Here is a 72,089-nt window from a genome sequence, read left to right as displayed (position 1 = left end):
TTCTGAGCCCTTTTCCCTGCCCCCACAAAATGTAAGCCAGCATCAAGAGAAACCCTGCCCCTCTGAGTGAAGAGCTGAGCGCAGACATGCTGGGAGAATACACCAAGAACACCCCCCTGACACTGGGTGGGAGGAGCTGAGAATGGGCATGCTTGATGCCTATCACAGACTCTCAAGCCTGTCAGTGGAGAGGCAGGAAGAGAACACCCACTGAGATGAATGGAAGAGTTCACATGTCTCAGAGCTATTGCTTCAGGCTGTAGTCACCTCCTGGGGTGTTCTCATCCACTTGAAAACATCACCTTGAGACGAATGAGATGCATCACACCTCAGAGCCGCCTGTGCTGCAGATGGGCGTGTAGAGCCTTTTCTGAGTCACTTCATGGCTCTATCCCTAGTGTCTGTATTTGTATAACAGGGATAAGGATGTTTCCATCCTTGGTAAAGTGCTTTGAGATTTGATGAAAAGCTCCATGTAAGAGCTACCCAGTATTATCATTATCTGGCCACAGCAGCATCTCGACTGCAAACCTACACAGTAACTACAACTGCCCAAATGGCCACTAACTCCCTCCAGAATTTCTTTCTCTTTGAAAAAAGCAGGATGTTTACTGACCCAAAGCTTCTTTAACACGGAGTCAGCATCCCTGGTGTGGTATCTCCTGCCCTTTCTTCAGCAAAACTCAAACTTCTGAAGACCAAGAAATACAGAGGGAAGGCAGACGCCCATGCAGCCCTAGCTCTGCCCTCTTTGACCGATGCCCCTTACGCCCATACCATGCTAGACAGACTGTGCCTTTGCACTATACTGAACAGGACTGCCTACATCTGCCGTGCACTCAAACACTTAGGCCAGGTCTATACTAGGAAATCAGGTCACTGTAACTACATCACGCAAGGGTGTGAAAAACCCACACCTCCTGAGGGACGCAGTTAAACCAACCTAACCCTCAGTGTAGACAGCACTATGTCTCCCATTGACAAAGCTACCACCTCTCAGGGAAATGGATTAACTTGAATCTATAAAACAAATAACTCGCTTCCTTTTCTCCTCAGTTACCACCAGGAAAGCATTAAGACAAGATCCTTGCAAACTGAGTCCCAAGGTGAGAGAGGGCCCCAATATAGCAGTGAGCCAGGGAGTAGAAGGCAGCATGTCAGAGCACAGGGTCAGCTGCTATTGGCACAGGACACTCAGAGAAGATGGATTGTGGGTCAGATTGTGTCATGATATACCTGGAAGAAAAGCAAAGAAGAAAATGGCTGTGACTTCTACTTGACTGGCATGTCCAGCACTCCAGACGATGGTCAATATTTTCAGATGAAGGTTTTTATGGGTATAGGATGAGGATAAACCCATCCTCATCATCGTATTCACTCATTATATTCCACCCCCGAACATAGTCATTACATGAACTTCATACCCTCATATCTCAATGTCTGTACTTTGACCCGTCAACCTTTTACCCTCAATCAGGGATATTGCAGATTATGTATTCCTTACACCATCCGATCCAAAACCGAACTTCACACCCCTCGATAATCTGTACATTATTCTCTTATAACCAGAAACTTCTACACTTAAACTCTGTACCATTAACCTTTTTTTTAAAATGTAATCTTATTAAAAAATTTTAATCTTATTCCACTCTAGTATAAACTTAATCCACTCCTGCTCTTACCATGGTATAAAAGGTCTGCGTTCACTTGAAAGAATTCCCACCTGCGAATGTGTTCAATTTATCTGGGTGAATAAAGCCTCTGATCATCAATGGACTGTAACAATTCCATAACACAGTTATAACATGGTTTAGTCCCATTTATATAAGCAAGATCAAACTGGACACTATTGCATTATAACATGATTCTCCCTTACAGGAGATAAGGGGGAAAGACAGCTACAATGGTTCTCCTTGGGGTGGCTAGAGCTTTAAATGATATGGAGAAGTTTCAGATTTATATTCCTTCAGTGTTTTACATTTCAAATGCAAATGCATTCACATTAAAAATCAAAACAACATCCATCCACTTCCCGGCACTGCAGGCTCAACCAAATATCTCAAAATCCAGATATGGATTTACTGTGCATGTTATCATTATAACCACAGTATTTAGCAAACCCCTCATAAAGTGTTGACACACAATCTTATTAAGCATTAACAGAGATAATACTAATCTGTGGGGAACTCTGGCAAAATCCAGAGGGGTTTTCCCTACATATGCAAGTTTTCTACAGAAAAGATAATGGGTGTTTTCATTGTCTACATTAATTGTACCATCAGTTCTCATATTATGAATGATAATTGCACTATGAATTTTTATAGTTTTTTTTTTTGCCAAAGTGCACTTATAAATGAGGAAACTGAAGCACAGAGCAATTAACTAACATGACCAATGTCAAAAAGTATGTGGCAGAGGGAGAGAACCTAGCTCTCCTTATTTGCAGATCTGTACCCTAACCTTTGGACCATACTTATTTATTTTGTTACCTCTTATGGTACCTATAACAAACGTGTTTAAATGAATAAAGCTCATGGTTCACAAATAGACTACCTTCCGTAAAGCATCCCTGACCTAAAACATTTAAGAAAACCAACAATAAAGTTACAGACAAAACAATGTTCAGTCTGGACACTGGATAAAGAGCCATGGTGTTTTATCTGGAGCTTCCTAAACTTAGGCTTGATCGACACTTAAACATTTAAGTTGACATAGCTACATTGCACCAGGGTGTGAAAAATCCACACACCTGAGTGACATCAATGTGCCAGTCTAATCCTTGGTGTGGACACAGCTAGGTGGACAGAAGAATGCTTCCATCGACCTAGCCACTGTTGTTTGGAGAGGTGGTGTTCCTATGGCAATAGAAAAATTCCGTCCATCTCTGCAGGCAGCTTCTACACTGTGGAATTATGCCAGCATAACTATGGTTCTGTAGTTATGCCAGTATAGTCTCCGGAGTGCAGACATGGCCTTAAGTTCTAATAGATGGTCAGGAGATGTAAGTTCCAAAGTGGGAGTCATTTGACCTCCTGTTGGCCTCTGAAAGCCAAGTTCAAGGGAAAAATGGGTTAAAAATGAATTAGATATTCACAGAGGATAGGTCCTTCAATGGCTATTAGCCAAAATGGTCAGGAATGCAACCCTATGCCCTGGTTGTCCCTAAACCGCCAACTGCCAGAAGCTAGGGCAGGGAATGGATCACTTGGATAATTGCCCTGTTCTGTTCATTCCCTCTGAAGCACCTGGCACTAGCCACTGCCAGGAGACAGGATACTGGGTTAGATTGGTTGTAGTATGGCTGTTCTTATGTTCTTAATGGTTGAGAATCCCTCAGTGGACTTTAAATACCACAAGATGATATAGTCTTTTAAATAACTAGGCCCCAGGTCATGGAGGGCTTTAAAGTGTGGCACAAAGCTATAACATGGCCAAAATGACTCATTTACAAAGCACTAGGAAATGGTAATGGGCCTGGGAGGACATCTTGGATCACTGTTCTGGCTTGGGCTTCCTGCACCTCCATAGTCAAATTACACAAGCTGACCACTGTCCTATACAATCAATATATTCTGCCCTATTCCCACTAGCGCAGCTCAATACACGTTTGCTTGCTGGTAGGTGCTGCATCTTTCCTTGGATTATGGTTCTGGAAAAGCATTTTTGTTTAAATAGGAAAATAAATAGAGCAAGAGATTCCCCAGTTCCTCACAGAGGAATAGTCTATCACCTGTTACAGACAGGGAATTTTTGTGGAACCCTTTGTTCAAATATCACTAGTGCAGCATTGTGCTGAATGGTATATTCACCTGGACAAATCATCCTGTGCAACACAAAGAGTCATCCCAATATGTCAATAAGATTATTAAAGTGAAAGCCCTGTTGAAAGGCTAGATATAGAAAAAAAAATCATGAAACGAGCATGACTAGACCCCAATATTCTGTAGCTGACACTTTAAAAAAATCTATCAAAACAGTAGGAAGCATCTACAATATTTTAATAATCAAAGTATAACCTTTTAAATCAAATGACTATCTGATACAATAACTAGAACATTTAACAATCTCCATATTCACAGTAGGGAGCCTTGGCCTCTGCAGTGTCCTTAAATGAATAGAATATGAGGCAAGGACAGTGGTTTTCAAACTTTTTAGGCTGCTCACTCCTTTCCAAATAATGTAGTCTGCCGCCTACCCCCATCTGAGATAGGGTCATGATATACCCATGATTAGCTTGCCAAGTCTTACTAAATAAAATGCACTGTCTGCCATTACAGGATCTTTCTCATGTACCCCCTGATGAGAGTTTGAAAATCACTGGGCTAGGACAAACTCATCCAGCCACATTGGGAAAGGAACTGATCCAATCCCCATTGAAGCCAGTGGGGAAAACCCTTAAATGTTTTATCTTACTATTCCCAGATATGATTGTGACATGAAGTGAAATGATTACACATATCAGCCTTCAGACTGCAATGGAGATAGCGGAGCTTCATGTCTGACAGGTCTTACAGATGAATTGGGGGAAGTTCTCACTTCTCTTTGTTGCATTGTTTCCAAATCTTTGTCTACGCTGAGGATATCAGCCATCAGTGGTCAGCCAAGGGTAAAGTTCCACCAGGCCAAACCCTTGGGGTTTCTTTACAGGCAGGAAAATCAAGACAACTTAACTAAAAGTGTGAAGTTAATGTGCATAAATTAAAGCTCATTAAAGTTCTGTTTGGACCCCCTCTCATTGAGAAGTAAAGCAGCCATTTAGTTTAGCTTAACTTCTTTCACACATTTACTAATTTGTCTTAGTTCCCTGTGTAGACAAGCCTGAAGGTAGATGAGCAAAACCACTACAGATTTCAGTAAGCACCAACCACCAGTGCAGTTTAGCTCAGCTGGAAACCAGGTAAGGTGCATATTATCTGATTGTTTATTGTTTATTGTCTGTATAAATCTGTTTCATACTGAGACCCCACAGTTCAGACTAGGGGTGTGTGAATAGCAGTACACACCAAAGTTCTGTGCTGTAATTCCCCCAGGTGTATGTCATTGGCACAAACTAAAAAGTTCCTACTTTATGTATATTAGTGCCCACGGCATCCGCATGGAGGAGTCAGAGCTCAGCAATTTGGTGGGCACTGCCATTCGCATGCCCGTAGTCTCAATTGCAGGGTAGTGTAGACATCCACTTAGATTGTAAAAAGGCTCTTAGCGCACGGAGAATCTTGTTGTTCTGTGTTTGTACAGCACCTGACAAATGGGGTCATGGTCTGTGACTAGAGACCCCTAGCCTGCAAGCTGAATCAATGCAAATTGTGGTCTCTAACAGCTTTGCCTGTCTACATTAGTCCACTTTTGTTTTGCTCTGCACTCAGGGCAAATCCTCATGGTAAGCAAGGCCTCAGTCCGGCTAGAATGTGTCTGAAGTCCATTTTCATGAGCAGAATGGCAAGAACATTTTTTCTAAAGAAAAGACTAGACTGAGGGGTGTGGGAGTGAAACCCTGAGGATCTGTGGACGATCCTTCCCCATGAATTTGTTGTCCCTGGCCTGTACATTTAACTATGTTTGCAAAGTGTCTCTTAACAAAACTGTGCAAGCCACTTTCCCAATCAAATGCTGACAATATGAAAATCTTCTGGACTTCCTCTGGAAGGGGCCTTCTTATTTGTGTGAATGCTGGGGGAGGGGGGGATTAAGTTACATTATAAATAATCATTAATAACCGTGACAATTTCTTATTTATAAAGCAGTGCCTATTCTGTTCGCATCTGTGTGCTGCACACATCACAGTAGGACGGGGGCTCTCATAACATTTTACATGTAATACATAAAAACAGATGATAATTGTTAGCAAAATAGTGACCAAAAAGGCCAGACAATTCAACCCACATAACACAATACAACCAGCTCCGCTACCTACTAATTCAGCCACCTACCCTGCCCAGAACCCAGCCACTCAACCCTCCTCAGGTGGTTGCAGTATGCCCTAAAGGACAAAAGATATAAGCTAGGCCAGGCCAGTGAATTAATACCAGTTGAAAGCGCTTCACCGATCACAGTATTGTCCAGGAAGAGGGGCAGCCGCTCAGGTATGTTCTGTGTACATTGTGGTCTGGAATACATTGTATAGTGGGGTCCACAGCACACCTCTCCAGCTAGCCAGTGAAATAAGAATTAGGTTTCCTCCACGTTCTGAAGAATCTTTAGGGGCAAGCATACAACTGCTTAACTCGATGTGAGTGGGATTGGAGGAGCCATTTGCTATACCATGCTTCATTCTGTGTCCCATGGCTTCTGTCATAGGCAAAAGGTCGGTTGCTAAAATGCATACATTCTGCTGTAAACAGTAGCCTCTGTGGCCATCAGTTGGCAGCTATATTTGGATGTTTCCATGTAAGGTAGATCCTATCCCACTGTATTTGCCTCTATTGCAAGAGTTACTAGACAGCTGAGCTAGTCATAATGGAGCAGGGTGGTTAATCTGATGATATTTGTCTTTCCAGTACCATCCTACATGGAGAATGTTGTCAAGGAACTTTGGTGCCATGTCACCATTTGTAATTATTTCTGTATCCCTTCTACCAGCCTAATTAGCAGTATGAAGGGCCAGACTCAGTTTATGTATATATTATGTTCAAAGTATACACATGCAGAGAAGTCAGATAAAAACATAAATACTCCCGTTGGAAGGTTGCAGCATAACAGAATTCAGAGTGATAACATACAAGAACCCCAAACAGAGGGAGAGAAAACAGGCTGCTCCATAAGGCAGCGAGGTACAACTCACCTCACCTTGTTTTAAACTGGCTGTTACCAGACTAACTCTGAATCTGATTGCATACTTCACTGCAGAGCCCCATAGCTTACAAGCTGGACCAGGAAACCAAGTGGGTGGAAGGCGGGGTCAGTCTTAAAGTTATAGCTTGCAATTCCAACTCAGTCATCAATACACCACAGTCTTGGGCTCTGTTTTAAATAACTAAAGGATTGGCTTAAGCCCCCACCTAAAACTTTGCCCAGTCCTTGGTGTAGGAGCTTACAATTTTAACTGCCTGGCTATATTCACTGGGTCTCTTCTCTTCCCAACTTGCAAGCATTCAGAAGCCTTTGAAAATGAAACCTCAAATGCTTTTTATCGTGGAAAAAGAGATAAACCATCTCTTTACATAATAAAATGAAATTAGCAAGACCCAAAGAGTACAGAAGGGGCATGACCAAGCCCACAGACCCAGCTATTAGTTGCATGGCTTGTTGGGGCCCAAAGTGCTATTCACAAAACAGTTCCCCACCCACCTAAATCTTACTCACAAATCCAAATAGACTCAGGGGTGGTCAAGTAGATGCCTTGGGATGGCTTTTTCCCAGACTGCCTGCTCCTCTTGTCCAGTAAAAACCACACCACCATGCCCTGTCATGTTTGGTTTCACAAAGGCAGGACCACAACTCCTGCTAGGTCTAATTCTACAAAATCAGCTCCACATGAGATCCAAAATCTCTAGGTAGAAAACCCAGAGCAGATCAAGAACACTAAAAATAGACTCTGCTCCCAGGCAGAATTCCCTCCTCCCCCATTTAATTTGGGCTCGTGATTTCTTCCGCCTTTCATCTCTTTATACTTGCATGCACCATTGAAAGTCATTGCCAAAAACAGGACACAAAGCAATCCCAAACAACACAACAGCAAAACACTGCCAAACTGCACAGAGGCAAAATGGCAATTGATATGAATTAAACTTGCTTGCCCTCTTTTTCCTTTAGGAGGAGCAGAAAGTTTCTTTTCCCCTTTAAGCCTTCTAGGCTCAGGGCTTGCATTTACATTAACAATCTCACACATAAAATTGAAACATAGTATTTGACTCCACCTCACTGCTGTCAGGATCTTTCTTGGCCACTGCTGCAGTGCATGGTGTGACCGCAGACACTGGTCTGTAACAAGCCTGTGCTGCTGCCTGGAGAAGAATTGAGTTCAGAGCAGAACCAAAGGCCTGTTAAATTGTTCCCAGCCTCAGAGGAAGTGTGGTCTAGCAGTTAGCCCCCCCACTCCCACTTAGCCCAGCCTTAAGGGGCCACACAAGTACTCAAGAGAGATAGTGCCAACAGGGTTGCTGCAGTGTCCTCCCGGTGTGGTGCCTGTTAGCTAGCTCAGTGCCTGTGAGCAGTTTTTAATGTCTATATTACCGATTACTTTGAACTTCTGACAGGCCGAATATGGAGCGTAAAGCCCTGCCTACTTCATCCTTCTCTCCAGCACCATTCGGATAAAGCTCCTTATTATTAACATGAGCTCCCCATCCTCTGAGCAGCTCCTAGGATTCCTCCACAGCACGTCAAGGTTACCCTCCATGTCCCCTGGTATCCTGGGCTGTATCCCTTCAGGACTGGTCAACCCCATCACATGCAAAACCCTCTTCCCCCTGCAGGACTCACGATATGACAGTGAGTTTTTTCAGACAGTGCACAGCTTCTGGGTGATAGCAAATAACCTTGTTTTCATTTTGTACTGACGGTTATTATTACTACCTGGAAGAACCAAGAGTACCAAGGTTAGATTCTTAAATGCATGGGACCAAGACTTCAGTCCACACAGCGTGGAATTATTTTATTTGCAAAAGAAGGGGGAAATCACCATTTATGAAATAAAGCCATTGTAAATTAGGCTACGGCTACCCTCCAACTGGGTTTTATGCTGATAACACAGGCAGTGCCAGCCAAGGGATTTGGGTATAGTCACGTCCATAAATTGTTGGAAAGTTTAAACTTTTCAAGAGTGGTTTAGTTTTAAAGATAGGTGGTTTTCTGCAAATCCTATAAAGCTCCTTCAATAAATCAATGGACATTTAAATGTCCGGAGCACTGGTAACCTCTCGACTGACTCTGTATACAATGAAAACCATCTCAGAAGATTGAAATGTCTTGGCTCAATCCTTTGTTCATTGTGAACCCCAAACTCACAGGGATGTTTACCCTAAAATCTGTATATGGATTTCCAGTTGTTAAAAATCATAACTCTGAGGCGTGATTCACCTATCATTTGCACCTCCTTTATTTTCTGTAACTCTGCTGTTTTCAGTGGAGTATGCGACACCCCACAATATATGCAGACATTCCTGTGATGTCAGTAAAATTATTCATAGATTTTAAGGCCAGGAGGGACTATTAGATATTCTAAATGAACCTCCTGTATAATTTGATAGAATAGGCCACAGAATTTGCATCTAGTTAACCCCTGTTGTGAGCCCAAAGCATTATATTTAACTAAAGCATATCTCCAGAAAGGCCCTCAATCTTGAACTGAAAACTTGAGAGAAATGGAGAACCCACTATTTCTATTGGTAGTTTACTCTAATGGTTAATCATGCTCACTGCTAAAAATGTGTATCTTATTCTGAGTGTGAATTTGTCTGATTTTAAGCTGCAGACACTGGTTTTTGTTATGTCTTTCTCTGAACATTAAGGAGCCTTTTAGTGCCTGGTGTTTACTCCCTGTGAAAGTACTTTTGTAACATAATCAAGTCACCGCTCAAACTTCTTTTGGATAAGTTAACAGATAGAGCTCTTTAAGTCTCTAACTGTAAGGCATTTTTTCCAGCCCTCAAATCATTTTTGTGTCTCTTCTCTGAACCGTCTCCAAATTTTCAACATTCTTTTAAAAATGTGGACACCAGAACAGAACACAGTATTCGAGTATTGGCCTCACAGTGCTGTATACAGAGGAAAAATAATCTCCCTACTCCTTGTTACCACTCTCCTGTTCATACATCCCAGGGGCACATTCACTCCTTTTGCCACAGCATCACACTGGGAGCTCATGTTCAGTTGTCTGTCTATTAAATTCTTTTCACAGTCACTGCTTGGCAGTATACAGTCCCCCTTTCTCTAGGTACGGCCTGCATTCTTTGTTCCTAGATGTATGGCCTTACATTTGGGTATACTAAAATATAATTTGTTGGAATTGGCCCAGCTTAATCAAGTGATCCATATCACTCAGTACGTATGCCCTACTCTCAGCATTATTCACCACTCTGCCAAATTTTGTGTCATCCACAAATTTTATCAGCAGTGATTTTATATTTTGCTGCCTGATCATTGATAAAAATATTGACTAGCATCCAACCTAGAACCAATCCTTATGGAAGCCTTCTAGAGACACCCCTATTTGCTGATGATTCTCCATTGACAACTACTTTTGGAGATCTATCAGTTAGCCAGTTTTTAACGCATTTAACATGTGCTTTATTGATATTGTGGTGCTAATTTTTTAATCAGAATGTCATTCAGCCAAGCCTTACAAAAAGTCTAAGACTCACATCCTCAAGGGCATTTAGATACCCAACTTCCACTGAAATAAAGGGTATTGAACCTACACAGTTACATTATCAGACAAACTCATTATCTCATCAACAAATGAAAACAGGCTGTGTTGATTGGCATTCATTATATTCCCATCCTTTAATTCTCTCGTAAATGAATCCCCTATTAGTTCTTCCATTATTTTGCCTGGCACAACATTAGCACTGGCTGACAACAGAGTAAATGAGAGAAGAATCAGGCCCAACTACAAAGCTTCAGTTTATTTTAAGAACTGCTTATTATTGCTGGTAATGTACACGGGACACAAGGATTTTTGCATGATTGGGCCACCTCTCTTGATGTTATAGTACGTTTAGGATGCACAGAGAATACAGGCCTGGGCCCAATATTTAGTTTAGAATTACTTATACTAATGGAGAATGTACATGTAATGCTTGCAAATGCATTAGAAGGAATTCAGTCGAGAAACATTTGCCCACAAATGGTCAAAAATAGATTTCAACTATTTAAAATTTGAACATAGAGAAATAGTTTGATAGAGGACATGTGGTAATGAAAAAAATATCACTCTCAAAACAGTTAAGAATGTTACATTGTGTCTTTAAAGTCATCTGCACAGGACATGCTGGGCTCAGGCAAAGGAAGGTGAAGCAAACTAGCAGTTTTTCCTCAAAGGCTATCTCAAGGCTGCAAATGCAGGCATATTCAAACATAACTGTGGCCAAGCAGTGTTATAACCTGGTCCCTTAAAGCCACTATACAGAGAAAAGCTGATGTTAGAAAATCATACTTTGGATTTACTTGCACTGATTCATGGGACTTGGTTACAACACAACTAACATTTCTAGTTTTGCCAGAACCCAACTGAGCATCCGTAGCCTGTCCACACTATCAGCAGGGCTGGCCTTACCATGAGGCGAACTGAGGTCCCAGGAGCCTGGATTGACTAACACCAGCTTCTCAGGGAGCTTCCTGTTTCCGGCTGCTTCCCTGAACCCACTGGAGGAGAACAGGCAGTCAACTGAAGTAGTAGGAGCAGTTAGCCCTTAAGATGCTGATATCTTCCCTCACTCAGGCCCTGCTACCAGCTAGCTTATTTGTCCCCTTTAACTGAGAGTTGAGAGCCACTATAGCTGGCACAGAACAGCAGTCATGAGTGAAAGAAGAAAATGTCCCTCTGGAGCAGCATTCAGAAAAAGAAAGAAAGCAAAGGAAGCTTTTCTATCTAAGCAGGAAGGAGCTCTCCTGAGATACATAGACACAAATGTTGCCTGACCTTCGAGTGAGTCAGAGTGCAGGGTGACCTGGCAGCTACAACAGCAATCCATATCTACATCTCAAATGAATTGTAACCATGCACATTCCTGAAGAAAGTGTAGATCAGAGAAGAGTGTGGGGAGGACCCCAGAAACAGCTGCTGCTGTGTTTAATTCCTTAAGTTAAGATGATCAGGACTGTGGACCACTTGAGCAGTAGCCTGGGGGACTTCCTTGTACTGCATGGGCCACAGCAGTGAAAAACTTCACGTTCCCCAAAGACAATGAAAATAGAATTTCATCCAGACATTACTGGTTTGAAATCCCCAATGGTGACAAAGTGGAGAGGCCATGGCTTATGTACTCAAAAACCCAGAATGCTGCATACTGTTTTTGTTGCAAACTCTTCCAGTCTATGTTCCAGCCAATTGGTTCTACAGGAACAAAGGACTGGAAAAATCTGGCTAGAAATCTGGCAGACACTGAGAAAGCAGCAAATCACCAAGACAGCATTCCATGGGTGGAAAGGGCTTGAGATGAGACTAAGGTTAAAGGCCACCAGAGATGATCAGCATCAAAGAAGAAGATGCATCAAGAGTCTCTTTACTGCAAAAATGTTCTGAAAAGGCTCATTGCTGTGTTGTGAGAATGCTTGCTACCCAAAACCTAGCACTGTGAGGCACTTCAGAATCAGCTGTATGTTGCCAAACAATGGAAACTTCCTTAAAATTGTGGAGCTGATGGCTGAGTTTTGATGCTGTACTCCAGGAGCATCTAGAAGAGTCACCATCCAAGAATGTACACAACCAATCCTTGGAAAAACAATTCAAAATGAGATCATACAGTTACTGGCAACAAAAGTCAAACAGAAGATTGTGGCAGATCTGAAGTCAGCAAGATATTACTCTGTTATTCTGGACTGCCACCTGACATCACCATATGGAACAAATGACTTTAATGGGTCATTTTGTAACAAAAACAAAACCTAGTGAAAACGTCTATGCAATGGTGACTGTTAGAGAGCATCTCTAGATTTGTTGACATGGATGAACACAGGAGCTGGCATGACAAATGTGCTTCTTAAAAAGCTGGAAGATATGGGAATTGCGATAGCTGACATGAGAGGTCAGGGCTACGATAATGGTGCCAACATGAGAGGAAAGAACAGAGTGCAGACACGGATCCAAGAATTAAACCCTCGAGTTTTTTCTGTCCCATGCGGTTCTCATTCATTGAACTTGATGGCCAGTGATGCAGCATCAGCTTCTAGCGAGGCTGCTGAATTTTTTAATGTAATTCAGACCATTTATGTATTTTTCTCTGCATCAACTCATTGATGGCAAATTTTGAAGCAACATCTGGGACCATCCTCTCTGACACTGAAACCATGGAGTGCCACACGTGGGAAAGTTTTGTGGAGGCGATAAAGCCTATCAAACACCAAATTGGGAAGATAGATGATGCCATACTTGCCATTATGGACTGAAACTGTTCATGGGAGAATAGTGGCAGAAGGAAATGGAATCTCCAGAAACATACATAACTTCAAATTTCTGTGTGGCTTAGTGTTGTGGCATGACATACTGTTTGAAATAAATGTTGTAAGTAAGAGATTCCAAGGGGTTGACCTTGATATATCTGGAGCAATGGAACAACTGGACAAAGCAAACTCATACCTACAGTCTTACTGCTCAGATGAGGGATTTCAAAATGTTCTGAAGAGTGCACAGAAGTTGGCAGAGGAACTTCACACTGAAGCTCTTTTCCCATCCATTCAAGAATACAAGAGTCATCGAAGAAGAAGACATTTTGATTATGAAGCACAGGATAAACCCACAAGAGACCGCAAACAACATATCAAAGTTGAATTATTTAACTGGGTGCTAGATTGTGCAATACTGTCAGTTGAAGAACATTTCATGCAGCTCAAGGAACACAGCAGTATATTTGGGATGTTGAATGATATTCCAAAATTCCTCACTATACCTGAAGAAGACCTACATCAGCAATGCAGGGCACTAGAGACAGTGTTAACACATGACGACATGTGTGACATTGATGCGAGTGACTTAGGTGATAAACAGAAAGCCCTTTCAAGATATATTTCAGCAGGGTCAACTCCAAAGGCTGTTCTGCAATATATGTGCACAAATAAGATGACCACCCTCTTTCCAAATGCTTTTGTTGCTCTGCGCATACTTCTAACAATTCCTGTAACAGTTGCCAGTGGAGAACGCAGCTTCTAAAAGCTGAAGTTAATAAAAACACATCTACGCTCCACAATGACAGGAGAGGCTGATCAGCCTTGCAACCATCTCAGTAGAGCATGAGCTGTCCCAGATTGTGGACCTTCAGGAAGCAGTTCAAATCTTTGCAACCAAGAAGGCACAGAAAGCACCACTTTGATTATTCAAGTTTCAGAGTGGTAGCCGTGTTAGTCTGTATCAGCAAAAAGAACGAGGAGTACTTGTGGCAACTAAGAGACTAACAAATTTATTTGAGGGTTTTAGCCCACGAAAGCTTAAGCTCAAATAAATTTGTTAGTCTCTATGGTGCCACAAGTACTCCTCGTTCTTTTTGATTATTCAAACAGATAAAAATGCCAGCGTTTACTATGCAGACAAGAAAAGTTACATTTGCTGTTCGGAGGTTTGAAAGCTAAGTGTTTCTTTACATTTTTGAACAAGGCATTTTAAGTTGTTAGTTCTCCTTTACTGGAATAGGTAGCAGAGCAGTACCATGAGAGGAGTAGAACAAGAAGAAGGCAGAATTGAGACCTTTCAAAGTTTTGTCCCAAGTGAGGGGGCATGGGGACATTTGAGCTTCCCGCTTCAGGTGCCAAACTGTGAGCCAGCCCTGACAACTAGTGTTAACTATGTTATAACCAGCTCTTCTGACTCATTCTTCTACACTAAAGTTTTGTGGGACTTAGCAACAATGGGAGTGATAGGCCTGGTCTACCCGGTTATGGCAATACAAGGCAACCAACCACTAACATAAGCACCTCTCTACGCTCATTGAATAACACCACCTCTGCGAGTGGTTTAGAGTCACGGTTGATGTAATTAGGTTGCCACTCTGTCAGTGTAGACACTGTGTTACTTACATCCAGTGCTGCAGGCCTCCAGGAGCTGTCCCACAATGTCCCACCCTGACCTCTCTGATCACCATTGTGAACTCTGCTGCCCAGGGCTCTGGCAGACAGGAAGCCACCCACGCCCTTTTAAAGCCCCACACATTTTTTAAATTCCTTTTCCTGGTTGCCCAGCTTGGTGAGCAGATCTAGCAGTTCTCCATTGTTGACTTTATCTGCCCAGCTGGCTACATGCTGCAAATGCATTCCTGTCTGGAGTAGACAAGAGGGTTTGGATCTCCTGGATCTATGGGGAGAAGAGATTCAGCTCCACTCCAGCTATAGAAATGTTGACGTCTACAAGCAGATTGCTCAGGGCATGGGAGAGAAGGGCTATAACAGGGACCAGCAACAATGCCTCATGAAAACCAAGGAGATCAGACAGAACCCATAACAACATTCACAAACAATATTCATAGGTTAATTGACAATGTTTTAGTCCTATATTCCTACACACACAGCAATCACTACAAGATTCATTCTGGGCCGTAAAAGAGAAAGGTCAGGTAAAGAACACTACAGCAACACACACTACTCCGGCTCACTATTAAAATGATCTTTCAAAGCCTCCCTGAAGCCAGATGGCTCTGTGTTGAGCTTTTCTTACAGCTCTGGTATCTGGCTGTTCAAATTCAGCAGACAGCTGCGCCACCTCTGTCCTCCAGCCTGGGGGAAACTTTTCCACCTTGGCTTCACAGATATTATGCAGGACAGAGCAGGCAGCTATAACCACTGGGGTATTTTTGTCATTGAGATCCAATCTTGTAAGTAAACAACACCAGCAACCCTTCAAACGGCCAAGGGCGCGTTCAGCTGTCATTCTGCACCTGTTGAGCCTGTAGTTGAAATGCTCCTTGGTGCTGCTGAGGTGGCCGGTATATGGCTTCATGAGCTGTGGGAGCAAAGGGTAAACTGGGTAGCCCAGGATTACTCTTGGCATTTCAACATTCCCACCAGACTTAAAACAGTGTCCTAGCATGATTAGAGAATGCTTTGTTGTTTCTCCCCCATACTAGCAAATATGAACTGTGTGATAATAACTCAGTGAAGAGTCACAATCATGTTTCACAACTGTGATCAAACATGACCAGGTCTGCAGACTTAAAAAAATGTCTAGCACAGTAACTACCTTATTAAGACTAAAGAAAACAGCATGGCAGAAGATAAAAATTAAAATGATCCCTGCCGTCAAAAGATAGTTGTTAAATGTACACCGGTATCTGTTAGACTGTGTGTATATACGGGTTCACCCACGTTTACCATGTCTATTTTAACAAACTAGTTAGGGCTGGCTGCTGTGGTTCTCCACTCAGCATGTGTAGCTCACCTCTTATTATTTCCTAAACAGTGCCACCTAGTGGTCCTTTTTAATAACTTCCAGGCTTCCCCACGAAAAAATGCTCTCCGAATCTGAGAAAATTTACAATGAAGTAGCAAAGGGACATAAAGATAACGATCTCCTATACCAGAGCTAATAATATTTACAGGGCACTGTGACTCTGGAAGCTGATGGAAGGGTTGCAGTTAACTATAATAATCTATTCATGTGGTTAACTGCAAGCTTACAATACATGCATAGACGGAGATCAGTATAAAAGTTTTTTGGGCAAAACTCGTACGAGAATTTGAGACAATACGGTTTATTTCCGAGTTTCTGGAAGCTACATCTGCAGAAGTCAGTCAGGCTAGTGGGGAGGTTCAGTGTTATTTCTTAGTGCAAGTAGTTGGAGAGAAAGTGAGTGTGTGAGGAAATCCTGGGAGCTAGGATAGACCAAGAAACTGAAGTTAATTCATATCAAGGAAAGAACACTAATTCATAATTCCATAGGCGCAATTCACTTATAAGAAATGTACTGTGTGAAGTACGTTCGCAGGAGAAACTTCTGCACCCCAAGCACACAAATACAGCTCAAGGGATTTTAAAAGCGAGGCTCTGCTTTCCGAACTGCTGTACATGAAGAGGAAATCAGGTGGTGACAACATATGTGTATTGCATTTTTCCGCAAATGTTTGCAATTAGGCTAATTGAATTCAACTCAGTTGAACTGGTTCTAGACCCAACTTAGTCTGACTGGGCAGTTCTTCCTCCCTCCCCCCCCACCACAGGACCTCCCTTCCTCCTCCCTGTCCCCATCCTCCGCCCTATTAAAACAACCTCCAAGTCTCACTTGTTAGAAGACCCCATAACGTGGAGGAGGCAGAAAAGCAACAGCAGGAAAGAAAAAAGTCAAGACGTCTGGAAAATATTACCCGCCCGCTGCTGCGCCTCACTGACCCAGGCGCTGGAGCTGCGAGGCATCACCAAAGAGACTTTCTAATATTGATGCTGCCCATCTCGCAACTTTCAGAGCCTGCAACTTCTCCAGGCTCCTGGCGACTCGCGTTTCAAACAGGACCGTCCGCTCGAGCGCCAGAAACGAGTCTCACGTTAATTATTTCGAAGCGGTTTTTTGTTTGTTTGTTTGTTTTAAGAGAGAAACTTTTGAGCTAGAAACTGAAGCAGAGAAAGGAAAAGGGGGGGAGGGAAGGAAAACAGGTGGGAGAGAAATGAGGGCGAGTGAATAATTTCCAGTGATTATTTGTATTTCTCCTTGATGCTCAATCCTTGAGACGCGCGATTTGATCTATTACCTCAGTACTGGAAACTGTTCCGCGGGAGCTACAAAATACAAGACCACCCAGCAAGCCGAGGACCCTTTATGAGCAAAGGACAAACAAGGTACGTGATTTATATTTATTTCATCTAAAGAGGAACAAACCATTTTCAACTTCGAATTAATGTTGCTGCAAAGACTGAGATAGATTTATATGCGTCTGAATGAAATTTGGGGCATATTTACCCTCCCCCGTGCACACCTATTCTGGCAATAAAGTGGAATGCAGAGTGCCTTGGTGCGTCTTTTACACTAACTTCTCGTCTAAAAAAAATGCTTTCGAGCTCACGCAATTTATCCGCGGGAAATGCGGGCCATGGTTAGAAAGTTCTTCTTTCACCTCAGCTGCAAAGGTGCGTTGGGACTGGAGCCTCCTCGACTCTCCACACGCACCATATCCAGCCTGCTGCTGGGTTTTTGGATTGCACACAGTGTAGTCATTTATACACTTGTGCAAACATGACCGTGATCCCCTCCCTCTCCGCTGTGCGTTCAGGGGATGGGGGACGTGACAGGAGCAGAGGCAGGGATGGGGCTGCAGGAAGGCTGGGGGGAGGAGAGGGTTGTCCTATAGCCCCACCTCAGAGAGCGCAAACGCGATCAAGATGTTTCGCTGAAATATAAAGTGGGGAGAGAGATCCCGGGGGAGGGTGGGGGGAGTCTAGAGGCCGGGGAGGGGGGGAGAGGGGGAACCTACCACTACCCGGAAAACTTTTTAGCACCTCCCCTAAGGCGTCCGGTTGCTGCATAGGCTGAGGAGGGGAGTGTAACGTGGAGCAGCCCTGCTGGGCTCCGATGCAAACGGTCACAAGTCCTACTAACCACGCCAGTGTGAATGGGTTCGCGCGCGTGTGTGGTTGCGGGGAGATACGTGGCATGGCAGCCAGCGAGCTAGGCACGTGTTGTAAGAGCAAATCGGGGGACAGGCTGATTGATTGGCAGGCGGGCTTCCGAGCCCCACCACTGGAGCCACACCACTTCGTTGTGCCCCCACCCCCAAGAGGACCCCCCCCACACACAAAGCGTCTTGGGGAGCAGGGGGGCGGATCTGGCCCAAGCAGCCGAGTGGGGGGGCGGGCGAGCGATGGGTGCTGAGCGGAAGGGTGTCGGGGAGAGACCCCAGTGTCACGTTACGCGGGGTCCAGCTGTCACGGTGCTGCGGGAGCCCGTCCCACTGCCAGCAATGGCTTAGCGCCCGCGGGAGGCGTGTCTCTCCGGCGCAGGAGCTGCGGAGGCACCCCGGCCTGGGGTACGTACCTGTGCACGGAGCACAGGCTGCAGGGCAGGGAGAACCGCGGCTGCTGCTGCTGCTGCACGGGGTCAAGAAACCCCTGCGCCGAGCGAGAGCCGGCTCCGCTCCCGGGCCGTGCCTGCAGCTCCAGCCAGCCGCAGCCAAGCCAGTACCGCCGGGAGGACATTTACAAGCTGCAACCCACGTGGCAGAGCGGGGAATACCTTTGAGGTCACTGCATTAGGGGCCGCCCCCTATGATGTAAGAGAGCGCTTCTCCCTGATTGGCTAATGCCTGCGGGAAGGGGGTTCCCCAGGAAGTGGCGGTCTGAGCCTACGGCTCCTTGGCTCTGTTGTTTGCTGGAGGAGAGGCGTTGGGAGACTTTAGCACATGTCGCTTTAGGAAGTGAACCTCCTTTCTGATAAACAGCCCTTAGAGAATTGTGCAACGAGGACCCAGCTTCGCTTGCCAAAAGGGTTTGCTGCTTGGGGGAGACCAGCCCAGGAACCAGACTGTGATCTCTCTTATCCGAATTAGCCTCTATCTCCTTCAACGGAGCTTCTGCATATTTGCCGAGTGCAAGAGAGATCACAACCTGCCCCATGCATTCCAACAGCAGCACACTTCAGAACCACGCAGACAACAGAAAGCAACATGCTGATGTGGCTGTCATTATGGATTAATGTTCCTACATCGCTCCTGACATGAAAGTTATGTTCATTTTATTTTGAATTTAATTTCATGTACTATGCAGACGCTCCATCTAAAATAGCAGAGAACCGGATTTCAGTTCGTCTTCCACTGACGAGATAGAAGAGGTCAAAAGTTTCCTTATCACACATTGGTAGAAGCTGTACAAACTCTTAATGTTTGCCTACTTTAAAATATTCATACATCCACCTCTACCTCAATATAACGGGAGCCAAAAAATCTTACCCTGTTATAGGAGAAACCACGTTATATCGAATTTGCCTTGATCCACTGGAGTGCGCAGCCTGGCCCCCCTGGAGCACTGCTTTACGGCGTTATATCCGAATTTGTGTTACATCGGGTTGCATTATATCGAGGTAGAGGTGTATCACAGTTTTTAAAAGGAAAACAAACGTTTTCATTAGTACACATTGAGGCATACAGCACAAGTGCCTCAGTATTTGTTCCAGGGAAACAGGTACATTATTGCTGTTGTGTGTGACTGCACACACATACTTGCATGAGTAATCTCATTAGAACATAAGAATGGCCATACTGGATCAGACCAAAGGTCCATCAAACCCAATATCTTGTCCTCTGACAGTGGCCTATGGCAGGTGCCCCAAAGGGAATGAACAGAACAGGTTATCATCAAGTGATCCATGCCCTGTCACCCAATCCCAGCTTCTGGCAAAGAGGCTAGCGACACGATTTCATTACATTGAATGGGACTTCTCATGCAAGTCAACAGGCATAAGAATTTGCAGGATCCAGTTCTTAGTCTTTTGGGGCTTTGGGCACTTTAAAATGATCACATTAATATTAAATTATTAGTTTCAAGCTAGCATCTCTCCTTCAAACACTATATATTAAAGTACTGTAATATTAAAGACTCATGGGTAAAAGCTTAGGCACAATGAAGTCAATTGGTCATTGACTTCTGTGGAGCCAGGATTTCATGCCAAGCTTGTAAATCTTCTTACACACATACCCATATACCATGGGCCAAATTCTCTGCTAGTGCACAGGGACACAGCACCACTGACTTCAATGGAATTTCACACACTAGCAGAGAATTTGGCTGTACATATTTATGGCATTGGAGCAAACAAATTATTTTGTCTCCTCCGCTAGATTTATATACACAGGGCCAAATGATTCCTGTATTGAAGGTGATGGGATGACTTACATAAGTCAGTCCAACAGGATATGGCCTATGATCTATGAATGAGCAGTAAATAAATTACAAGATCACTAAGAGATAAACACCGATCAAAATTATTTAAGGTGGATACTATGTAAGTAGTTCAGGGGTTCTCAAACTTCATTGCACTGCAACCCCCTAAATGATCCCAGAAGGGCAGACTGAAGCCTGAACCCACCCAAGTCCCACTTCCTTGGTGGAGGAGGAAGGGCAAAGCCTGAGCCACACCATCTTGAGAGCATCAAAGCCAAAGCTCAAGGGCTTCAGCCCCAGGCAGGGGGCCTGTAACCTGAGCCCCTGGGCAGTGGGGCTCAAGCAGACATTCTAAAGCCAGCCCTGGTGACCCCCTTAAAATAGGGTCCCAACCCACTTTAGGGTCCCAGCCTGCAGTTTGAGATCCACTAAAATGTTTAATTCCAAATACTTACCTAAACTGCATGACAGGTAAACTGGAAATGATTGATGAAACAGAATTTTTTGTACAAGCATGGCTTACCTTTGCATAACTCTATGAGTTTGTCACCATTGTTTACATCAGGGACAAAACTAACAAACAATACAGGCCTTGCTAAGGCTCATAAGAGAATACTTTTGGAGGAGTAGTGAGTAGAAAGAGAAGATCCTTGGTCCAGTATTCAAAAACTTCTAAAGGCAGGCATAGTTTGTTGACATTAATTCTGATATGCTATCCTGTTCTCTTACCTAAAACCGGGCTTAACTTTAGTCTTATGTGAACCCCTTCGAGAAGATAAATGGTATGTAAAATCTGGAAGTGACAAATAACTCTAAACAACAGATATAGCAACTCTGTTAATGTAAAAATGTGCAGATATAACATAACTTTTGTTTCCCTTCTGTAAACTGGAAGAGGGAATGTGGACAGTTATTTTATGCTTATAATTCATATTTTATGGAATCATTTGTACTTCAAAGTTGAAATATTTATTTTGCTGCCAAAATACATCTAAATTTCTTTAAGTTGGATGCCAATTCATAATAATCAGATAACATTTGCACTATATGTCTATATGTAGACGTTTGTGTATATATACATTACAGCATATATTAATCTGTGTATATATTTTCTTATGCACACCCACATACACGCTGGCCAGACCTAGTTGTTTTACTGAAGCCAAAACCAGCTAGTCACATGGGTAAGGAAATCAAGCTTTGGCTTATAAAGGGCTAACTGAATTCTTCCCTTGGCTGTATGCATACAACTCTCGCTGACATCAGTGGGAGATCTGTTTATATACTGATATGTGTGTGAGACATTTTATATTGGACTTGATCCTAAAACCTTTAGTGATCATATCTCATTGATATCAACAGGAATATTAGCCTGAGTGAGGACTGTAGGACAGGGCCGCCGAGAGTATTCAGGGAGCCTGGGGTCTTCGGCAGCAGGGGTCCTTCTGCTCTGGGTCTTCAGGGCACTTCGGCAGCGAGTGAAGGACCCCAGCCACCGAAGACCCAAAATGAAGGGAGCCCTCGCCACTGAAGACCCAGAGCAGAAGAAGCTCCGGGTCTTTGGCAGCAAGTCCTTCACTCCGCTCCGTGTTTGGCAGCGCTGAAGGACCTGCTGCAAAAGTCCCACCAAAAACTGCAGCAAATTGCCCCACTTGCCCCTCCTGTGGCCCTGCTGTAGGGCTTGATAATCATCTGAATAATTACATTCAAACCAATTGAATTACTCATGTAGGTAAGCTGAGCAAGGTTTGGACTGATATATGGTGGGGGAGGGGGAAGAAAGATAGAGAGAGAGAGAGAGATTAAATTACAAAACTGGTGGATAATTAAAGACACTGGAAGGGATACAAATCAGATCTTTAGCTCTTATATAGAACTGTTCATCAGTAGATCTCAAAACACTTTAATGCTTTACTCAGTATCATTATTCTTTTTGTACACATGGGAAATTAATTTGTGTGGTTAATTATTCAGTAAAATATAGTTGTAAAGGTTAAAAAGTATCATACAAGTTGGATACATTTTTACTAGGGCAAAACTGGAAATGACTCTGCTTTGTAAAGAGAGTTTAATTTTAAGCTATGTCCCTAGATCAGGGCCATTTTGTATTACAGAGGTTTAACTATTTCAGTGGTGTTCATCAGAAAAAGCAATGGAATATTATAGCCCGAAGTATTTGTAATCTTATTTGATGTTCAGATCCACATTTTGACCGAACTTTAAATTCCAAAGCATCTGAACTCTCTCCCCCGCATGAGTATTCTGCTCAAAACCCAATTACAACCATTCCTAAATAGTATCATTATCATACTGTAATGTTAATTCTCCTTTTTTAAAATTTATCCCAGAAAATTTGAAACGGATAAGAAGTGATTAAAAAACAAACCAAAATAGCCCCCATGTAGTTTCATTTGTATTTGTGACTTTACATCTCACCCTTCTTGTTTTCAACCTTTCTGGGGAAAAAGCGGCTCAGGGTTTCCTCTGAAAGCTGTGTGTGCATTGCACATTAGGGACCTTGTCTTAAACAGCTGATGTAGTGAGCTACATCCCATGTGTTGCAAACAAGTCTGACTTTAATTTGACCCCTGTTAGTCACCAGTTCCAAATCCCATATTAGCAGATGGAGAGGACCACCTAAAGGCTTTCACTACTTGAGAAAACAGCTACATAAATGTGTAAGGGGTCTATGGCAGTGAATGCTGAAGTGTTCCTATACCAATATGTGTTATTTTTGTGGTATTTTGTTCCCCAATTCTATTTATTATTCTCTCTCTCTATTTATTAGGTTGAAATCTCATTTCTAGGGCCCTACCAAATTTTTGGCCATGAAAAACACATCACAGACTATGAAATCTGGTCTCCCCCTGTGAAATCTGGTCTTTTGTGTGTTTTTTATCCCATACTATACAGATTTCAAATGGGAGACCAGCGTTTCTCAAATCGAGGGGCCTGACCCAAAAGGGAGTTGTGGGGAAGGGAGACGTCACAAAGTTATTTTGGGGGGGCCGATCACAGTATTGCCAACTTTACGTCTGCACTTCCTTCAGAACTGGGCAGCTGGAGAGCGACAGCTGTTGGCCAGGCATCCAGCTCTGAAGGCAGCGCCCTGCCAGCAGCACTGCAAAAGTAAGAGTGGCAATAACATACCATGTCATCCTTACTTCTGCGCTGCTCCCTTCAGAGCTGGGTGGATGGATAGTGACGGCTCCTGACTGAGGGCCTAAGTCTGCAGGCAGCAGAACAGAAGTAAGGGTGGCAATACCATACCAGGCCATCCTTACTTCTGCGCTGCTGCTGGCGGCGGCACTGCCTTCAGAGCTGGGCTCCTGGCCAGCAGCTGCTGCTCTCTGTCTGCCCAGCTATGAAGGCAACGCCCTGGTAGTGCAGAAGCAAGGGTAGCAGTATTACAACCATCCCTACAATAACCTTCCAACCCAAACATACAGTCAGGACCCCTAAAATTACAGTATCATGAAATTTCAGATTTAAATAGCTGAAATCATGAAACTTATGATTTCTAAAATCTTATGACTGTGAAATTGATCAAATGGACCCAGAATGTGGTAGGGCCCTACTCATTTCTGGGCTTTTCATTTTTCAGATGCACTGATCATGTGCAGCTCCTATTGGTCTCTGAGAGGAAACCCCTCCATGTCTATGGAAAGTGAGGGGTTTACACTCTCAGGGCCACACTGTGCCAGCCTCACTCAAGAGGAACATTATCTTACGCCACAACTAGTCCCATCAATTTCAATGGGATAACTTGGTGAGTAAGGCCCTGAGTCAGGAAAGTATCCCTAGCCAAGAAAGCACTTAAGGACATGCTTAACTTTAAGCAAATGCCTAACTCTCATTGAGAGTTAAGTGTTTGCCTGGGTATGGGTGAACTTAAACACATATTGAAGTGTTTTCCTGATTCAGAACCTAACATACTATACAACATGAGTAAAGATGGCACAATGTGGGCCTTAATTATAAATTAAGATGCCACAGCTCCATTTTCTATAGTCGTTCAAACACTCTTATCGAGAAGCTTTTATGAAAAGCCCTATAGAATTTCAGGTTTCAGTTAACACTGCCAGGTAAGGCTAGTGTAGAGTAAGATCTATTTAATCTCAGCAGTGGTGAGAAACACTACTTTTCATGCACTTACACCATCATGCTAATGTAAACAGACATTATGCTGGATATTTGCAGTGTTGTTGTAGCTGTTTTGGGCCCAGGATATTAGAGTGACAAGGTGGGGGAGGAGGTAATATTTTGTATTGGACCAACTTCTGTTGGTGAGTGAGACCCACTATCCGCTACATGGAGCTTTTCCTCGGGTCTGGGAAAGGAACTCAGAGTCACAGCTAAATACAAGCCCACCTGCTCCTTAGGCTTCAGAGCCCCAGCCCCAAGTCTAAGCTGCAACTTCAAAGTGCTGCCTACAGCCCTATTTTTAGGGCGTTAGTGCAAACCCTGCTAGCCCAAGTCTGTTGAGCCGGACTGGAAGGCTTGCCTCTCTGCAGGCTGTGTAGACGTACCCATTTATTTTAATGGTGCATGATTAGGCACTTGGGCCGAGTTCCTCAAATATATTTAGGCTCTTACCTTCCCTTGCCTATATATCTTGAGGATCTGGACCATGGTCCCATTATATGGGCAACAAGATTTCACTCTGAGTCTGATCCAAACTTCACTAAAGTCAAAGATTCTCTCTGACTTCATCAGGCTCTGGATGAAGCCCTTAATGAGCTTAGTAATTTATACATGTATTTATAGATCTGATCTTGTTCTCTTTGAAGTCAATGGCAAAGCCCAAAGTGACTTCAACAGGAGCTGGATCAGGGCTGGAATTTCTGTTTTATTCATTGAAAACAAAGGGCCAAATCTGGACACTTCTGAACAGTCTTATTTGGGCAGAACACCCTTTGAAGTTAATGGTGGTCTGCAGGATTTAGGTCTAAGGGCATAATTTAGAAAGGGGTATTAAAGAAGTCACTGAAAAAAAAATTATCTGAAAAGTTAATAATAATTGGAGATATGCTTATCTTGTAGAATTGGAAGGGGCCTTGAAAGGTCATCAAGTCCAGCCCCTTGCCTTCATTAGCAGGACCAAGTACCGATTTTTGCCCCACATGGCTCCTCTCAAGGATTGAACTTGGAGCCTGGATTTAGTAGGCCAATGCTCAAACCACTGAGCTATCCCTCCCCACTAAACTGGGTACTTAGTCTTCATATATTCTTGCCACCTCAGGCCTGCTTCAGCAATGGAGTTACATCAGTGTAAAATTGGAATAACACATTCCTGACTTAGGTTTTTGGTTTCTCTGATACTTATTGAAGTTATGCTCAAATGTAAATTCGGTAAAATCATGTTCAAAGTGTGATTAAGGATGTGGCTAAGAGTTACGCAGGAGGTCAGACTATGTTCATAATAGTTCCTGTTGGCCTTAAAAGTCTCTGATATAGCAATCGCCTACTCAGCACTCCTTTTTGGCCCCAGACATGTAAAAATGTGAATTTCCTGTAAGATCCTTGGCAAAATGTTTAAAGCAGGGTGGAGGTTTTTTGGCTCCTCTCTCTTTGTGTATATTCAAACCGATAAAGATCAGGTCTACTGGGCAAAACATCAACAGTCCACATGCTAAAGCTTGAGAACGTTCCTTGAACAGCTTTTTCCAGACTCTCCCAGACAGTCAGTCAGTTAAAAGTCTAATTGTCAAACCCTAGTTTATATGTATAAAAGGGGAAAGAGAGTTCACTAAAGTCACAAATTTAGGTCAAAGTATGCATTAGTTTTGTAGCCAGGGATTATATTTATCTATTAATATATAGTATATATATTGTATTTAGTTTAGATTGTTTTTGATGAAAAAAATAAAATAAAATTGCTGTTTTATCAGGTCCAGAAACCCATTTCTTGATCTCGTGAAAATATTTTGAGGGGAAGTTATGCTAGAAACATAACCACACAGAACTCAACATTGTTGTGCAGATATATTTCATAGGAAGAGAGAATTAATATGGTAACATGACCGGTACTGTAGCAGGTTAGTTATGTATAACTGCTTCAGTTTTATTATAATGTAAGCACAGTCTGGCCTCTGTTACCATCCTTTCATGTATTTATACCTGCTTCTGAATTTTCCACTCCGTGCATCTGATGAAGTGGGTTCTAGCCCACAAAAGCTTATGCCCAAATAAATTTGTTAGTCTATTAAGGTGCCACAAGGACTCCTCATTGTTCATGCTATAAAAGAGTCGTTACTGAGACAAATTCAGCCCAGATGTAAGATGGCATAATACCTTTTGAGTTCAGCTGTCAGGGAACTAGTTTATATGAAAGATGAATAAACACATGGACCATATAGTATGATCTTTAGGATCATCTAATCTAGAGATCGATTATTTTATTTGTTTATTTCTAATGCACCTATCATTTGGCATTCATGGTCATGTTCTGTAACGCTTCTCTAAGACTCCTGTCATGGAAAGCTTTTTGAGTGTGATCTTCTCTGCAACATTTCAGACAGGTCGGAATAGAGATTGTCGATTTACAGTCAGTAGACTTACTGCTGGCCATAAATTTGCTGATGTGTACCTATGGCACCTGCCAGAATTTGGCTTTAAGTATTTAAGCAAGTTTTAGTTATAGAGTCCAGGTTATGCAACTTACTTAACTATTGGCTCCAAATGGAAATTTCAGAGCCTTTCTCTCATATTGAAATACATCACTTTAAAATAGAAAAAAGGAAGAAGTGCATTTTCTCAGCCTAAAATTCTGTGGTTTATTTTTTCCCCATGGCTGTAACTTTGCAGACTGAAATGTAAACAGTGAGTACAGCTGCATTGCTACAGTTTAGTAGCGATTTCCCCCTGTATTTCAAGGGATAGTCTGCAGGCATATATGAAGTAAAAGGGTGATGTTCCAAATCCAGCTGTGGCCAACAGACAGTGTGATGAATATTATCAACATACACGCTGGCTGATAACAGTAGGGAAAATGTGAATAATAGAAAAGGAAAGAGAGCAAAATGCAAAGAGAGGCGCTGATTCAGCAAAGCACTCAAGGATGTCTTTAAATCCCATGAAATTCCAAGCATGCAGTTAAAGTTCAGAATGTGAATCAGGACTTTGAAGACATCATGTTACACGTTTTATGTTGGTTTTAAGAAAGCTGTTGCATAAAATGGTTGATTTGACTGTGATTGAAAGAAATCCGGGAATATACCATACCGCTAATCTGCCTGCCTGCCTGCATATCTTTTTACATACCATTTATCACCATTTTAGCACCTTACATACTTGTTAGATCTTGCATAAGCTGGAGTTCAATAAAAGGGCTACCAGGGACAGCTAAGGTAAGAATGTAGGAAGTTGTCAGAATCAACTGAAGTTTTGCAGAATTGCAAAGACTGGGTGAAATCCCAGCTATATTGCAGTCGATGGGTATTTTGTGTATTACAGTCAATGGGTATTTTGCCATTGACTTCAATGGATAAAATCCTGACCCCGTTGAAGTTGATGGCAAAAATTCCCAGGACTTCAGTAGAGCTGGGATTTCACCCATATATATATATAATTAGCCAGACATCTATTTTTTAAAAGTGACTTCAGTACTGTTACACTTAAGGTCTCATCCAGAAAGCCCAGGTTTCTAGGATCAGACTCTTATGTAGATAGCACCTTTTGTCTGAGGATCTTAGAGGACCTTACACATGTTCACAAATTTTTAACACTCCAATGAGATAAGGAAGTACTGGCATTCCGTTTTGCAAGTGGGGATTAGTGCAACACAGAGATGATGCAACTTGACCAAGATGATGGAGAAACAGATCCTATATCTCCTGATTCTCTGTCTTGTGTTTTATCCATGAGATCACCCAGATTACATTCTGTAGCAGGAAACAGCAGTCACGTTAATTATTATTCTGGTTTTGTTGCAGATGCATTGTGAGAGATTTATATGTATCCTGAGAATACTTGGAACCACGCTCTTTGGGGTCTCCCTCCTGCTCGGAATCACAGCTGCTTACATTGTTGGCTACCAGTTTATCCAAACAGACAATTACTATTTCTCTTTTGGACTCTATGGTGCTATTTTGGCATCACATCTCATCATCCAAAGCCTATTTGCCTTTTTAGAACACAGGAAAATGAAAAGATCACTTGAGACTCCAATAAAGTTGAACAAAACAGTTGCCCTTTGTATTGCTGCCTATCAAGAGGATCCTGACTACTTAAGAAAATGTTTACTTTCAGTGAAAAGATTGACCTACCCTGGAATTAAAGTTATCATGGTCATTGATGGGAACTCAGAAGATGACATTTACATGATGGACATTTTTAGTGAAATCATGGAGAGGGACAAATCTGTCACTTATATATGGAGGAATAACTTTCACGAGAAGGGTCCAGGTGAGACAGAGGAGTCACATAAAGAGAGTATGCAACACGTAACTCAACTAGTCCTATCCAACAAAAGTATTTGCATCATGCAGAAATGGGGAGGAAAAAGAGAAGTAATGTACACAGCATTCAAAGCACTGGGGAGAAGTGTGGATTATGTACAGGTAGGTATTAAAGCACTAGGCCAATGCCAATTCAAACATACCTTGACATAAAGCAGCTTTTGTATATTTCATGAAGCATGCTTTAGCCCATCCTAGTCCGCTATGAACACAGTGCTCCTTTCAGTCTATTTGAAAACAGCATGACCGTTGAAAGCATATTTTGTAACCTTTTAAAATGGTTAGACTTTCTGTGAGTATGCTAAATCTGTGCACTGTTATCTGAGACGTCTGAGGCATTTCCTGATACTGAACAGTACTACTCCCTTATCAAAATGGTTACATTTAAAAAAAAATGATCTACTTTGGAAGATCCCTGCTTTGCCAATGTAAATTGAGATCAGGGGTAATTTTTGATTCTGGGAGAAGCTGAGATGGATGCCCTGTATACAAACATGCAATAACCGATTAGCACAGGGGTCAGCAAACCTTGGCATGTGGCCCATCAGAGTAATCCTCTCTGTTGGGCCACAAGACATTTTGTTTACATTGACTGTCTGCAGGCATGGCCTCCCACAGCTCCCAGTGGCTGCAGTTCGCCATTCCCAGCCAATGGAAACTGCGGGAAGCAGCGGCCAGCATGTCCCTGCGGCCCACGCCATTTCCCTTAGCTCCCATTGGCCAGGAACTGTGAACCACGGCCACCTGCGGACTGGTAATGTAAACAAAATATCTCATGCCCACCAGCGGATTACCCTGATGGGCCATGTGCCAAAGGTTGCCAACCCCTGTATTAGGGAATATCTTCAGGAATATCTCAAAGCATTAGCAGAGTCTGTAAAAAGGAGACATCTTTAAGCCTTCAAAGGTAGCCAGGACTATTCAATAAAAGGGGAGAGAGAGGGAAATGGAGAAAATACAGATGAGAAATTCTTCAGCGAAGGCCAGGAGTAGCATTTGCTTCATCTCTTACAGCTGCATTACCTCACCACAATTTGGCCTTTAAAGACTTAATGACACTGTTCACCTAAAAATGAATTAGGCAGAGTCCTATCCCCATTTCCAAAGCTACAAAGACAGATTGCTCTCAAACTGTCCTGGAGTCTGTACAAGATATCCTGTATTTTGTGCCTGATTCTGTGATCAAGATGCACAGAAGTACTCCCCCCTCCTGGAAATGGTCCTATTGCCTTAAATGAATTAAAACTACTCTGGTGAGTAAGGTTTGCAGGATCAGGCCTCTGTTTGTCACTGACTACCACTAGCAATGGATAAACCTTGCAAGGTTCAGGGTTTGGTTTTGACTAAGCCCTGGGAAGTTGTGAAGATTGTCCAAGCAATTCAGGCTTTTTAGAGGCTCTCCCCTTCCTCCCTGTGGACCTCAAAGTCAGTTCCTCTAAGCTTCCCCTTTAAAACTCCTCTTTTGATGGTCAACCAGTTATGGAGCCTCTTAGTGTCAGTGTTCTAGTTGCTCACACTCTGGGGTGACTCCAGAATGCATTGTATGATGAAGTGTGCAAGATTTGAACATCATGTCATCTGGGACCTTGCAAAGGAGCTACACCTCTGCCCCAATATAATGTGACTCCATATAACATGAATTCGGATATAACGCAGTAAAGCAGCACTCCGGGGGGGCGGGACTGCGCACTCCGGTGGATCAAAGCAAGTTCGATATAACACGGTTTCACCTATAATACGGTAAGATTTTTTGGCTCCCAAGGACTGCATTATATTGGGGTAGAGGTGTACCAGAGTCGCTGGATCAATACCATGGGGGCTTCAAAGGCCAGGGAAGGTGGGTATGCTCCTGGAGGACTACAGGAAGGAGTTTCTTAGCAGGATTTTATAGGTACATGAACAGTTCATGGAGAGGGCAGAGAATAAATAAATACAAATGTAAATCACCACCTTTCCCCCAACCCACCTCAGAAAAATCAAACTAGTTTGTTTCCTAAAAGTGATGGGCCTGATCCTCCCTGGTCTCATACCTTGTGCAGTGCAATCAGGGCACAAAGTGCTATTCTAATTTGAAAGCATTTTGCATGGATGTAAATAGATGCACAAGGAGCACAGTGAAGAATCAGGCCGTCAATCTCCTGTTTTGCTGGTCCAGAATCTTTCATATCTGTCCAGGAAAACTGGACAGTGTTTCTGCTAAAGAAACTGGCCAAAAGTATTAATAGCTATAAGTATCTACATGGGAAACAAATATTTAATAATGGGCTCTTCAGTCTAGCAGACAAAGGTCTAACACAATCCAATGGCTGGAAGTTGAAGTTAGACAAATTCAGACTGGAAATAAGGTGCACATTTTTAACAGTGAGAGTAATTAACTACTGGAACAATTTCCCAAGGGTTGAGTGGTTTGAGCATTGGCCTCCTAAACACAGGGTTGTGAGTTCAGTCCTTGAGGGGGCCATTTAGCGATGTGGGGCAAAAATCTGTCTGGGGATTGGTCCTGCTTTGAGCAGGGGGTTGGACTAGGTGACCTCTTGAGGTCCCTTTCAACCCTGATAGTCTATGAAATAGAATCTTCATCACTGACCATTTTAAAATCAAGATGGATGTTTTACTAGAAGATCTGCTTTAGCAATTCTTTTGGGGAAGTTATACAGGCGATTGCATTAAGTTAGCACAGTAATTCCTTTTGGCCTTGGAATCTATGAATCTATGAAAAATGGGAAAAAGGAAGTGCCTCCCCACACAGATGCTGCCAGCCCTTGCTAAGGTTATGTAGCACCTGTCCACTCGGGCTCTGACTGACTCAGGACATTGACTCAAAAAGCCTGATGAGTGTCTTAGGCTATGTCAACACTTCCACAGTAAGTCGACCTATGCTACGCAATTCCAGCTACGTGAATAACGTAGCTGGAGTCGACGTACCTTAGGTCGATACCACAGAGTCTACACCACGGGGGGGTCAACAGGAGAAACCTTACCTTACTTTTGTTGTCGGGGGTAGAGTTCAGGGTTGACTGGAGAGCAATTTGATGGGTCTTCACTTGACCGGCTAAATCAACTGCCGATGGGTTGATCTCATACAGGTCTGATTTTCAGACAGCACTGAGCATCCACCCTCTGAAAGTTAGACCCCCTTTTAGGTGTCTTTTAGTTGGGTGCCAAAAAAATGAGCCATCCTGAGTGTCATCCATTTCTGTACCAATATCTCTGTGTATTGGTGACCTCTGCTTTTAGCCTTTCCTTTTTTTCACTACTGGAGAAAATACCAAATAGTTTCCATATCAAATGTCAAATCTCTGTATTATTTGTAAAGTAACATGCAACTAAACTGAAAAGTGAATTTGCCCTGAAATCCACAATACATAATTTCACATGAATTGCTGAACTCTTCTATTGGGGTTCTTCCCAGAGTCCTAGCTAATTTATAGAAGTATCTGTGGGTCAACTTTTCATTGATCCCCCTTATGAGAACAGGACACATTTGAATGAGGTGCACCAAACACATCCGGTTTCCCTATGCCAAAGCTCAGCAAAGAAACTGCAGACCACTCATAAAAGTTTTGTTTCGATTCATATGGTTCTTAGCGCCCTCTCTCAAGTAATATCGCTCTTGTTCAGATTAGCTGATCCAATGTGCCAATGAACAAATACAGATAATATGGAAAATAGAAGATTCTTTGTGACTATACCACAGACAAATGCTCTGTTTCATTCAACGATAAGTCTAGCTCTCTGATATCAAATGCCCTTAACAGAAGTAACTATACAAATTCCAAACAGAGATTTTATTACATTTCATATAATATGTAAACTGAGTCACTATATTCAGTCTTAATTTTCTTCTCTAGTATATTCCCTAACTAATTTTTTTCTTTTTTTTCTTTGTGTTACTTATAGGTTTGTGATTCAGATACAATGCTTGATCCAGCCTCATCGGTGGAGATGGTAAAGGTTTTAGAGGAAGATCCAATGGTTGGCGGAGTTGGGGGTGATGTGCAGGTGGATATGGTGAACTTCAGATTAACTGAACAGTATTAGCAGCAAATTATCCCCAGACTTGACTTAACACAAGGAATTCGGAGTTTTGTAGTAAAATTCCCCTCTACCCCAATATAACGTGACCTGATATAACACGAATTCAGATAAAACGCGGTAAGCAGTGCTTCAGGGGGGGCTGCACACTCTGGCCAATCAAAGCAAGTTCGATATAATGAGATTTCACTTATAACACAGTAAGATTTTTTGGTTCCCAAGGACAGCGTTATATCGGGGTAGAAGTGTATTTTAGAGTCCTGTTTATTTTAAGAGATTTTCTGTCTCTGGTGGTACTCATCACTACCATAGTATCTAAGGACCTTGTAATCTTTATAATATATTTAACCTCACTACACCCCTGTGAGGTAGGCCCAGATCCTCATAGGTATTTAGGTACCTAACTGATTTCAATGGGAGTTAAGTACCTTTGAGGATCTGGGCGTAAGTGATTTGCCCAAAGTTACACTGGAAGTCTGGGTAAAATAGGGAACTGAACCAGGCTTTCCTGACTGTTACATTAGCACCCTAGCCAACAGGCCATCCTTCCTCTCCATTAATTATTTTATGATTTCCAGCTTCGATTATTAAAGTATTTTTGAAATCCCATAAGGTATTCACTCTGTATGCTGTTTTACTTTTGTATTTCTCTGAACTAGGACAATGAAAATCACTGAAGTCAGTTCCACTTTTGTTTCTAGTCACATTCTCTGACATTATCATAAGAATATAAGAATAGTCATACTGGCTCAGATAAATGGTCCAGCTAGCCCAATAGCTTGTCTTCCAGTAGTGGCCAGTGCCAGATGCTACAGAGGGAATGAACAGAACAGGGTAATATATCAAGTGATCCATCTCCTGTCATCCAGTCCCAGCTTCTGGCAGTCAGAAGTTTAGGGACACTCCAGGGCGGAAGGATCCCCCCGCTGTGGATCTTCGGGGCACTTCAGCGGCGGGTACCAGGACCTCCCACCGCCAAATTGCCGCTGAAGACCCGAAGCAGAAGAAGCTCCGAGGGCCTGGGCCCCGCGAGAGTTTTCCAGAGTTCCCAGAGTGAGTGAAGGACGCCACTACAGGGGCCCTGAAAAACTCTCATGGAGGCCCCTGTGGGGCCCGGGGCCTGGGACAAATTGCCCCACTTGACCATCTCTCTGGGAGGCCCTGGAACACCCAGAGCATGGAGTTGCTTCTCTGACCATGGTGACTATAGCCATTGACAGAACTATTCTCAAGGAACTTATTTATTTCTTTTTTGAACCCTGTTATACTTTTTGACCTTCACAACATCCCCTGGCAATGAGTTCCATCAAGTGACTGTGTTGTGTGAAGAAATACTTCCTCATGTTTATTTTAATCCTGCTGCCTATTAATTTCATTGGGTGACCCATAGTTCTTGTGTTATGAGAAGGAGTAAATAACACTTCCCTTTTCACTTTCTCCACACCAGTCATGATTTTATTGTCCTCTATCATATCCCCTCTTAGCCGTCTCTTTTCTAAACTGAACAGTCCCAAGCTTTCTAATCTCACTCACGTGGAAGCTGTTCCATACCCCAATCATTTTTGTTGCCCTTCTCTGTACTTTTTCCAATTCTAATTTATCTTTTTTGATATGAGGTGACCAGAACTGCACACAATATTCAAGGTGCGGAAGTATGATGGATTTACATAGTGGCACTTTGATGTTTTCTGTGCTAATTTAGACTCCATCATTTTATATGTGTAGTTGGGATTATGTTTTCCAATGTGCATTACTTTGCATTTATCAACATTGAATTTCATCTGCCATTTTGTTGCCCAGGCACCCAGTTTTGTGACATCCCTTTCTAATTCCTCACTTAGCTTTGGACTTAACTATCTTGAATAATTTTATATTGTCTGCAAACTTTGCAACCTCACTTTTTATCTGTTTTCAGATCATTTATGAATATGTTGAACAGCAGCAGCCCCAATACAGATCCTTGGGGGACCCTACTATTTATCTCTCTGTACTGTGAAGACTGACCATTTATTTCTGCCCTTTGTTTCTTATCCTTTAACCAGTTACTGATCCATGAGAGGACCTTCCCTCTTATCCCATAACTGCCTACTTTGCTTAAGAGCCTTTTGTGAGGGACCTTATCAAACACTTTCTGAAAGATCAAGTACACTATATCCATTGGATCAACTTTATCCACATGTTTGTTGACTCCTCAGAGAATTCAAATAGATGGGTGAGACATGATTTCCCTTAACAAAAGCCATGTTGACTCTTCCACAACATATCATAATTCTGTTATTTTCTATAGTTTCAACCAATTTGCCTTGTACTGAAGTTAGGCTTAGTGGCCTGTAATTGTCAGGATTCCCTCTGGAGCCTGTTTTAAAAAATGATGTTACATTAGCTATCCTCCAGGCATCTGAAACAGGTTGTTTTAAGCAATATGTTACATCCCACGGTTAGTCGTTTCATATTTCAGTTCCTTCAAAACTCTTGGGTGATTACTCTCTGGTCCTGGTGACATTTTAATTTATCAATTTGTTCCAAAACCTCCTCTATTGAAACCTCAATCTGGGACAGTTCCTCAGATCACTCACCCAAAAAGAATGGCTCAGGTGTGGCAATCTCCCTTACATCCTCTGCAGTGAAGACCAATGCAAAGAATTCATTTAGCTTCTCTGCAACAATCTTGTCTTCTTTGCATGCTCCTTTAACACTTCAGTGGTCCCACTAATTGTTTGGCAGACTTCCTGCCTCTAATGTACTTAAAAAAAAATTGATGTTACTTTTTGTGTCTTCTACTAGTTGCTCTTCACATTCGTTTTTGGACAACCTAATTATACTTTTACACTTGATTTACCAGAGTTTTCATTTCTTTCTATTTTTCTCAACAGGATATGACTTCCAATTTCTAAAGCATACCTCTATCTGCCACTTTTACACTGTTGTTTAGCCATCATGACATTTTTTGGTCCTTTTACTGTATTTTTTATTTGGTATATACATACATGTGTCTTTTATGATCTTTTTAAATAGTTTCCATGCAGCTTGCAGGCATTTCACTCTTGTGACTGTTCCTTTTAATTTTCATATACTAGCCTCCTTATTTTTGTGTAATGCACTTTTTGAAGTTAAATACTATTGTGATGGGTTTCTTTGGTATTTTCCTCCATACAAGAATATTACATTTAATTATGTTATGGTCACCATTACCAAGCACTTCAGCTATATTCATCTCTTGGACTAGATCCTGTGTGCCATTCAAGAGTAAATCAAGAACTGCTTCTCACTTTGTGTGTTCCTGGACTAGCTTCTCCAAGAAGCAGTCATTAATGGTATCTAAAAATTTTATCTTTGCATCTCATCCTGAGGTGCCATGTTCCCAGTCAATATGGGGACAGTTTAAATCTCTCATTAGTATCAAGTTTTCTGTTTTTGTAGCATCTCTAATCTCTGTGAGCATTTTGTAATCAGGGGGGGGATAGCTCAGTGGTTTAAGCATTGACCTGCTGAACCCAGGTTTGTGAGCTCAATGCTTGAGGGGGCCATTTAGGGAGCTTGGGTAAAAATCTGTCTGACTAGCTGAGGTCCCTTTCAGCCATGATATTCTACAAAATTACCCTTCCTAGCTAGTAGTATAAATTGCTATATTCTTATTATTCAAGCATGGAATTCCTATGCACAGAGACTATGGTACTGTTTGATTCATTTAAGATTGTTACTGTTTAATTATGCTTTCTTTAACAAATAGTGCCACTCCCCGACCAGCACAACCTACTCTGTCATTCCAATACATTTTGCACCCCGGTATTATCATGTCCCCTTCATAATCATCATTTTGTGATACCTGTTGTATCAATATCAATTTAATACCAGGCACTCAAGTTTACCTATCTTAGTGCATTTTCAGTGCTGCAATGTTTGGGTTGCAAATGCAGCAGAGGGATGTTTATTTCTTTCAAAATAATTGCTTCTGGTGGGATTTATGAAAATTTTTTTACAATAACAGTTCCACTGGTCTTAGGTTTTGTAAAAATTTGTTGTTTCCCTTTCCACCCAGTAGACTTTTAACATGGGATGAAGGAGAAATATCTTTACTCTTGCAGCCAGCTAACAGCTGAGGCACAGGGCCTGGGAGTTAGGCACCTAAATACCCTTGAGGGTCTGGGCCTGAGTCCCTGTCTGAGCTTGCTTCCCACCTTCCCTACTGTTGCACACTGCTCAGAACAAATCAGGCATTACACTTACCCTGAGCGTGAGAGTCAAGGAGGTGGGAGACAATGTGAGCTCATAAAGAGAAGTGAATAGTTCCTAAGCAGCATTTCTGCTCTGTTACACACAGCAGAAACTGGGTACAACAGGGAGTGTGTCCCCGGGAGTCCTTCTGGGTCTGCTAAGTGGGAATGGGCAGAATGGCACAGAGGAAGAGTCAGTACATGGGGCTGGAAAGGAAGATCAATGAGTCGGGAGGGTGATTCTTTGTGGAAGTGAGGGGAAGGTTCATGTTGTTTTTGGGTAGAAGGGAGAGAAGTTTTGGTGGAACAGGGACTATGAACAGTCACTGTAAGTGAGGAAGCATGGCTACTGGAAGAGCCAGTTCAGCTTGGTAGGAATTGATAGTCTAACCCTTGGTTAAAAGTGCTGGCGATTTAATAATCTTGATGTTTCTTGATGTTTCTCCTGAATTGTTAGGGTGGACAGCTCTTCCCACAAGTCATTGTCCCATATTTTGGTTAGTGCCAGTCACTTCATGAGTGTTAATTTCTGACCCAGAAATATTTCTGTTTCTTTAGAGCTAATTTTTGAAATTTCCTTTTACTTGCAGATTTTGAACAAGTACGATTCCTGGATCTCCTTTCTCAGCAGCGTGAGATACTGGATGGCATTTAACATAGAACGAGCCTGTCAGTCCTATTTTGGCTGTGTGCAGTGCATCAGCGGACCCTTGGGAATGTACAGGAACTCCTTACTGCATGAATTTGTGGAAGATTGGTACAATCAAGAATTTATGGGCTCCCAGTGTAGTTTTGGAGATGACAGACATCTAACTAACCGAGTGCTGAGTCTGGGTTATGCCACAAAGTACACAGCTAGATCAAAGTGCCTTACTGAAACACCTATAGAATATCTAAGGTGGTTGAACCAGCAGACCCGTTGGAGTAAATCCTACTTTAGAGAGTGGCTGTATAATGCAATGTGGTTCCACAAGCATCATTTGTGGATGACTTATGAAGCTGTAATCACTGGATTCTTTCCTTTCTTCCTCATTGCCACAGTCATTCAGCTTTTCTACCGGGGGAAAATCTGGAACATCCTCCTTTTCTTGTTGACAGTTCAGTTAGTGGGCCTTGTAAAGTCTTCCTTTGCCAGCTGCCTTAGGGGAAACATTGTCATGGTGTTCATGTCACTCTACTCAGTGTTGTACATGTCAAGTTTACTTCCAGCGAAGATGTTCGCAATAGCCACAATAAACAAAGCAGGGTGGGGCACATCAGGAAGAAAAACCATTGTCGTCAATTTCATAGGACTTATTCCAGTGTCTGTTTGGTTTACAATCCTTCTAGGCGGTGTGATTTTCACTATATGCAAGGAATCAAAAAAGTCATTTTCCGATTCAGAACAGACAGTTCTCATCATTGGTACAGTACTCTATGCATGCTACTGGGTTATGCTTTTGACTTTGTATTTGGTTCTTATCACCAAATGTGGCAGGCGGAAGAAAGGGCAACAGTACGATATGGTGCTTGATGTATGATATTTCTGCAGAACGTTACACGGAAAATTTTCAAGCAACCCAACAACTTGATAGTATTTGTGACATCGAATTAATGTCACCACGAGAATGTCACCACGAGAAATCACTGCTGCTGGGACTCAAACATTCATGTTTCTATGGGTTCATTTTCATCCTGCCAAAGTAAAAACACACCATTGTTTTTTTCTGAAGGGGGGAAAAAAACCACACAGATTCCACCTGTTCACAGGAAAATAGGAAGACTTCTTTGTTTATGCACTTTTTTTTATTGTGCATATGCCTGACAGTGTTACGTTCTATATACCTCACTAGTCATGCTTATGTGGGTGGACAGGAAGGAAATGAGTTTGGTGAATCAAGCAAAGGATCTTGCAACCTAATTTATGAACTTTTTAGAATATTTTTGTTTTATAGGAAGGGTCTTTTTGTGTTAGGCTGACAAATGTAATGCCAAAGGTAAATTTTAAGAGGCCATTGGCTGAGCTGTATTTTTATATTATTGTCTTATTTGTGTGTGTGTGTATTTTTACACCAACTTTTTTTAAAAATTGCATATTTTATATTTTACTTATCTGCCAAAAGAACACCTCCCCAACATTTTGCTCTCTATCTATCCTTCTAAATACGTTTTGAAAGAATTCATACTTCTTCTCCCCGCAAAAAGCTTCCCACAATGTGAAAACGTGTTGATTTTGATATTGTTCACAACAAAAATAATAAAATGTCTCTACATTTTTTAAATTGCTGAATGGTTATTTCTGTGAAAAGTATTTAAATGTTCTCTTGAATTTTTGACTTAATTGTATTGGAAAAGGCCAACATTTTGTCAGTTTTTGAATAGAAACATATTTGTATGCACAAAAAGGCCAAAGGGGTACATATGTGCAATTTTATTGGAGGACATTGTAAGAGGGAACCCTGATTCTCTAAAGAGAACACAACAGTCTCAGCATATGGCCATGGGTATAAAATGGCCTGTTCTTGATGCCATTGAAGTTAATTGCAAAACTCCCATTGGTTTTGATGGGAGAAGGATTTGGGCCTACAGGTTCTGATCTTAGGACATGCTGAGCACCCACAACTCTTTGACTTCCATGAACGTTGCAGATGCTCACCACTGCTCAGGATCAGGCAGAGAGTGCACATTTTCTTAGGATAAAAATTAAATGCACTGAAGACAAAAAGTGGCGAAAAATTTCAAAACCCGGGTGCCTAAATAAGGCTTCTAAACTGACATCCATATATCTTTTTTTTAAGGCCAGAAGAAACCATCGATCATCTAGTCTGACCTCCTGTATAACACAATCCATACAATTTCACTCAGTTACCCCTGTAGAGAGCCCAATAACTTGTGTCTAACGAAAACATATCTTCCAGAAAGACATCCGGTCTTCATTTCAAGAGCTAGAAAATATAATTAAGGCACTGGGTTTGAAAGCTTTGGAAAAGTAACTTTTAGGACTAAATTCTAACCAGGACATTAGGCAAAGGAATGCAGCATTGAGCCTTAATATACTATATAATGATAGAACATTGGCTGCATACAAATATAGGCCCTTTTGGATTCTGGCTTAAAAAAGGCTGTGGCAAAGCAGAAACCAGCATATATTTTTAACGATCTAGAAGCATGTTCACCTTCCTTTATATGCAGACGTGAATAGTTTCTGCTGTAGAATGAATGGGCCACACACTACCTTACTTGTCTGATTATGTTAAGGTACATACATGGTTGCTTGAATGTCATACTAATATGTTCATGATTGAAGAGTTGATCTTTGTTGGTTACAAAATAGAACAAGCAGTATTAAAAACAAGCAAAAGAAACATTTAAAAAAAACTTGAGTTTGCCTTTTAACTATTTATGTTGTAAGTTAAAGCTTGAGTAACATTCAAATGTCAAATAAATCCTCTCATTCTATAAGATATTGAATTAATTGCCTGTATTTATTCTAGCAATTATTCAACATACTTCCAGTATAGGTGGTATAGTATAATTGTTACTTTCATAAATAAAATATTTTTGATAAGATCATGACTAATTCATGTTTTTTTCTATCGTGCTTTTGCAGGTATTTCCTATTACAGTACACTTTAATGGTAGCAAATTTACAGCCGCATGCCTGATTTCCAGGTTGAAATTTGATAACATGTTGATGAACAGTTCATTTCAATTTGGCAATTTTCAGACCTGGAAGAGCACAAGGGATGGCCTTGTGGCTTGAGGAAAAGGAAAGGAAACAACCGGCATGGATTTGATCTAGCATTACTACTTGTACACCTCTACCTCGATATAACGCTGTCCTCGGGAGCCAAAAAATCTTACCGCGTATAGGTGAAACCGCGTCACATTGAACTTGCTTTGATCCACCAGAGTGCGCAGCCTTGCCCGCCTGGGGCACTGGTTTACCATGTTATATCTGAATTCGTGTTGTATCGGGTTGCGTTATACTGAGGTAGAGGTGTATTAAGATAGCATTGAGGTCCATGATTCTTGATTCAGAGTCTTATTGTGCTAGGTACAATGGGGGGTGGGAGGGGTGGGGAGTGTGGGTAGAACACTGAACTGGAATTTAGGAAAATGAGATTCCATTCCCGGCTCTATCACTGGCCTTATGACCTGGGGAAAGTCATATGGCCTTTCCCAGCCTCAGTTTCCCAAGTTATGAAACAGGGATTATACTTTCCTTCTTTGTAAGATGATTTCAGATCACTATAGAATAGCTAGTTATCATTAGGCACTGTACAGACAAGTATTAAAGAAGATAGCTCTCTAGGATAGGGACTCTTTCTTATGCTAGTACCCATCTCCGTAATTAATATTCTATTCCCAAATCTACCACAAACTTCTTGTGTGACCTTGGTCACTTGTACCTTTCTGAAGTCAATGGGAGCTGCTGGAGCTTGGCACCTCTGCAAATCAGGGCACTAACCTCTCAGTGCTCCATTTCTCCATCTATAGTAGCAGGAGAGTTGCATGGCTTTATTTAATGTTTGAGGTAGAACTGGTCCAAAAATTCTTTGAAAATATTTCTATTGAAAGTAAAAATGTTCATGGAAAATTTTAATTTGCAACAAAATTTTCTGCTATTTGGACAAAAATGAAATGTTTTCTATAAAAATAATTGGGTGGCAGTGAAATTCAGTTGTACTGAAACCCATAATTCTTTTACCAAAAATGTTTTTGAAAACTGAAAACATTCTGGTTACACTTTTTCATGCAAAACCCAAACATTATGGGAAATTGCAGTTAAAACAAGTTTTTGTTTTAAATTTCCTTTGAAAAATTGGCATTTTTCAACCAGCTCTGAGATACCTAGATTCTATGGTGATGAATTCCATTAAAAAATCCAAACCCTATGCATACTACAACAATTAAAGCCTTTAAAAAAAAATCACATGAACTGGCTAAACAGATATAAATGTTTATGTATATACACACACTATTCTGATATCTATATCGTGGCTACAATCCGTTCCCAGAGCTGAACCAATTTAGCTCTAGAACAAGCATCTGCATTCACCAGGTCTAGAGCAAGACCTAAGGGACCTCAGTGGTAACACGGAGGAAGAAGCCCTCCTAGTGTGATTGCTAGTGGACTTTGTTTTGGCCATAAATCAAGATTCTATATTTAGCACAACTTTTTAACAGGAAAAAAATTGTCATGCATCTCCTGCTAGAAAGAGTCCCAGTGCTTGAGCTATTGAGAGTTAGCATATTGTAACTTCTGACTCTTGGGCTTATCAGTGGAAGGAGCAGGGTGGGAAGTTCTCTGATGGAAAAAATCTCTTAACTGATCCTAAGCCTGCCAGATGTGCCATGTATAAGAACCCCTGCATGCCCAGGAAGACCAATTAACTTAAGTGCTGCTATGCATGAATTCAGGGATCAGCCCACTTGCAGTTTTCTGTAGGATTGTGCCTGTATTTGCTTCCCATAACTTCACAGAGTGTTCTTGATGGAGCTGCAGATGGCATTTGCAATACAGGACCCAGCTCTCCCTACCTTTTAATGGGTGCAACACAGAGAGATTTCCTCTGGACTTATTTGAAGGCAGAATTGGGACCACAGGACTTGATTCTGCTGCTGGAAGTTTTTTCACTTATTTCCACAGGAGCTGGATTGGGCCACAGTTTGTTTTAATCACTGGAGCCCTGTTCCTGCAAGGTACCAAGTACGTCCACAAAGGGCTAAATGCCCTTAATCTCCATTAACATCACTGAAAACTGAGGTTGCTCAGCAACTTGTAAGATTGGGCCTCAAATTACAATAGCAAATTGTGGGCCCCATCCAGCTCCTGTGGGAGTCAATAGAAGCTTATAGTAGTGTGACCCATGTGATCACCGGAGCCCAGTGGCAAAAGAGAGGGACCATGGTGGCAAAAAGACACTGAAGTAGAAATAACACAGGAAGGGTGGGAGTGCGTAATTCTTAAATAGTATTTCCCATTTGAAAATAAAGGATGAAAATCACCTGTTCTGGTGACACAAAATTTTAGGCTGACAAATTCATTATTAAAGAAAAAAGTGGGTGTGGAACTGTAGAAAAAAGTGAATGGAAGAATGAGAAAAATCTGGGAAAGTAAAGATATAAGGCCCCAGTAGACAAAGCTAAAGGATGACTAGCACCCTACATGAAATTATTTCAGTGACTCCTTGGCAAGGTCTTGAAACACAGAGACCCTGCATCAGTTTAACTAAGTTGGCTCTAAATCATGCTTTTCATTAAACTAGGGTGATTTCTGTATGTACCAAATCTAAGGGTTTGTCTAACAAGATTAACTTCAGTTTAGCTTAAATTGATCAGGAATGGGTTAAAGCTAAACCAGAATAAGGCTGATCTATGCTACAAGGCTCTGTCAACAGAAGTCACCTTTTGGCAGCACAGGCATGTGTCCACACCTAAATCTGATGTAAGCCGACCAAACCCAGTCTGTCCAAATAAAACCACTTCCCCAAATTACACTAGTCCATAGCCAATCAGCACAGTGCAGAGAAAGTTCAGTCAACACTGCAGAAAGTTCTCTGAATGTCCAGAATTCCCTGCTTTAGCTGCTTCTGGCTCAAGTCTCTGCCTGACTCCTCTCTGCAGTTTCTCCAAGGCCACATGACTGTGGAGGGGAGGCACCAACTTGATCTTAGTTTCCCCGAGTAGAGGCCTCCTCCCTGCCCCCGCCTAGTCCTTGGTCCAGAGAGGGGCTGGGGTGAGGGTCACCCCATCGGGGCCCCATTTTACCTTCTCTCCCTGAGTGCAGCAGCCCCTGCTTTGGCTGCTTCTAAGTTTAGTTGGCCCAGCCCTGTTCCAGGACTAAAAACACCACCAACTACCATTCACATGGTCTCCTTTATTAGCATTATAAGTGAAAAGGACCACACGGTGAAGAGATGTGGAGAATGAACTTTCCTCTCACCCCTTTAAGTGGCATTGCCAGGCCAGAGTTGAGGTGTATTTACTGATGGGGCAAAGTGAGGAATCCTCCACGGCTGTGGTTTGTCCTGTGCCTCTTGAGTAAACTTTGTTGCCTACAGCTGCCAAATCAGCAACTCTCTCAGTCTTTTTCTCATCTAATCAAAACTAAGTTATTGATTTAATCAAAGCAAAGTACAGCTCTAGCCATACTAATAACAGCTAGAAACCAACATTCGTATTTCTCTAGCAGCTTTGAAGGCTGTCGATATCAAGCTAGTATTGTAGAATCTAAGAAGCAATGGGGGGCTATATAAATATATTGATGAAACAGATACATTTCAAAGTTACTAGGGAAATATGGCTGTTGTCTTCCAGCAATGATTCTCTCCTTAACTGTTGTGGAAAGAATCTGTCAGCAAAAATACTCTTTCAAGAAATACATTCCTGCAGTGTGTTTGTAAAAGTTGTCGAAAGCACTAGCCTGGGAGTGCCTGCTATGTACGAGTGATTAATCAACCCCCTGTCCACGGACTCCCAAATATCTTTCTTTTGGCTTGTGAAAGAATTCACTGATGACAGGGACCATTTTAGAACATATTCTTTGTCAGCCTCAATGATTGAGAATTGTGCCTAATTTTCTCAATCCTATGCCAAGGCAGAACAAAAATAATGATCTCTGCCGTTTTTACTGCCTGTGACTGTTATTTGACTCACATGTCAGAGTGTACCATTAAGCACTGCCCTGGGCCAGTAGGCAGATTCAATCAACAATGGATGGGACACCTGCATCCCTTTGTTCTCTACCCACCTTCGTGAATCTATATTGTTACATCTGTTTCAATCAGCACAGCCAGTCAGGTGTAAAACTACCATCTTAACCACTTGTAGTAATTAAAGATCATATTGTGTGAGAATAGGCAGGATGTCCTATATAAATTCCATTGTCAGCCTTCCAGAATTGCCCCTGCAGTTTCACTTGAATGGGTAATCTTCATTCTCTGCTCTAAACTCTTTTCTATTGCAGTACTTCCAAGCAATGATAAGTAGCTGTGTTCCACCCCAGAGATGACTCCATTTCAGTAGCTGGTGAAGTGATGCCTCTTTTTGTAAAGTCCGTGAAATGCACCTGATGGAATCTATTATGATTACTGGTATTAAATCATCTTCCTCCAGAGCTACCGCTAATCTCTTAGATGTTGACAGCAAAAGGGAACTGGAAATGATCATGTCAGGTACTTCAGCATCCTAAACTAACAGTAAAGGATCTTCTACCATCAACTATATTTGAGCTAGAGGTGGGATTAGAAAAGTCTAATGAACACCTGTCAGTGCGCTGAGAATTAAATCTTTCACCTAAGCAGTATTTCCCAAACTTCTTGCACCGCTTGTGCAAGGAAAGCCCCTGTCAGGCCAGGCCAGTTTGTTCACCTGTGGGATTCGGGGCTATTTCTGGCATCCTTGTTAATTTCATTCATGGTTGTTTGAAGGGGAGAGGTGTGGCCAAAGCCGGGGCAGTTCTTTTCTGCCCCCTGAATGAGGCGATCTTCAATAATATGATACACAAAAAATACAATCCAAATCAGGAATCATTTCTTGGAAATTGTTCCAAGAAATGATTCCTGATTTGGATTGTATTTTTTGTGTATTATATTATTGAAGATCGCCTCATCCAGGGGACAGAAAAGAACTGCCCCGGCTTTGGTCACACACACCCCTGCCCCAACAACTGTGAGTGAAATTAACAAGGATGCCAGAAATAGCCCCGAATCCCATGGTTCAGACCATGGAGTGAACAGCTATGTTTAAACTGTTCTTATGCAGGCAGCAGGCTACCTGGGGAGGCTTCTCCCTCAGCCAGTCCCCCTGCTCCCTGCTACAAGCTAGAGGAGAGCCCCTACAGCCCCTGATGAGTGCGGGGGTTGGGGGAATGTGGAGCCTAGCTGCATTGGGCAGCCTGCCTGGAGGAGGAGGAGGAAAGAGGACAAGGAGAAAAATGTGACAGTGAGTTTTCAGTTTTTCAAGCTTATTCCAACAGTAAAGTTTTATTACAGACAGTACTGGAAATAGTAATAGTAGCTTTATTTTCTATATCTAAGTCATACAATGGGAGGAATCCATGAAGTGTGTAGGAGAGGTGGGTTGCTTGTGTTTGGACTGTACGGGTAAGAAATGTAATTTACTTCCACCCTGGCCCTGTCCGTTCCGTCTGAGGCTCCGCCCCTTCGGGTGGGGGGGTAACTGGCAAGAGCTGTATTTTACTTTCACTCTTGGTCCCATCTAGTCAACATGTCATTTCCCTGATTGCCACCAAACTCCTTAAAACTTCATCTACACTGGAAAGTTTATTCAATATAAGCTGAGGTATGAATTTAAACTGATAAAGTTATACCAGTAAACCCCAATGGGGTGTCAGTCATTCTCATATAAGTGAGGCTTCTTGTATACGCCCCACCCTTTTTGGTTTAGCCATACGTTATATAGGAAAGGGTTTAAGCTAAACTGGAAAAAGCTACTCTTCTGCTGGAATAAGGGTGCCCACTCAGTGGGTTATAAGCAGTATAACTATATGGTGTAACTGGTAACTCTTTCCCATATAGAGAAGCCCTAGGTCATGTCTACACTAGATGATCCCGCCTCTTCACAAGCCTGCCTGACATAGCTATGCCATCAGAGAGCTGTAGCCCAGACTTGACCTCAGTCATTGCAAACTAGAGCACACCAACAAACATGCTCTTGTAAGGGGGAGGAATAGAATGATCTAGTCTTTTCCATGTCAGATGGCTATGATTCTATGACTGAGCTTCTTGTCCTTAAATTCTAAAACATTTGTGTTCTCTACAGTTTACGATTGTCTCCCTGGAAAGCATTTCGCCAACACCAAGGATGCTGTCTAAAAATAAAAGGCAGTGTCATTAGCAGCTCACACTGTGAATCATCAAGATGATAGCCAAAATGAATAAAACAATCAGCGTCCAAGGTTTTTCACCTTTTTTTTTTACCACCACTGAAGTCTGGGGTACTTGCTATGGATTTTAGGGTGGCATCAATTAACAACAAATAGCAGAATAATGGCTTTTGTAATCATGCAACCAGGTTTCAGAGTGGTAGCTGCGTTAGACTGTATCAGCAAAAAGAACAAGGAGTACTTGTGGCACTTAGAGACTAAAAAATTTATTTGAGCATAAGCTTTCATGGGCTAAAACCCGATGAAGTGGGTTTTAGCCCACAAAAGCTTATGCTTAAATAAATTTGTTAGTCTCTAAGGTGCCACAAGTACTCCTTGTTCTTTTTGCATTCAGCTAGGGTTGCTAGTCAGAAAAATGTAATCCATTTAAATTGGTGGTATATTCAAACAGGTTTTGTGAAAATGCTATCAGTTTGTTAGGCAGTCTTTACTAAAGAAAGATTTTGATACACTGCCAAATGCACCAGAACAAAATTATCTAATCTGTATGCTTAACACATAGTCAATCAGAATGTTACTTTTCAGTATTTTCATTTGAAGAGACTGAAGATTTTCAGCAACACTTTCAATACATATTTTATATAAGCAAATGCCAAACGGAACCTGCTTCTCCTCCAAGGTGATCCCTGGGCTTCAGGAACTTTCTGTCAAGCAGGGTGAAAGGTTTTGAAAGTGTCTACAGTGAAAAATATCAGTCTAAGGCCAATGCTGGACTCAGGTTCTGTGGTATTACCATTATGTAACTGACTCTGATCATATTCTGCAGTCACCATTTAGCTGACCTTGAAATGGTCAGCTAGCAAAATACCATCACACAATGACATCTGATGTCGAAACACTGTAGTATTAGACAGTGATAGTGAATTACTAATCTTGAATTTGTCCTGCAGAACAAACTGGAGAGTTGCCTCCTCCAAATCCACTTGACTATTAATATGCTGAAGAGTTGGACTGGACTCTGATTGCATATGGCAAAAAGCTTTGCTGACTCAGAGTTAGAGTTTGTAAATACATAATAATTGCCAAGGGCAGAGTGGAGAACATTCAAGAATACTGTAGCTTTCTCTGAAAGCATAGACATTAAAAAACCTGGAAATTCAAAGTTATCTCTCTTTGGCAGCCCAGGCATTGCTTCTTTTGTCTCTGTTTACACAGTAATCTACTTGATGGTTTAGCAAGAAAGCTTTTTTTTTCTTGTGCTAATCATTTACCTCAGATCCCTTTTAATCTTTACCCTGGTAGATTCCTTCAGAACTTCCACTGATTCTTTGTGGATTACTAGTGAATCTAGCAAATGTTTCAATACTTTGAGTTCCCCAAAAACATTCTGGAAATGGTGTACACTCCTAGGAACCAGTTTCTACTGAAGAGGAATCTGTATTCAGTAGCTGTCATGGTTGTCTAAGGAGGTGAGGAGTGGCTATTCATGCAAAACTCATCCTCTATTTTGGAAAATCGGATTCCAAATCAGAGAGAATAAATTTGGCCTCTATCCTTTTAGTAGAAAGTTCTGCTTAGATGTAAGTTCTTTGGGTCAGGGACCATCTTTTTGTTCTACGTTTGTACAGTGCCTAGCGCAATAGGGTCCTGGTACATGAGTGGGGCTACTGGGAACTATGACAATACAAAATAATGTACAATAATAATTTACTTTTAAATATTTGTGTTATTCCTTCTGGCCATGTTTTCTATTTGATGCTAAGTGAAAGGTCAAAAAGGAAGTAAAAACATATTACCAAAATGTAGATTGTTTGTGGTAAATCTGTGGAACTTGTTTTCGACATGCACGGGCTGTCGCTCTGGGCCAGGTTATCTCTACAGGCAATGGGTGTAGCTGTGCTCTCCTCCATAGCTCTGCTGACCATGGGACTGCTTCCTTCCCCTTTAAGTTGACTAGTGCTCAGGGAGCAGTCCACCTAAGGCTTTATCTACATGGAGACACTCAAGAAAGTTATTCTGAATTAACTTTTAAAGTGGATTAGTTAAATTGCATTAAATGCTTGTGTGGTCGCTCTTAAAGAGGTCTTGAATTAAACTAAACTGAATTAAGACATTTTAATTCTGAATGAGAGTTTCCACACAGGGTTTAAAGCAGTTTAATTAACCCACTTTTAATTCAAACCTTTAGCTAATTCAGATCAATGTTCCTGGGCATCCCTGTGTAGACAAGTATAATTCACTTTAAAAGTTAATTTGAATTCGTTTTCCTGAGTAGTCACATGTAGACAAGCTCTCACTCCGGCGAGCACACGGACTATAATTGTGCCAGGCCCTCTGGGTGGGGGGACTAAGAGAGAAGAAGATCTTACTGCCTCCTCCCTTTGTTCTTCTGTGTAGCAGCTGGCTCCAATCTGGCCCTCTGCCTCTATCGTGAGTTTATGGCTATTTGAACTTTTAATTTCAGCTCTTCCCTCAGAAATGTTTTCATTAGTTCTTCTAACATTTGATCTATTAGGACTTGAGTGAAAGGTCAAAAATTAAAAAAAAAAAAAAAAGCATTTACCAAAACGCAGCTTGTTGTAGCTTGAAGGGGCCTTTCCTCCTCCATCCAGCTGTATCAGGCAGCAACTCCAAGTGGAAATTAGGACTGTGTTGTCATTAAACCTTGTTTACATTTAATCAGTGCTTTTGTTTATCTGGAAACTAGAACAGATTATTTTCTTAATTTCATTTTACAGTTATGGAGGACCAACAGGGCATTAAATGCATTAAAAGCACATGTGCTAGGTCAACAGGGACAGAGATAACAAGAAATACTCTGACACACTCCTCTTATCTCCTCCCTCCCCAACTCACACGTCATAAAATTAAATTAAAAACAAACCATATTTTCATAACAGTTGGTTAGATGTTTCAATCAGCAGTGCGTGTGTAGCATTGGTTTCATGATGTAATTATCTGGAAAAAAAATTCCAAGTTTCATGACCGGCTCTGCATTCCAAAAGGCCCACACAAACTTGCAAATCCCCCAGAATGTCTGCTGGATTGGCTTCAATGGGAGTTTTGCTCAAGTATGAAATGAAGGAACTGGCCCTTTGCTTTGTTAGTTTCTTTTTAATAAGCTTATTTTGGAATTCAAATCATTTGTCTAATGTGGTTTCTGTTGTAATATGCAGATGTATGTAGAATATACTGCTTTTTATGTTTGTATCTTATCTATATACTGTTTCTAGTAACCAGCACACCATGAGCTGAAGAGTAGAAATCTATAAGACTTTTTGCCAAGATTTACAGGATTTCTGTAGGGACTTTGCTTCAAATCCGTGTGATTTCTGCAGTCATTTTTCTCCTAGTTGGCCCTGCCCTTATAATTTAAATCCAGATATTGCTGTCAGACACAAGGAAAGTCATGACAACTCTGTTTAGATTATTAAGATTTGCTGTTGCTACTGTTGTGGGGCCAGATTTCCCAGAAACACAAAAATCCTACCTGCTGAGGTTCACTCCAGAGTCCTACATATTTTATTTACCATAAGAGTAAAAAGTACCTGAACTGGGTTCTATGAGATTTAAATATTCCTTTAGCAGTTTTTGATCTAATTTTGTATTTTGGAAATTGCTGGATTGACAGGTTCATAGATCAAAGGCTTGTATCTTTAGGGTAGGTACAGCGTAAGCAATGACAGTACAATTGTCCTCATACGGACCCATCAATGGTCCTCAACACTGACCCCAAGAGACAATATCTATCAGGGACATGATAGCTCCACTTCCATGCTCATCTTTGTCTCCCTGGTAGTGCTTTCAATAAAGATACTAATTAGAACAGGGTAGTTTTGTGATGTGGACACTTGTCAGGAAATGGATTGAACCCATCAACTCATTTCACATAAGCCACTAATTTTCACCTAATATTCTATCTACATATTCAAAACTTGGAAATGTTCCCCCATGGAATGTCCTTTCCAGGGTTCACTTTGGGCTGGATTGTACCAGGTCAGTGAGACAACTTATATATATATATATATATATATATTTGAGGCTGTCACTTTGTTCTCCAGAACTTCAGCTTTCATTAAAAAAAAAATCTCCAGCTATTATAGGGTGACTAGACATTCTGATATTATTGGGACTGTCCCAAGATTAGGGGCTTTGTCTTATATATGCAACTAAACCCTAATCATGCCCCATCAGAAATAGTGTCCCAGTTTTTCACACTTGCTATCTGGTCATCCTACTCCTGTCCCCAGAATGTTCATGCAGCGTGGGGCAGAATATAGCCCTCCATTTGGACAGAGGAAAAAGGATAAATAATTAGGGAGAAAACATTTCATATAAATGCAGTGCAGCCTGTATTTTATTTACATGGCAATTATTATTCATTTCAGGTTATATCATTTTACTGATGTATTTGTTTGTTTAGGCAAAAAGTGCTGTATAAGAGCTAGGGATTATTAATGGGTGCCCTTTGACAGATATTTGAAATATAATCCCCATTAATAACTAATCCATCAGTTTTGTCTCAACTTCCTCATAGTTACAAATTACCAACCGAAAAAAAAAGAAAACAAGGAAATCCCTCTCTGCCCCCCACCAACCATCAACACACACATCCAGTACCGACCCTCACCAGCCTCCCATCCTCTTCAGAATCCCTGCAACCATAGATGGGATTGATAATATGCCCCAAATTTCAAGAAAATTGAAGTGTTTTGGATCAAAATCCAGGGACCCCATCTCTATTTAAACCAATAGAGTTCCAGCTTGAATGCCTCCTTTTACCATAATTACAGCAGTATCACACAAAAGTAGGGTGATCATATTAGCCCTAGCACTCCCCTCTCCTCCGCTGCATGCAGGGCTGGCTCGAACCATATGCCCAAGCAACCTCCCTGCACGAGGCTGGCCCAAGCCCCTCACCCTGCCCCTCCTCCCTGTGCAGGGCTGGCATTGCTGCTCACCCAAGCACTGCCTCCCCTTGGCATGTTCCTTCACACCTAACTTTTTTGGCAAAAAGTAGGCATTTATCCCATTTGCTTTTGCCAGCTAATCAAGTTGGCAAGAGCAAATGGGACAAATGCCCATGTTTGCCAAAAAAGTCGGGACAGCCAGGACAGGGTTTAAAAAAGGGACTATCTCAGCCAGGGGTGAAAGTAACTTAAAGGATTTACCGGTACTCCAGGGTCCTGCGGAGGGGGAGGGGTCTCAACTGGAAGAGGCATGGCCTCTATTGGAAGAAGTGGGGCCTTTACATCCTGGGGCTTTTAAATCAGGATTTAAAGGGCTCAGGGATTTGGCTGAAGCTAGGAGCCAGGCCCTTTAAATTAACCCTGGAGCTATCAGCTGCAGAGCGGCTGGGAGTCCTGGGGTTTGGGCAGGGGTGAAAGTAATTTACATTTCTTACCCATATGGTCCAGTTGCAAGCAACCCACCCACCTCTCCTGCGTACTTCATGGATCCCTCCCGTTGCATGACATAGATAGAGAAAATAAAGCCACTATTAGTACTACCAGTACTGTCTGTAATAAAACTTTACTATTGGAATAAGCCTGAAAAGGTGAAAACTCAGTGTCACATTTTTCTCTGTGTCTTCCCTCCTCCTCCTCCAGCCAGGCTGCCTGGCACTCAGCAGCTGCAGCAAAGGCTTCCTTCTAGCCTGCAGCATGGGGACTAACCATCAGGGAACAGCTGAGTTTAAACTATTCTTATGCAGGGAGCATGCTTCTCTCTCCCTCCCTCAGTCAGTCTCCTTTTCTTATGGGTCCTCTCTACCAGCCCATACCAGCTTTCTTTCACCTCTGGTCCCGGCCAAACAGGAGCCTCTTATTTTCTAGCTCACCCACACAGCAGCACAGGGCCGCCTGGGTGAGGGGGCAAGTGGGGCAATTTGCCCCAGGCCCTGGGCCCCACAGTGGCCCCCACGAGAATTTTTCGGGGTCCCTGGAGCGGGGTCCTTCACTTACTCTGGGGGCCCTGGAAAACTCGCGGAGCCCTGGTCCCCGGAGCTTCTTCCACTTCGGGTCTTCAGCACCGAGGTGCTGGGTCTTCGGCGGTAATTTGGCAGTGGGGGACCCCAACACAGGTCTTTGGAGCACTTCAGTGGTGGATCTCGGAGCAGATGGACCTCCCGCCGCCGAATTACCGGCGAAGCAGGACCTGCCGCCAAGGTGCTGGGTCTTCGGTAGTAATTCGGCTGCAGGGGACCCTGCCGTGGGTCTTTGGGGCACTTCGGTGGCAGGTCCAGGAGCGAAATGACCCCCCGCCACCGAATTACTGCCGAAGTGGGGGCCCATCACCGCTGAAGACCCCAGGCCCTCTGAATCCTCTTGGCGGCCCTGCAGTAGCAAGATAGGATAGTGATGAATAACTTCTTCCATTCAGACAGTCTTGAACAAGAGTGAGGTATGTTTTTAGGTAGGCTTTTTCATGTTTATAAAACTTAATACGCAGTTGTAAGATCGGGAATAAAAGTTCCTTTTCCTGCTATAAATCAGTCTGAACCAACAACAGCCCTTATCCTTAAAAAAAACCCTCTATAACCTTTAGTTCCTCTAAACATTCCCTCACTCAGCTATTCCATGTCTCTTTAATCTCCCTTGCCCACTGTGTTCTCTCCCATGACCATTCTAGCTCTTTTAATCTCTTTCCGATCAAACTCAGCTTAATAAAGCTCATTTAGCATAGCACACCTGGCAAATTTTTCTTTAAAAACAAAATGTTCAGTGAGCTGTTTTCTTTCCCATATTCCCCTAAATGTAAGCAGTAGAAAAGACATATTCCTCACAAAACACATACACCCTTTGCAGACACAGTATGTACTTCTTTAATATTCTTTTTTAACACTCAGGCTGATTCTGTTCTCTCTTACTGGGATGTAAATCAGGAGAGAAACTCATCTGAAGTCAATTGTGTTATGTTGGTGTAAAACCAGTGAGAAATCAGTCTGCTGTGTGATATTCTATTCTACTATGTTTTAAAACTATTTGCACTAAGTCTAAATATCAAATGTGATTGCGTTTGGGTTTCTGCAATCTTTATTTTTTTCCTTTACTGTTGCCCGGATGAGATTGAGATCCCAGATTTTCACCATATTTCTATCTTCAAACACATCCTCTGCCACTCCTGGGACTGTACAGCAAAGGAAAACTGGCAACTTCAAGAGCAGTAACCTTTCCCACCCACTCAGAGTCCATGCACATCTACTCTTTGATGCGGCTGACCTCTGCTGAACTGGGAGAAGGCTACTGCTTCTGAACTCACATTCCCCCCCAGGGCAATGAATTATCCTGACAAGTGACTACTGACAACTGACACCTACCCAAAGGGCTCAGTCCTACTGTAGGAATAAGCATTTCAGTGGGAAGTTTGGATTTGTAACCCATGCTATGAATGGCCCAGAGGTTTTAGTGAATGTTTATATTTTATTTGAAGACAACTGTTAACTGCTGATTTGGAATTTGGATCCAAATTTCCCCAAAGTTTGAGGGGATTTAGATCCCGAGTGTCAGTTTGGCTCATTATTGAGACAGAAGAAAGGTGTGAAATGTCCCTAGTGCTTAGGGGGGTGTTTTGCTTCAGACAAATCTTTAGTTTTAATAACATAGCTCCTTTGGTCCTCCCAGTATGTCTGTAACCATCTTCCACAGTCAAGCTCCTCCCTGTTGCCAGGCAAAATACATGGATTACCACAATGAATAAACCAACAAACTCAATAAATCACATGAAAAGCCTTCATTCATGCACATTTAATTAATTTTAAATCTTGTAAAATTATTTATATTTATTTCATACATTTTGGCCTGAAAAATCTTTACACTCACACTGTATGAGATGGAGTGTCTGAAATAGAGTTTTATATGGTAAGAACCCAAACATTTCATCTGTCCTGACAGTGATCGTGCACATTCTTAAAACACGCACTCATACAACAAAAATACCACTCTGTTCTAGTTAGGGCTTGTCCGTACCATGGGGGTTTTCTTGCATTGATATAGTTATACCAGTGCAGTTGTACCAGTTCAGATCCATAATGGTAGACATGCTGCATCAGTGGAAAAAGTGATTTACACTTTCCTGTGATACTGCCCATTGTCAGAGACCCAACACTGAACTAGCTGGATTATGGGTTGGACTGGTCTGGCAATTCCTGTGTTCCTGTATTGTTACATGCAGCATTGGTGTGAAGAATGACGTGCTTGGGGTAAACTGCACTCATGCAAGCCACTTTTTATATCATTGCTGCTAGTGTAAATCAGCAGAGCTGTGTTGGCTTTAATGGAGTTACCCTGATTTACTCCAGAGAAAATCTGGTGCCTGGTGCTGACAGTAGTGCCAGGGCTGCCCAGAGGATTCAGCGGGCCTGGGGCAAAGCAATTTCAGGGGCCCCTTCCATAAAAAAAAGTTGCAGTATTATAGAATACTATATTCTAGTGGGGGCCTGGGGCAAATTGCCCCACTTCCCCCCAGGGTGGCCCTGAGTAGTGCAGCTACATTAGTGTGGCTACACTAGGGAAATGTTCCATCCGCCCACTTGGTGTAGACACACCCTGAATTACATGCTGAGTTTTGGATAACATTTTCTATCTCTCTAATATCTCTCAAGAATCTTACTGCATTTTAAACACAAACTCTCCCCTCTGGGCTAAATAGGTCATGAACTCTGTTTCTTTTATTTCTCTTATCCTTTCAATTTAGAGAGATCATACTTGTTTTCCAGGTGTTGCTGATAGGTAACAAACGATTTCACATGGGGTCACTTTAACTGATTGTATCTACTGACCAGAGGATCTGAATGTGCTCATTTAGCTTCAGGATAAACAACAGTTGGGGCAACTTTTTGCAATGCAAATGGCTAGCCAGGTGCATTTTATGACACTTCACAATCACTGGCCATTGTTTGCCTTCCTGTTAAACCATTATAAAGGTTCCATAACACTTCAAGGATCCATTTGGCACAAGGATAAGGGAGGCCCTTTTTCTCCTAGTGGCTTGTTTTTTTTCAAAAGATGACTCAGTATTGTCAACTTGGAGCATTAAAAAAATCAAGAGTGAGGTCTTCAAAAGACATGAGATGGGATTAAAAAGGGAGATTTTTTTAAAAAATTGGGGTTCTTTTTACTTGTCTTCTGGTTTCTGAGCTGTTAGGGTTCTCTTGGTTCATGTTTATAAGCTTTTCTGTGCAATCTAATTAACATGAAGGCTCACTATGTAAAATTGCAAGTTGGAAACACTAGATGTGCCTTTTTTTAAAAAAAAACTGCACTGGTCTGGAGAGAGATTTAAAAGCTTGCATTAATTGAAAATTTAAACAGGTAGAGTTTGCAGTCACTCTGGCTTGTTTATGACCAGATGAGAAACTCTGTTCACTCATTACCAGCTTCATCCAAGGCAATCAGATCACAGAGGCAGTTAACTTTTTACTATCACTATTCACATCCTCCCTTTGATTGGTGATGCTAGACTTGTGTTGTGGACAAGATGAGGTGTCCAAAGACTGCAGCATTTCCCGGGAAGCAGGTTTATTGTGGGGGATTTTAACCCAATTGCTTACATTAGCTGCTCATAAAAGTCTGTGTAGCAAATCACAGTATGTGGCACACAGGTAGCACAGCAAGAACTTAGGCAATGGCCTCTGGGGCCAAAAATAACTGGGACTTCCCAAGCCTCCTCTGCAAGTTGCAAACTGTCTTCCTCCTTTCCCGCTCTCCTACCTTCCTCTGCACTTTGCAAACTGGCCCTTCCCACAGCTTCTAACCTTCCCCTGAAGGTTAAGGCTATGTCTACACTACTGCTTATGTCAGCATAATGTATGTCCCTCAGGGGGGTGAATAAATCACCTCCCTGGGCGACATAAGTTACACTAACATAAAAGCTGGTGTGGAAAGCGCTAAATCTGTGGGAGAGCTTCTCCGGCCAACATAGCTACTGCTGCTCATGGGGGCTGGAGTAGTTAAGCCAACCGGAGAGATCTCTCCCATTGGCTTCCAGTGGCTTACAACAGTGCAGCTGCATCAGTCCAGCTGCGCCACTGTAAACTCTGTAATGTAGCCATGCACTTAGATAAATAGATTCTCAGGACATAAAGGTCCATTGTGATCTAATTTGAGCCCCTGTATAACACAGGCCCTAGAATTTCTCCAAGATAATTCCTGCAGCAGATCTTTTAGAAAAACATTCATTGGAGAATCTGCCACAAACATTGCCAAATGGTTCTAATTACTCTCACTGTTAAAAATGTCCACCTTATTACCAGTCTGAATTTGTCTAGCTTCAGCTTGCATCTCATTGGATCTTGTTATACCTTTGTCTGCTAGATTGAAGAGCCTATTATCAAATATTTGTTGTCTATGGTGGTATTTATAGACTGTGGCCCCCTAACCTTCTCTTTGTTAAGCTAAATAGATTGAGCTCCTTGGGTCTAATCACTATAGGGCATGTTTTCAAATCGTTTAATCATTCTTGCTGCTCTTCTCTGAATCCTCTCCAATTTAGCAACATCCTTCTTGAAGCGTGGACACCAGAACGGGACCCAGTATTTCAGCAGCAGTCACACCAGTGCCAAATATGGAGGTAAAATAACCTCTCTGCTCCTTCTCAAGATTTCCCATATTAAGCATCTGAGGACTCCATTAGCCATTTTGGACACAGCGTCAACTGGGAGCTCATCGCTAGCTGATTATCCACTTTGACCTCCAAATCTTTTTCAAGACAGAATCTTCCCAGGACGGAATCCCAGGATAGGTTGCAAGCTAGCCCTTCCCACTGCTTCTAATCCTCCCTTGAAGGAGAATCATATTTGCAAAGTGGAAAAAACTGGGACTCTGTAGTCAGAGGGTGTCCCAGAGAGGTATTAAGAAATTAGGAAAGGTTGCAGGGAAGTGGGAAGAAAGAGGGGACATCTTCTGCCCCTTTCAAATTGAAAAACTGGGGCAGGGTGGGAGAAAACAGTCCTGACCCCTCTACTGTTCGCTCTTAATCAAAGCTAGCAGTTATCCTGCTGGCTGACATGTGTCTGTGTTTTGCATCCTCCACTCAGCCTCCCCCGTCACTCCCCATACCGTCCTTTCCAGTTGGCTCCATTCACTTTTGAAACAGTAAGCCCCATCATTTAGAAAAGATATTGAGTAAAGAGCTCCCCTTCCCTAGGATGGGTTACTGAGGAATGGATGGCCTAGGTCTTTCCGCTCTCTAACTTCTGTGATTTTTATACTGCAACAAATGCTCATGATTCACACTATTGGCTAAAATAATCCATTTGATTCATTTCTCTTAGTAGAAATAGATGATGCCAACTATTTGTTTAGACCCTTCGCTGTCCTCAGTCAGTAGTTGTGAGACACGAATGGGCTGTTCTGTCATATTACTGGACTCCATATTTTCAATGTTTTTCTCCCTTAGTTTAAAATTATATATGTATATAGTCAGTCCAACCTGCTGCAAACTGTAAGATATTTCCAGTGAAAAAAACACAAATTCCCTTAAAATATCCCTGCAAGTGAGTAATGCGAATGCTCAGGAACACTGTGGGGTGATGCATCAACACTACAAAGGCCTTGTGTCCTCAGAGCTCTCAGCTACTTTTAGTGCCTCTCCTGGCCCATGAAAGTTCTGGTGCCTTTCTAAAAGCCATTTGTCAGTATTTTTAAAACTTCACTCCTAAAATAACATGCAAATGTTTGCCTCTCTGAATTTACAGGAAGGCTGCAGGAAACTTTGTGGAAACACAAACACAAATGGATTCTGTCATGCGCTTTATGATGTCATGAGAATATTTACCATTCTCAATTCAGGAGCCAGGGGAAGCTAAAACTTCACTTGTGTTTACAACTCTGTCTGCTGAAATAACTTCAGATTTTTCTATGCACCTCTAAGTGGGAAACTGACATAGTGGACCTGATATCGCTCCCATAGAAGACAATGGGAGTTTTGCTGGATTGGGCCCACTGTGTTCGGCATCCAACCATGCAGCATTTACAGGCCTTTTCCTACAATGTGTGTCCTTAGGTGAACCATAAGCAAACACTACATAGATTATTTTGATCCCATCATCTGCCAGTAATATTGCTTATTCAGCACTTGAGCATAGCATTGCGAAGGTAATTGAAATTTTTTTTTCCTTTGCTGGTAAAGATCAGTTTATTTTGTAACAAAAGACACCTGACAGATGCTAGCTCAAAAATAAACAAACTCTCAGATCTCAAGAGACATATCCTTTCTAGATTAAGTCAGGCTGAAATTTTTATACACTAAAGGGCTTTCATTCTGGATTTCAGACTTACATACATGCAATACTAGCACATCATGTAACTAATTATTGCTAATAATATGTCACTTTTCACGTTGAAGGAACCTAAAGCATTTGGCTTTTGTGGTCAAATTATTTGATCATTGTATGGAATATTTATTCAGGTTACCACGTTTTTTTCACTCACAAAATATGAAAACATAAGAGGGCCAACTATATGATTATAGGACTCAGCACAGTAAGTTCAGCTGGTACAGAGAAACATCTAATATTACAGAGCACTGTAGAGATTCTGTAACTATGCATTTTAGAGTTACTTCAGTTCTATAATGTATCAGGGTCAAGGGCCTTGTTTATTTAGTTAGGCCATTATTAGCTAGGAGCTGATGCAGCAGAGGTGGGTCTTCATGGTTGGGTGACAAAAGTAAATCCCACTGTTGTTTTGGTTTTCTTTTGGTGTATCTAGAGTTCCCCAGTTTTCCTTCAGTCCGGTGAACCATCCAGATAGATCTTGGAGATATGGGGTGAGAAGTTACTCAAGTCCCAATTTAACAACATATGGAATACATACTTTGGAAAATTGTTCATTCTCCACGATGAATGAGAGCTTTCCATATCTCATATGTTTCTAAGTCTTGAGTTCAACAGCCCAACATAGGTCTAGTGCTTGATATCTTAGGCTATTTTTTTTGTTTTGTTCTGCTTTGTGTAGCAGGGTTCACTTGGGACCAGCAGGCCTAGTGGGCAGGCCATGGCTCAGCAGTCTCTCAGTGCCTTGAGCTGGCCTTGCCAGGCAATCTGAAGGCCTAGAGTCCAAGTTACAGTCACCATCCCCTAGAGCTCCCCAGGATCCCCCAATTGAGTGGAGGGAGGGAAAGGTCAGAGGACCTAAGCCCTCCCACTCCACTGGGTCCCTGCCCAGGGTCCAAGAGGGAAGAGGTGAAGAGAGAGTGTCACTCCCCTCTATCTGGTACAGCTAGGCTTCCCTGGGCCACTTCATACCTCCTCCTATTCTCTCTTCAGTTTGGGGTATGGCACTTATCTTCCTTCTCAGCAGAGATTGCTCCCCCAGTCTCAATAGTTCTGTCAGAAGGGTCTTCCCAGTTCACCGGCCAGTGTCCACTTGCTCCTTATTGTCAGGGAGAAGTGTTGGGTGAGAGAGAAAAAGAGGGTCAGGTCCTTGGCCTCCTGGTTGGGTCCAGATTCTGCCCCCGTAAATCAGGGCACAAACCCCAAATTGGTTGCAAGGTTATATTTAGGTTTCCCCAACTAATTATCAATGTAAATTCCTCAGGCTGTAACATCCTAATGATGTAGTCACAGACAGTCCCCACCGGGTACTCTAATGCATCTTGCCAAGCAGAGCAAGCACCTTTGTGATAGATGGTCCCTTACACCAAGAATCACAGCAATACTTAGGTTACTCCCAGTCCCAAAATGCTAGTCGCTTACCCCAGGTCAACTGCATCTTAGATCTCACACCAAAGACAATGCTTGCAACCAATCCTATAACACACTGTATAAAGATTTATTAAATAGGCAAAGAACATAAGACAGTTATTTACAAAGTTAAAGCAGGTAAACATATATACACCAATGAGTTACAGTCTTAAGTTTCAAGGTTAAACTTCTATAATAAGCAAAAGCTCCATATAACTTTTAAGGCTAACCCAGGCTAAGCACTGGGGATCTTTTGCTTATGCCTACTAAATCTTGTCCCCTAGATTCCAAGCAGCATAGAGGCACAATTCCTTCCTGTTAGGGGTTTTTCCATTGCCCTCCTCCCACATGCTCTGAGCTCTGAACCCAGCTGATGGGAGGGATCCACCTGCATGACTCATTTTCTGGGGTGTGGGGAGAGGGGATAGCAAAACAGAGTATTTTGTCCTCTTTAATGTTCCACAATAGTCTGATGTTGATGGACCTTCTCTGTTGGGCAGGACATAAAACCACCTGTTGGAGACCAACACTTCACACTGTTTAATGTCTCTCTCCTGTCTGGTGATTTATAGTCACAGAGGTTTACAATATAACCACTCAAATATTACCTTACAATATGAGATACATATGAGATTAATGCATACAGCAACTCACAAGCATTCAATAAAGTCTAAACACTAAATACATTGTTATAATTCTAATACCTGTTCTAACAATACTAACACAGGTAAGCTACACTGATTTCTGCTATGTATTTGTCAATATTCCATTGAGGCCTGTGCATCTTGGCATGAGCTGGCACCTGGTCTGCCAGTGTCACAAGCTTCTTTTACATAGTGACAACCCTGAATGGCCAGGGCCTGAGAGTTACATCTCATCTGAAAGACCTCACCCTCAAGAGCATAGTGCCCCTACAGCCAGGCCAGAGTATGGAATCAGTACTGAATGAGAGGGAAGACTGCTTGCCATTGAATCACCAATACCACTTCCGGAAATTCTGAGATTTATATACAAGTTGTGTACAGCTCTCAGTTGTCCAGCAAGTTCCCAAAGCAGCTCTCAGTATCATAAGCAAGGAACTCTCCTACTATAATGGATTGAGCTACTAGGAGAAAAATTAACTCTTTTCACCATGAAATCAGGTCAACCCAACATTCTGGGAGCTGCATGATACACCATGCTTTGCTGAAAAAGAGTGCGTAAGAACACTGGAGAATCTTTGATGATCATTAGCTGTTGAGTGGACTATGATTTATAACAGAAAGGGCTGTTCTATCAGACTCCCACTTTGAAACTCCTGATGCTGCTGCTTCTTCCTTTGCTGCTCTGGGAGACGATATTTCTTCTGCAGACATACACATTCCACTGTTGGAGCTGCTTCTCAATCCCAGGATAATCCAAGGGCGTTTTACACTCTCCACCACAGCCAAGAAAAGCACAACCAATTTGTCTTTCACAGCAAAATGCTTATCCTGAAGAGAATATGGTAACCCTCCCTTGCAACTTATGCCACTGGTCTCTGTCAGTGTCAAGCTAATTGTGCTATAATTGTCTATAACAGTTTCATAAATGAGCATCTGTAAGTTGTTTCTGATACTCATGTATTGTTCTTGGGACAGTGCTAAAGTCTGTTTGTTTCTCTGTCCATCCTCTTCCCACCCCTGCCACCCCCCATAACCCTTAATTTTCCCTCTGTGATATAAACCATGGCTAATCAGAGTATTTCACATTCCTGCTAAGAGGGCACTGGCCCACATAGCTAGTAATTACAGGGGCTGACTGTTTCACTAATTGCAGGTTTTCAGATCTGTGGATTTATTAGGGACACAGTAAATACAGGTGACATTTTCCCTCAAAATGTTTTAGGTTACATTAACTAACAAGCAACCAGCATGGGAAATATTAATTATTTGTCTCTACACTCAGTTGAGATCATTCCAAAATCTCCTTTCTTTGCTCTGTCAATGGAAGTGAAGTGACAAGAAAAATGGAAAGTTAAGCATGTTAACATAAATGGGTCCTTCTTTTCCTTTGTGTATTGGCTCCAGAGCACTGCAGGAGATGGGTTTTATAGTGAGATTGATTCAGCAGCAATGCTGTTAGGCTTATACACTGTTGAGGAGAGAAGTCATACATAAGGTTGCAGTATGACTTAAAGGTGTAGAAGTCAGTTTTAAAGGTTCCGGACAAGCTCCTGTTTTACCTTTTCTTCCTTCCAACCCATTTTCTATTTTAAAATATTCCCTTCATAGTAACTCCTGCCACTCTTACCTCCAATAAACTAGCAGTCATGGAAACCATGGGTGTAACAGAGCCAAAATCTCATTTCCTGAGTATTCTGAGACCTTGGGTCTTATGTTCTTATGTTATGTTAAAGCCATCCTAGTGTAACTCCAATTCAATCAATTAAATTACTGGTGTAACGAATCTGGGTTCAGGAACCTTGCCAACTTCAGTCTCCTGGTGGCTCATGCTAATGGAGTAATGGAATGGCTAGTTTAATGGAATCCAATGTCATGATGCACTTGTGTGATGTTACATATTTGTGTTAGACATATGTGAAGCTGCTCAAAAGAAATGCAGCAAGTCATCAGTTCCTAGGCAGCAGGAGAACTTTAAGCATTACCTCAAATGAGAAAATTCAAACTGAATGCCAACTACATGAAGTATATTTCATATAATACAAATATGGTCAAATTCTTCTCTCAGTTACATCATTGGAAACCCAGGGATAACTCCTCTATGTAAATGAAGTTGCTCCAAATTTCCAGTGGTGTAACTGAGATACTGTTCCAAGGAAAATGGTGGAAGCCCCATTAGATATTCGATTAACTAATTTTTCCTGATATTCTTGAATATCAGCTAATTGTCAATACCTCTTTTGTACCATACTAATTAATTCCTCTCCATTCTTGGTCTTTAGATCCTTGAGTGAGTTTGCCACGTTATGTCAAAGAATCCAATTTGATTATTGGTTTTGTAATCTGAATGCCCCCAGCAGGGCAGAGTGCTTGCTACTGTACAAACCTAAAGGAAGACATTATCTTTGTCCCAAGAAATTGACATTCTAAGCCTGTCACAGGTAAATTGTGATGATGGCAGCATTAAGATGGGCAGTATGAGTCAAAGTAACCCACAGGTGAGTGTGTAGTACAGTCCCCCTCTGTGTTGATCTGCAAAGGATATGAGTTGCATAGCCCCTGGCTACAGAGCACTAGCTCAAGCTCTGACAACTCAGGTTTTTAATGCTGGAGGTCCTGGTCCAGTCCCATGTGTTATCCAAGATGACAACCATCACACAGACGGTGATGAACCAGTTCTGTATCTGTAACAGGGACCTGAAGCCCCTGTTGTCCAGTAAGCCCAGTTAATTCCCAACTTCAAGCTCACTAAGGCATAGAGGGCTGAGTAAAGGGCAGGGCTGGGACGATAAGGCCTAACTTGGCTTTAGAAGGGAATACAAGGGGGAAATTAAAAGGGGGAAATGCCTCTGTGAAGACAGAGCGCTAATGATCAAGAGACCAGTGTACACCTTAAGATGAAGGATTTTTCTGTTTATAATCTTGTTAAAACACTTGAGTTTGCTTCTATAAACACTGACCTCTAGCCTCAAGGATAAACCCCTGTTGAAGAGCCCTTACTGACAGATATTTTCCCGTACAGAGCCACTGTATTTATTCCAGGAACAGCACTCAATAGAGCCAACCATTTCCTGTGCACCATACACAATGCCAAGTCTGCTTCTTGGTTCTAAACATCCACTGACATGTTCAACCCACATGGGCACTCATGTAGTTTGCATTTATGATCAAAAATGATGATTCCTTTAGTCAAGACTCAAATCTAGCACAAACATAATAACAGTTTATAGCCTGTCCAGCAGGGCCGGCTTTAGGAAGTGTGGGGCCCAATTTGAACAGTTTTGGTGGAGCGTAGGCAGGGATGACTTGAAAAAAAACATGTTAAAAACACGTGGGGCTCTGAGTCTTTGGCGGCACTTCGGCACTCTCTCCAGGTCTTCGTCAGCGCTGAAGAACTCTTCCCTGAAGTGCCACCGAAGACCCAGAGCAAGCGAAGGACCCACCACCGAAGTGCCGCTGAAGACCCGGACCGCTGCCAGGTGAGTAAAAATTAAAAAGGCACCTCTAGCCAGGGAAGGGATTCTCACTGGGCACGGGGCCCTCTTACGCGCGGGGGCCGATTCAGGGGAATTGGTGGAACAGGCCTAAAGTCGGCCCTGCTGTCCAGATGGTAGCAAGAGGGTGCATATTTTCAATATTTTCAATGTTAAATAGTGTGCAGTGGATTTACCTGTCTTTCTGTGTGGAGAAACTGCATCTAAAAGAATTGGAAAACAAACAAAACAGCTTTAAATAGAGTAAAAAAAATGTTCCCTATTTTGACTTTAGTTATACATAATAATTAGAGTAGCTCTGTCACTGGGATCATCAGTTTCTTTGTGAGCGCTCGGCAATTACTAGAAGGAAGCTTGTGTTTTTGTTTTTTTTCCATTTCTTCCCATATGTGATGGGGTGCCTACTCCACACAAAGCCTGGCTAGGAAAAAAAGGCCAGAGAACCCTGTCATAGGCTATACCTGAAGGAGAGTCAGGGCTGATAAAGCCTAATGGCTGATGAAGCCCAACTGGGGGAGGAGTTGGAATAGGCATAAAGAGTGGAAGTTGGTAGTAAAAGAGGGGCAGCAAGAAGGAACCCTGCAGTCGCTCCCTAGAGACAAGGAGAGGTCTAGAGGGAGAGTAAGCTCTGGGATCCTGTCGTAGACTATAGACTCTGGCAAGAATCCATGAAGGGTGAAATAGCCCCAGGGAGTAGAGGAAGCTCCAATGGTAACCCGGAGGGAGGCAAAAGCTAAAGAAGAAAGTTAGTAAGCAGGCCAGAGAAACAGCTACACAGTCTGGGATTGAATAGATCATGGTTACTAGTTATAGGGTCCCTAGGTTGGAACTCAAAGTAGTGGGTAGGCCTGGGTTTTCCTACCAGCCAGTGGGAAGTGGCACAATATGGGCAGTAGATTGGAAGACTGTGTGAGACAGTTAGTCCAGAGAGACTTTGATACCTCAGAAGGGGAAAACAATGGATATCTGGCTGGAGGGGTGAGTCATGAAGACAGAGTAACCTGTCTCCAGAGAGAGAGAGAGAGACCATGGGGGTGAGAAACTGAAAGAGGGGATGTACTGGTCATGAGCTAGTCCCCAGGTGAAGGTACCCCAGTAGTGAGTAGCAAATCCCATGATACCATAAGAAAAATATGTTTTGAGGGTAAAATTTAATCACATCTAAAGTTTTTGTATCAATCAAGCTCTTTTCAGTCTGATATACAGATGGAGAAGAAATTATGGTTCAGAGTTAGTTTGAAAAAAACAAACAGATTTAACCAGTTTTGAGTAAGCCACTTTGGAAACAACCTTCAGATTTGCAGAACTGTCTCCTCCCTCTTCCTGTTTTACAGAGTTCCCCTTCTCTGCCATTTCTGGCACAGATCAGGCTGTCATTCCCAATGACAAGAATTAGCCAGACAGCGGTCTTCCTTAAAGTGCTGAAACATCTGGTTCCTTTAATTAGCCAACAATATGTTTCACTTAACCAAAAGCCCTGCTCAGAAACTTCCCAAGGACTACCCAATGTTGTTTTTCTGATGTTCGAATGCTCTTCTCGGGAATATCAGCCAATCTGGATTTATTCTCAAAAAGTTCCAGGTAATGAGAATTGAAATAGTCAGAGTATCTGTATGGGTGTGGTTTTGAGTTTGCACCCAGATGCAACAACCCTTTTCTTGATATCAAAATGCAATCTTAGAAGTGACTTAGTCATTTAAAATTTAGGGCCAAATCTGTCCTTGGATGTACATGTGGAACTCCATGAACTTCACTAGGAGCCACACATGCATTTACAGTGGCAGAATTTGACCTATATAATCTAAATATTCATATCTAATAACAATACATGCACTTTTATGGTGCCTCTAGCCAAAGATCCCAAAGCACTTTACAACAGTTCCTGAGTGAAGCCTTACAACACCTATAAAATAGGTAACTAGCTCAGGTTGGCAATGCTCCTTCTTAAGCAACTTACTCTACAGATAATCCCATTGATTAAGGGTGGAAAAAAACAGGGCCTAAATGAATACCCAAGGTAACACAATAGTCAGTAGCAGAGCTGGGAACTGAACCCAGATCAGTTAATACTGAGTCCTGTGTTTTAGCAATTTCTCCTGGGAAGAATTCCTCTTGTTACAATCTTTACCCATAAATAATGATAATAGTAGCTGAACCAGATGCTCTTATCTAGTCACCTTTTTAGGTATTCATTTTACAAGATATCCTTTTCTCACATAAAGATGTTTTCCCTATTGGAGAATGGGCCCATATTAACTGCACACATGGGGAAAGGGAATGATTCCAAAATGATCAGATTCAGGCCAAAGTAATTGCACTGTATAGAGATTTTCAGAGATGGAAGTTCATAAATCACTCTTACACAGATGTATTTAATGGTCTATTTATTAAAATCTATATTCAGAGAACACACTGCTTACCCCTGCATTAGACAGAATGACAGGATATCTTGTAAAATGAATACCTAAAAAGGTGACTAAACCTGGATTTGAGCTACAAATGATCATTTAGATATAAAAATTACAGATGTTCAGGGGGAAATAAGCCCCCAAATAATAAGACAATAAGTAATGTTACTGCAGACTTACTTACAAAACAAGTGTTTCCTAGAACGATCATATTTTAAATAAGAATTTGACTAAACTTAAATCCTATTCTGCAGAGAAGAAAATAAAGTGAAGAAACACATGGAGGTCAACCTGGGTGTAACAGCCCATTACTGCCATGACGCAAGCCTCATTACTCATCCAGATATTAAAAAAACAAAACAAAAAGTAAGCATATCATCACTCTAAAAGCATGGATGATATTACAAGGGAGATTGAAAAATACAAATCAAATTCGAAGATAAGTGAACCCAGAAACTAAAGAGCACTGATCAGTTAACATTCTGTTACATGAATAGCAGGGACTGAATGCTAGCACTACTATGACTTAGAATGCGACAGCACCCGATGAGAGATACTTTCCAAACACACGATGATGCAGTTCCTGCCACATACAGTATATGATCTAACAAGATGAAGATGGATGCAGGATTCAGATACAACATATGAGTGAAGTGATCATAGGCACAAGTGTGATGATAGGTACAAAGATCTTTAGTTACACGGATGTCTTGTTGTTGAAGATAAACTCACTTAAATTCTCTCTCGCTAACTTTCCCATCTCCCACCCACACTCTCATACAGGCCTCTTTCCTCAGCTTCATATCCAGTGAACCCATGCAACCCTTCCTCTCAACATTCCACCCATCTTTCCACCCAGACAAGAACTCAATTCACGAGACAAATAAGTGAGATATATAAAAAGATGACCTCGTTGACAAGCTACCTGTAGGTCTTGTGGAAAGTCTCAAGTACGCACTTCAATGAGAAATGAGCAGTAGCTTTGCTCAGGGTAGAAACAGTGGCAGTACAGTTATGCCACTGTAGTGTAGTCACTTGCTACAGTAATGGAAGGAGTTTTTCCATTGCTGTTATAAATCTGAGCCCTTGAGAGGCAGTAGCTAGGTGGATGGAAGAATTCTTCCATCAGTCTAGCTATGTCTACAATGGGGGGATAGCTGACCTAACTATGTTGCACAGGGCACAACATTTTTCACAGCTCTGAGCAACATAACTAGGTTGGCCTATTTTAAGTGTAGACCAGACCTTAGAAAAAGTGTTCCAGATGTAAGTGGCAGCATGGGAGAAAGTGTAGGGACAGCTGAAAAGAAAGCAGACAAACAGGATGTAGACACTGTCGCAAAGGGTGGTGGAGAATGGATTGGGAGATGCTGTGAGTAGAGTCAATCATGCATATATGGAGAGGAGCAGAACTGAAGGCCCCTAAAAGTTGACCATCCTGTAGCAATAAAGGGGAGTCAGTGGAGACATTCGAAGAGAGCGGTGACAGGGACTGAAGGATGGAAGATCTTAGGAGATGCGTTTTGTGTAAACTGTAGAGAGCTGAGATGAGTGTCAGGGCAGTCATTGAGGTGGTGGTTATAGTAATCAAGATAGGAGATGATATGATTTTAAACGAGAATTTCAGGGCTTGTCTACATGGAGATATTGCGCAGCAAGCTGACGTGTGAATCTACAGTACAGTACAGTGACTGGCTAAGTGGACCCTGCTACTACACATTAAAAGTCCCATAGTGCACTCTGACTTACTGCTGCAGTACATCAAAGCAAACTACAGTATTTTTAGTGTGTGATAGCAAGGTCCACATGATCAGTTAGTGGGCAGCAAGCTAGTGCACTATAGATTCATACCATGGCTTGACACGCACTTAGTCTCTGTGTAGACAAGTCCTTTGTTGTGTGGACAGAGAGAAAAGACTGAGTCTCAGAAGTGTTGTATAAAGAGAAAAGGTATGATTTGGACATGTCCTTGATGAACAAAGAAAGAGAGAGAGACGAATCAAAGATGCTTCCCCAAAGCCTGGGGCTGAGTGAGAGGGAGGATAGTGGTATTGTCAACAATGACAGAGAACTGGGGGAGAGGATGGAGAGGGTTTGTGAGGACAGATCAGGAGTTCTGTTTGGGCCACACTGAGCAGGCTTGATGGCAAAACCTCAAGAGGAAATATCAGAAACAGGACAGGATTTTGGATGGGGCAGAAGAAGGCAGGTCAGAAGTTAAGAGGCAGATTTGTGAGTAATTAAGTGGAAGCCAAGTAACTAGGTGAAATCACCCAGAGAGAAAGAAGTTGGCCTGAGAAAAAGCCATGTGGAACCACCTCAGAGAGTGGGAAGAGAGAGACCAACCAGAAAAGGTTGGAACTTCTTAATGGAACAAGTAGTGGGGTGAACCAGGAGAGGACAAAAAAAAAAAAAAACAAGTGAGGAAAAGATTTCAAGTGGACTGTGTGATCAACATTGTTGAAAACAGGAGAGAGATCAATATCGATAGATTGAAGGCCCTGGATGTGGCCAGGAAAAGGTTATTAAAAGAGACCTTGTGAGAATAGTTTCAGTAGCATGAAGAAAGCAGAAGCCAGATTGATAGGGATCCAGGATGGAGCTGGAGGAAAGGAAGGCACATGGAGGAAGGAAGATAGGCAGTAGGTGAAGAGGGAAGTGGGACAAAAGGATCATTTGAGGATGAACAATCATGACTATATTAGTCAGACTGGTCAGTGAAACTGCACTGTCAACAGCTATATCCCTTGGGGGAATAAATCAATCTGTTTGCACCCCTGCCTTCACCGAGCGGTTCTGCCAGGGCAGAATAGCTTTAAATCATGCCTGAGCTTTGCTAGGAGTATCACTGGTAGGGTCTGGCCTGAGAATGCACTGAGTCATGTACTCCCAGGCTGCTCTGGCCTCACTCCCTTCTTGGTCACCATTTTATGACTGTAGCAGCTCTGGGATCCCCAAGGGAAGGGTAGGAATTGTGGACACTTTGAGCTGCTGGAGGCCCCTTCCAAGCAGAACTTTGGTTGCCTTGGACTCTTCATTCCCGTTTAAGGTGGTAGAGTCTGGCTTTTATGAGTGAATAGTGATGACAACTGTAATCTGAGAAGCAGATGGCAACCTTTGTCCCTCTTCCCTTCTCTGCCTATTTGTTTGTTTCATCCACCTATTGCACTGTGTTGTTAACCAGGATTGTAAACTCTTTGTGGCAGAGACTTTCTTCTTACTACATGGTTGTGAAGTGCTCCACACAATGATTCCCAGTCAGGGACTGGAACTTCTAGGCACTAATTAATAATGTTATGCTGGATGGTGCTAATGGCAGCCAACAAATGAATCTTTGAGTCAAAGACAGTCACAGACCTAGTAAAAATCAATTATTCAAATGGAAGGAGCAACTGAAGCCCTTTATGTAGTGAGATAGGTGGAAACAATGCAGGCTACTGCCCAAGGCACAGGGCCACTTGACAGGGTCTGAGCAGAGCTAACTCAGCTAGATTAATAAAGGTTTTCTTGATTGAAAACATGGGGGCTAAGAGTTTAGGTTTGTGGAGATGCGTACATTAGAGGCAGAGAGCCTGGAGAATCAGCTGTGAGTGAGAACCTGAGAAGGAGGGATAGAGGTTCTTTGGCATAGAGCTCTGTGGAGTGGCAGATCTGGGGATTTCTGAGCAAAGAAACTTCCTGCTGTTTGTTTCCATTGCGTTCAGAGAAACAGGACTTTGTGTACATTTTTACACCAAAGAAATACCTTGTATTACTTGTATTATCAATTTTTCCTCCTAACAGACACAAGGCCCTGGACACTAGCTGACCATTCGGGTCAAAGGGATAACAATAATAAGAGAGTGTTGTGAATTTTAATGAATCAGTATTTGAAATGCTCTGAGATTCCAATGTAAAAGACGCTGTATAACTGCCAGTATATTCCATGTATATTTACACCTATTTAGATACATCATGTCACAATGCTTAAATCTGAATTTCACACATAAATCTGCAAGGACCTTCATTCCACCCACATGCCTCTTACCACCAACAAAAATGGTTCATTTCTTGTTTTCAGATCAGTCCCGTTAGTTGGATTGCCACCACACGAACAATCAAATGCAGGTGTTTCTTTAAAAATCCCCAACGTTCTTTACAAATCCACTAACATCCAATGGAGTAAATCTGTGCTGATTTTTGCTTATGTTTCCCACAGTACAGCAGTGGGAAAGTTATCTTTCTTTGCTCTTGGGACAGAAGGGATATCTGATGTGTCAGCCTGTTACAAGGGCTTAGTAGAATTTTTGGCTGGAATGCAGGAAAATCTTCATATGACTTAATATTTTAACTCACAAGTGGTATTGTTTTACTTTGTTGGCAAACTGAGCATAATTAATAATGGGATCTGCCAAATGCTACTACTTTATAGGATTTATGACAGTTGTATCTATGGGTCAATAGCGGTAACAACCCTGCACCTGTTTTAGGGCCTGATCCTGTGAGGCAGGGGGAACTTCCAGTGTGGTGCTGAATGCCATAAATTCCCATTGTCTTTAATGGGACTGACAAGTGCTTAGCACCTCACAGTGTTTGCTCCTAAATGCAGTTTTTATTTTTTCCAGCAGAGTTCTTACCATTAGCAGATAACGAGAACAGCCCCCATCTCCAAACAATAACCTCCTTGCTGAAAATGCTGAGCAGAAGCTGCGATGTCCATCAGTTTTCACATTGATTCTCTTGCACATACTCCTAAAACTTCCCAAGCTTCCCGTTAGTGCCAGTGGTTTTGTTTCCAAAGGTATTGGTGTGATGGTTTCAATCGAGTGCTAAATTTGTAATGAAAGAGGTCCCAGGGCTCATGCAGTTAGGTGCTGGGGCTCAAGCAATTTTTTTT

At 42.1% G+C, this 72,089-nt stretch overlaps 1 protein-coding gene across 1 annotated transcript; it reads left to right on the top strand.

Annotated features, from left to right (window-relative positions):
• Positions 1–16,952: 16,952 nt before the first annotated feature.
• Positions 16,953–40,609, top strand: HAS2 (hyaluronan synthase 2). Its single transcript, XM_032777236.2, has 4 exons — positions 16,953–17,413; positions 28,381–29,007; positions 32,806–32,907; positions 37,745–40,609. Exons 2-4 carry the CDS (start codon positions 28,381–28,383, stop codon positions 38,672–38,674), a joined length of 1,659 nt encoding a protein of 552 aa, XP_032633127.1. The 5' UTR covers positions 16,953–17,413; the 3' UTR covers positions 38,675–40,609.
• The last annotated feature ends 31,480 nt before the right edge of the window (positions 40,610–72,089 follow it).

Source organism: Chelonoidis abingdonii, chromosome 2 (genome assembly GCF_003597395.2).
Source record: "Chelonoidis abingdonii isolate Lonesome George chromosome 2, CheloAbing_2.0, whole genome shotgun sequence".
Classification (NCBI taxonomy): domain Eukaryota; kingdom Metazoa; phylum Chordata; order Testudines; family Testudinidae; genus Chelonoidis; species Chelonoidis abingdonii.
The sequence above is the reverse complement of the archived record's forward strand: the minus strand, read 5'-3'. Positions and strand labels throughout refer to the sequence as shown.

Bases quoted from the DNA above. Each gene is read 5' to 3' on its own strand.
- HAS2 (XM_032777236.2), top strand. From the start codon at position 28,381: ATGCATTGTGAGAGATTTATATGTATCCTGAGAATACTTGGAACCACG. The intron at 29,008-32,805 runs GTAGGTATTAAA...TGTTACTTATAG, and splicing joins GAAGTGTGGATTATGTACAG to GTTTGTGATTCAGATACAAT. The intron at 32,908-37,744 runs GTGGATATGGTG...TTTTACTTGCAG, and splicing joins GAGTTGGGGGTGATGTGCAG to ATTTTGAACAAGTACGATTC.